Source organism: Xenopus tropicalis, chromosome 7, assembly GCF_000004195.4.
Source record: "Xenopus tropicalis strain Nigerian chromosome 7, UCB_Xtro_10.0, whole genome shotgun sequence".
Classification (NCBI taxonomy): Eukaryota; Metazoa; Chordata; class Amphibia; order Anura; family Pipidae; genus Xenopus; species Xenopus tropicalis.
Window position 1 is genome coordinate 32,654,931 of NC_030683.2, and position 72,089 is coordinate 32,727,019.

At 40.4% G+C, this 72,089-nt stretch overlaps 1 protein-coding gene across 1 annotated transcript; it reads right to left on the reverse strand.

Annotated features, from left to right (window-relative positions):
• Positions 1 to 7,789: 7,789 nt before the first annotated feature.
• LOC116412424 (neurotensin receptor type 1-like) lies at positions 7,790 to 38,193 on the reverse strand. The gene is made up of 3 exons (XM_031906632.1): positions 37,974 to 38,193; positions 16,685 to 17,627; positions 7,790 to 9,701 (listed from the first exon to the last, which is right to left on the reverse strand). The coding sequence occupies exons 2-3, from the start codon at positions 17,586 to 17,588 to the stop codon at positions 9,241 to 9,243; spliced, it is 1,365 nt and encodes a 454-aa protein (XP_031762492.1). The 5' UTR covers positions 17,589 to 17,627; positions 37,974 to 38,193; the 3' UTR covers positions 7,790 to 9,240.
• Positions 38,194 to 72,089: the final 33,896 nt, after the last annotated feature.

Below are 72,089 nucleotides of genomic sequence, written 5' to 3' on the forward strand. Positions count from 1 at the left end.
TGCAAACGCAAGAGGTTAACTGGGTAAGAATGATGTAAGGAATACTGGAATGTAGGAGCAAAAAGGGTATTAGACATTTTTGCTCCTTCCTTATAGTAATTCAACCCAGTTTAGTGCATAACACATGATCTTGCCATAGTGCCTAAACTACCCAAAGTGACACATTTTTGGTTTAATAACTGCACTCAAACCATGGTTTGGGCTCTCCTAAAAGCCCCAGCTTTACAGTTTGGGAACCTTGTGAGCAGTGCATAATGGTGTTGTTTTGGCTAACCATCCCAGATTTAATGGAATTGCTATTCCAATATTTCAGGCCATTCGTTGCCACTTTTATATTGTATTGGCCACTGAAATCAGAGAATGAATCTACAGAGCTGGAGCAAGAAGCAGTGGCACCTATGCACCACCCATACCCCTGTGGTGCTAAAACATTATTAGCTATACAATTTCAATAGTCCACAATAAATAGTTGCCAATTGCACCCCTTCTTTCCTTGCTTATCTATGCAATCATTGTTTATGTTGAGGTGTTTATTTTCCAGCTTGTTTTGCTGATCTATCAAACAAGCAAATCTTCAACGATTCAACTACCCATGAAGAGGGAATAACTAGTGATGAGGGAATCTGTCCCGTTTCTCTTCGCCAAAAAATTACTTCTAACTTTGAAAAGATTTGCAAAACGTGTAAAAAAAAAAGTTGCACTGCTTTCTTTTTTATGTGGAAATTCAGCGCAAATCCATGCCTGGTGAAAAACACCAGGAATAACTGATATTGGATCAACAATCAAACCACATGGTGGACAAATATACTATTCTTGGTTGCAGACGAAGTACATGGACCGGTCCAGTCTTTGGCTGACAGGATTTTTATCCCAGCCTTGTCTATATTTGAATAAACCCAATGAGAAATGCTTCTGGAAAATAGACAGCTTTGGTCGTGACAGGCAAAGTTAGCACCAATTGTATCTTCTTGTATTTGGATCTTAAAGGAGACATATCCTATAAAAATTAAGAATGTACCAGTGAATTGTACTCCTCTAGATTTAGAAGGATTGTGCTTAAAAAGTTGTGTTTCTGACTGATTTATTGAGAAATTCCACAAAAACCCCACTAGCCCCGCCCATCAGTTCCACTTCCTGTTGGCTAAATTCTCTGGATGAGCAGGGGAGCCGGCGGCCCTCCGTACACTGCACTGTAGGATAGGAACCAATCAGCAGCTAGGCTGACCTGATAGGGAACTGAAGCCTGTCTGTGCTTCTGTGACTGCAGGGCTGTGACTGGCTCTCCCCCTCCTACTGTGCTTCTGGCAGGGACCGTTAGGACACGCCCACTCTTCATTTCACACTGGACAGAGAAGTGATACGATCTATAGGGAGCTCCAATAAAGGGGCCATTTTTACAGAGAGTATTAATTTTTAGCACAAAGGGAAAAGAGCACAGTATATTATTCATAATTGCCTACAAAACTAGGGTTTTTCCCATTTATCCAATAAGTCTCCTTTAAGCCATTTTAGACCTCTTCTTCCAAAGAGAGAAGAGAAGTATATACTTGCAAAGAATGACAGTCGCTGGGCCATAAGGATAGGTTTTGTTAAGTACGATAGGGACAGAATGTGGTTAAATATAATGTTATTTTTCTCTAGTTAGTTAATTATTATTTTCTACCTTAAGTGTTCCGTCAGTAATCTCTATTTCTGACATGTTGCCTATATATTCCCCCCCACAGCCTTGCTGCCTACAAACTGTTCACATGGTAAAAATCACATTCTGAATGACTCATTAGCAATTAATTTAAATACTGCACTGAAACTAGTGAATACTGCAGCATGTGCTTCAGTTAATTGCTAATTTGCTATGCATGATTTAGGCCTAATATTTCCCCAGGTTTAAAGGGACAATCAAAGCTTCCCAACAATCAGCTTGCAACAAAAACACCCCTGTACACATTAATATTTACAGGTTTATGTGCCATTTTATTGCAACTCCAAGCGTTTTAGATAACAGGTCCCATACTGTCTACACGTCTTCATAGTTAATCATTATAATTAATCATACATTTTGTTTTACACTGCATTCCATATATAATGGTCATGGAATAATATAAAGTACCTTTTATAGCTTGTTGTTCTATAGCTGCTAATTAAAAAAATATTTTTTGCTTTAATTTTATAGGAGGAAGAAAAACAAAGGCTCAGGCTTTGTGTCTGTGAACAATAGATACCAGTAATATTCAATCAATACTGCTAATTAGATATTGTTTGCAGCAATATATAGATTTATATCTAATGGCAGCAGAGGAAACTTGCACACAGTAATTATTGTTTATTCCTAAATGAGCAGAACCCAAAGGAGACAATGGACTGTGATTATGACCTTTGCTCATCCGGCTGGACCTTGAATGAGCTAGTGACTGTAATGATTTTGCCTGTAGTTTCAGAACAGAGCACCCTGTAAAAAATGCCCCAGAAATAATGTAAAATGTACAGGTAACCATTATATAGAAAGCTCCGAATTACAGGATGGCTATTTGTCACGAAGCGCTCCCTACCTGCTCCCGGTGTGCGGCGGCGTCTTCCTTCTCGGCGCGGCGAATCCAAGATGGCGGCGCCCAGGACTCCACGTGGGCGCAAGGACGCCGGCACGATGACGTCACGCGCTATGGTGCCAAATTCAAACTTAAAAGGACGCCAGAGACCCAGGTTCAATGCCCGAGTATAGCTCAATTTACCTATTGTGTTCCTGGGTCTCTAATTGTCTCATCTGCCTTCCTGTTGCTGTTTTATTGCCTGTTTCTGACCTTGAACCTTGCTGCCTGCCTCAAGTGACCTTTGCCTGAACCTGACCTCTCTATTGGATTATCCTGCATCTGTACTTCGCTTGGACTCGCTGGAAGCGGCCTTCCTCCTTGATCCTGACTTCACCCTTCCCGTGGGTGCCGGAGGCCCCCGCTGACACTATTTTTTGGAGGCAAAACAATCTTTTTGGGTTTAATTACTGTTTAAAATTTTTTTTAGTAGACTTAAGGTAGATCAGAATTACAGAAAGACCCCTTATCCGGAAAACCATTGATCCCGAGCATTCTGGATAATGGGTCCCATACCTGTAGTTGTATTCTGGGAACAAGGAGAACATGGTATCTTAGTAAAGAATTGGCAGGTACTACACTACACCTTTTACAAAGAGTCTGACTAGTATCCTTTGCTATTGTAAATGATTCTTTCTGTGCCAGATCTGCCAGACAACCATGTGTTTATAAGTATATATACTGACTTATATACTCCTTGACAATACTGACTTAATCTATCATACTTTTCAGATAATTAACAATCTTCTAAGCACTTACAGATGTCTTTCTGTTGAACAAGATAACAAGCAGTAAAAACTACAAGTGAACTTGAGAAATAATTACATACTAAGAATCCTGAAATTAATAGATTTATATGTCTACATATTTAATATTACTCAGAAGAAAGCTACCTGGAATTGTTCTACTCAACCTTCTCTAATTGTTTCTCTGAATAAACTTAATGTATATATGGATAATCTCATAAAGTAATGAGTATTATATGCGTGTTGGAAAATTTCCAACTGGCACATCACTACTATCTATATGGTCATAAATATAAAAACATATATAGACATACCTATTCTAAACTTAATATAGAAAGAGGCAAAATTATGTTTTCATCCCTTGAGTCAATGCCCCTTTTTATGCAAGACAGCACTTTATTTGCTTTAGTAGCCACAGAATAACACTGCCTAGAGTTACACTATTTGTTATCCACAGAAATCCCCAGATCCTTCTCAATTAAGGAGACACCCAACTCACTTACATTTATGTTATTTCTACTTAATTGCATAATTTTGCATTTATCAACGTTCAACTTCATTTAGCAAATTTTCTGACCAGTTCTCATATTTACCATCAGCAAATATATGGGCAGTACTTACAAAAAAGTAAAAAAAAATGTAATTACAAAGTGTTCCATTGTTAAAGGAGAATGCAAGTCAAAATTTAAAAAGCATACTGCCCAATAGTCCTCCTATTGTTTAGTAAAAACGCCACACTTTTGGCTCACCTAATCATATATTTACTCAGTCACACTTACTTCACATTTTCTAGAACAGGCAGCCATCTCTAAAAAGGTATTCTCCCTTCCTTTCCCTCCTTGCTTCATACTGCACATGTGTTTCATTCCCTCTCCCCCTCCCCTCTGCCAGATCCGCTTCTGATTGGCTGGTGGGCATGTGTAGCTCAGAACAGCAGACAGGATCAAGTTACACACATGCTCAGAGAATAGGAAGGCTGCCGCTGGCACCTACAGGAAGGGGAGAGAGATTTCAGTGATGTCACTGTAGTTTCACACTGCTGTAGGCTGCCAGCACCATATCTCAGAGAAGCAAGCAGGGATCTGGGAATTTAGACATGCAGTAAGTACTTAAAAAGAATGCCTTTAGACTTACTATTAATTTATATTAACCTTTCATTGTCCTTTAAACATTCTTACTCCTAAAAAATGCAAACACAAGACTCCGTATGAATGAATGAAAGAAGCATGTTTTCTTTTAACTTTTTATTAAAGATTTGCTGTTTACCACAAACATTGGACCATCACAACATTTCAGATTTTATTGGCCTTACATTTAGCCCTTGAAATGTTGGTGGTAGAGCAATATTACACCTTTGATTAAACAATACACATTTTCTTTTGTGCAACATGTTTGAAACAGTGTGGATAAAGCATGGCTGGTTGTCCAAACAGTTACTGAATGAAACATCATTGTTTTGAGTGCTGTTGTGTGAAGTATTTAAAAATAATGCACGTATGTTAGAAATTTCTGAGCATCCCATAAAATCTTTGTAGGCAGCAGACAAAGCCTTCCAGATGGATCCCCAAGTTTGAGGGGCTGCAGCTGAGCAAAATGGGGCCATATGATGGGCATCACTCATATAACAGAATAATTATTAAAAATGCATACAAAATGAAAAAAAAAAAAGATAATACTGAGTCGGAAATGAATTTTGGAGGTGCCATTTAGTCAGACTATTTCTCATCTCACCTAAAATTTCTAGCCAACAGACCTAATATGAACAAAACCTTTCCAGCCTTGGCATTATAAAATGTGGGTTTATTAATAGGCTGCGGTACAAATGTAAACAGTCTATTGATTGATCACCCTACTTCCAGCGTAATCTGAGTAGCACAATCAGAACTCCTCTTCTAGGCACCTAAGCCATGTTGGAGTGTCCCCTACAGTAGCTTCTTAGGGACAGTTTTCTACAAAAAGAATGTTTTAGCCATTTTCCCATGGTAATACTGACACCTTCCTATCAATTGTTATAGGAACATATTAATATCACTTTAATTACTCCTATGTATAGAAAGATATCTACAAGGGGTACTCATATATAAAGCCACAGAACATGCTGAGGTGCATGGAACTCTATAAGGGTGCATGGAGAGGGATAGTAGAGAGCTGAAGGTCGGAAGTTGGAAGAGAGCCTGTGCCATACAGAGTTGCTTTATTCAATCAGTGGCTTGCATGATTTAGTGTTCATGTCACACATACAAACTGCTGAAGGGAGACTGTAATTTTTACTGTGACTAACCAACAAATGAAAAAATAACATCTGCTGGGATGCAATCTATTACTGGCAAAATGCCTGTTTTGTGATATCTTTATTTGAAACGGTAGTTCACCCTAACTTTAACTTTTAGTATAATATAAATGGACCTATTCTAATCAACTTTTCAATTGGTATGTTTTTTGATTTATTAGACTTACTATTCTGTTTCTTTCCAGCTTGCCGGAGAAGAAGCTGCCTGGCCATCATCTTTCACTGACCCCAGGAACAAATAAACTAATTGCTTTTGTTTTCTATTGCTCATTCTTTTCAGGCCCACTACTAGATAACAGTAAAAACAAAGAGACAAACTGGCTTACGATTCTGTTGTTTGAAATAATAATTACTTTAAAATACTGTTGGAAATAATAACCTTCAAAAACTAGTAGCCCTTATTCTCAGACACACACTAATTAAGACCTACAAAACAGTGTTGTGCCTCAAACTATGGGTGTATAAATTTGTTGCAATTGAAATCATTTAAATCATTTTTGGTATATCTAGAGAGGAATTCTCTCAAAATCTCCATCTGAATGGTCTTCTGACATCCTCCCACACCAGTGCCCCATGGTGTAATGGGAAGCACTGGGAGTAGATCTGCAGTTGTTGACTGAAAACACATCAATAGATCAACTGTAGGTAGCTGTGGTAAATTTACAATCTATTTAATACAAATCATAAGTTCCCATCTTCCAGGTCTATAGCAACAGAAAACAAGTTACCTTGTCAAAGTAGATATCTGTGCAATAACTAAGTTAAATATATTAATGGGGAAAAAAAATCTTCTGGCTGGCCATCAACACTGTGCAGGCTGCCCTCCATGCTGTACAGATCCAGTTGGGGAGGGGAAAGGGGTCCTGTGCAGGGGAGTCTGTGTTTTTATTATTAAATATTTTAGAGCACCACCATACATAATATTTACAAATACTGACTTATACATGGGGTCTAAAGGGCCCTGCTCATTAAATCTTTAAAAATCCTAGGGGGGTATTTGTTCCCCTTAAAAACAAATGTCCATTCTCTGGACTGCTTAATAGTTAGGCAGGAACTATTTGAGCAAATGGTTGAACTTGACTAATGTGTAACTTTTCAACCTCAACTATAATTTAAAAGAAAAATAATGCACCGTGCTTGACTGTCTTGCTGTCTTCATAATAAATATGACATTTATGTTTGGTTGGACTGCCTGTTTAATGGTTTTGTCTGGCACTTATTGTGCACTTGCTGTCAACAGACAGAAATTAGTGAACACACTGATCTTTCTAAAATGTATTGAAATTCTACTAACCTCTTATAGATACCCGTTGTGATTGAATCATTGAGCATGCATGCTATAAATTCTTCTATTTTCAGCATAGCAGGCACTCTACTTGTACAATTAAAATGCCTCCTTTTTGAAGTAGTTTCTTTTGGATAAAATGACTTGTAAAGTGCTGGATAATGAGGTAGTTTTATCTGAATGTCTGACATGTTAGCCTGACCGGAGCAGCCAGTGTATTCACTGAAATAAGTTACTGGAAAATGTTGATACTTCAAGTACATTAACACTGAAACATTTTCCTTAAAAGATTTCATGCTTTTTGCTCTTGAGAAATAAATACCTTGTTTGAGCCATGTATCTTGGCTTCCAAATGAACAGATAACCCTTGTAGATGGGGAGAAAATAGTGGCTGCAGGCATTTAGTCTCAATAAATGCCTTGTTAAAATGGACCTGTCACCCAGACATAAAAAGCTGTATAATAAAAGTTATTTTCAAATTAAACAAGAAACCCAAATTCATTTCTATATTAACACATCCAAACCCATTATAAAGGCATTTAAAAATTCCAGCTGTCAATCATATATTGCCTGCCCCACCTCTATGCCTTAGGCAGAGAGGCGGGACAGACAAGTACTTTAACTTTCAATTCAGCTCTCACTTTCCCCCACCCTCCTCACCATCTAATTGTGTAACCAGGTCATGGGCCTGGGCATCTGGCCCCCCCATAGGACACATACACAAGATTTTGGGGTGATACAAAGCTTGCCTAAATAACAGTGTCCACAAAATGGCACCTGCCTATTTGCTGTGATTGTGTAATTCCAGGACTGAAGGAAACCAGTTTTATATTACTTATATAGTGTAAGTGAAGTTTATTTTACTTAACAAACACAATAGAAAAGAATTTCAAATTATTTCTTAGGGTGACAGGTCCTCTTTAAAGAGGCGATCGGATCATCTTAGCCTGAGTTGAGTCCAAGGTTTAACACCCCTAATTTGAAATGCAAAGAGGATTTTAAAACTGAGAGCTAAAAGCCTTTTACTGATCATTTAAAACCACCCCAGACAGAAGTGTAGGAGCAGTAAGTGTCTGGATCTCAGTAAGGATAATAAATGCAGGGCAAGGTACAGATTGTAGCATTGGTTTATGCAAAGCAACTTTGTCCTTACCATCCATGTAGTGTACAAGAAAGTGCAAATAATGGCAATTAGTGTAAGTGCACATTCCTACTTAAGAGGACTTCCTCTTAATTTTGTCCGACTTGTGACAAAATGCATGCGCGGTTGTGTTAATTTTGGCAAATCAGATGCATTTGTGTCTGGTCAATGATCCCTTGCAACCACAATTCCCAGGAATTCTGGGAAAACTACACTGCTCACTGCACTTTCACATATAAATGAGCCCTGTTGTGTTTACCACTTCCCAATTAGAGACTGCTGTCTTTCAACTTCTGCCTGGAGCTTTGTTCCTTCCTTTCTATTTTGATAGTTCTGCTATGTTGGAGGTCAGCACAGAGCACTCTTACTGCTGTTGTATTTTGTGTAATTTACAGACATTGTGGTACTCTGTCTAGAAAGAAGCACAACCATTATACCTAAAAGGAGTAGCAGTCTGTTACCAGATGACTCCCTCAAGTGACTTTGCTGCAGAAAACAAACAGTATGTTTTTAGCCTCTTACTGAAAAAGCCAGAATTGGATACCCAAAAAGATACATGTGCATGAAGATATTGAGAACATGTGCAATACGAAAACAGTGGCTGATATCTAACAGCTGGCTCTGCAAACAGCATATGGACATGTGTATTACCATGGGAACAGATAAAGATGCTCTTCAGATTTTTTACATTCACAAAAACATGCATTATTGTAACAAATTATTTTTTTGAGGTTTCTATAAAATACATAGTCTTCTTCTGATGCCATCTGAATAACAGAAAAATACATTGCAACCTTCACATATTTAAAATATACGTATTATAAAAAACAATATAATTTTTTTTATTTCATTTAGCTTGAATTCTTCATTGTCAGCTATGACCATCTCTGTAATCATTAGGCCATTTCTTTAGGTTTTAAAAACTTTGTGATATTAGGATATAAAAAAAACCCCACAAAAGCAATAACATTGCACATACTCACATTAGAAATAACATTGTTTACTCATCCCTAGACAGCTAGTGGCTGCAGAAATCCATGCAGGCATGTTGATTTGAGGTACGAAATGCATTAAATATGAATGAGTTTAGCAATACACATTTTCTGCAACACCTGTATATGCAATCCTGCAGGTTATTAATAGCTTCATAGGTTTTATGGAATAACCATCAATTCTAACCATCAAGGTCTTAAGTCCTAAGGAACTGTGCATTCTGCTGGGTCCATCATAGTCAAATGGCGAAAGAACAAAAGCTTAGGATCACTGGTACGAGCCTGACCCAAATATTCCTTTTGCTCACCTTCATTTGAGTTTAGGGTCCATGTAGAACGGGTGCTTGGCGCAGACACAAGAGAGGATACCCCTGACCTCACACAGGATGCTTGATTTGTGTTGCCTGGCCCATCCAATGATTTTTCATACCAAGGTATGAAAGTGGTCAGGGTTTCCCAACATGCACTGCGAAAGGAAGTAGAGGAAATACAGAACAAAATTGGGTCCAAAGCACTATTCAGGTACCAAAGTGGAAGTGATAAGTAGGTCTTTAGCCAGGTATATACTTTATAGACGTGTGCATTCCAGTTTTCAATATAGATTTGCATGAGAGATGAGGCAGTGTCCGGGAAATTGCAGAGAAAAAAAGCCACCACTACAGCGCCTAGAAAAAGAAAGATAGCATCTATTAATATTCGAAAGAAGTAATTCATTAAGCCTAGAAAATATTCTCATATCTGCTCATTATCATTAATTTGAGATTGGTAGCAGCACAAAGTAAAATGTGTACGCTTTATGGAGTGCATTAAAAGCTAGGACTTGTCATCGTAATACATAAAGTAGATATGAGAATGTAATGATTCTGTAATTAAATAACCAGGGGACAAAAGGTGACAGCTTTAATTTAATACACTACAGAAAGGTCACAAGAGATTTTGAGTTTGGTTCACCCACTTATTATGCTATAAATGAACAGTAAAGCACAAGTAAGAAGCTGTACTCTGTGTTCGGGGAATCTACTGTATATTTTGATTTATATACAGTATAAGATCTGTGCATTTCTTGTTGCTGGGGAAACATAACATAAACCACATATATAGATTGTGTTGTTCAGTTAAAGTTCTGACGCAAGGTGCAAAGCGCAGCATTTATGGGCACATAGCGGCCATATACTTACAGACCAGTAAAGGGCCACTGGCATTCCCTAACTTGTGTGTCTGAATGATTTGCAACTTAGGGGGACACCTATATCTCTTGCCTTGCTCACCCCTCATTAAGGCACTGCTGCATTCATGGGAAAAGCAAGTCTGTTTTGGAGCAGCAATTCTCCTGTGTGCAGGGCAGATTATGCCCTTTTTTGTACTTTGTATAGTGTAAATAACCAATATGTTTCAATAGCTTTTTATTACTTTTAAAATCAACTTTACAATCCTTGAAAACTTTTATTTTTGTAAATCTAATGTTAATAAATTAGATAAACAACGTGTATGCTACGTCTGCCTACAGTGAGTACCCATAATATTTGGTACTCTGTTCAACATAGAAAGTTTGCTTAGAAAATGTTAGCTAAAAAAAGAGATATTGAATATCTCTTTAATTGAATATTGTTAGGGAGAAAAATATGGGGAAGAAAAGGCACAACCTTTCTGAACAAAACCAAGTTGGCATTTTGTTGCCATTAAAAGAAATAGACAGTGTTTCTTGTTTCTCTCTTACAAGTTCAGTCTAACCCTTGTGATATTTAAATGGGTGATACTTGGCTTAACAAAAACACAGTGTGCATCCAATCATTTTCAGTGGCAAGAGCTGCTTCTAGGAGAAATGACTAAATCTCTAATAACTTGCTACATTTGGATGCCCACAGTAAGATATATATTTATATTTGCAGAAAAGTCATCTTGACTTCTGTACTCTTTCTTTTAAATCCACACACTTACACAGAAATATGGCATTGTCTCTCATTGTATCTCACACATGCTCCAAAATATAACATTTCTTTCCTCTTCTTCACTAGAGCTTCTGCTCTGCACACTTTTCACATATATCACTAGGGTATAGTCATGTGATTGCAATGGAAAAATACAGGTGCTGGCACAGTGTGATTAGCATTCTTAATACTGAATCAACTAGTTACAGTGAGCAATGACAATTTTACAGGCAAAAACAATGCAAAAATAAATAACTGAAATCGATAAAATAAAAACACCTGATCCAAGGGAGGTGGTCCCCTCCTGGCAATGAGCTCCAATTTTTTCATACAGAGCACAGTCAGGATAGCTGCATGAAGGGCACACAAGGCTTCCTAGAATGAGCACTAAAAGAGGGGCACTCTTCAGTGGCAGAACTACCGAGTGCACACACGCCAATCTGGCACAGAAATTGCATCCAGAGGGGGCCTACACCTAGGCCCCACCAGTAATAGTTACTGGCGCTCTTGCATGTGAATGTGCAAAAATTAAGTACCATATATACTCCAGTATAAGCTGACGTACCTAATTTTACCTAAGAAAACTGGAAAAACCTATTGACTCGAGTATTAGCCTAGGATAGGAAATGCAGCAGCTTCTAAGTTTCAATAATCGAAATAAATTCCAATAAAATTAGGATCTATCAATCTTACTGAACAAATACGTGCATGGAATGAGTATGCGAGATGCCAGGCTCCCCCCTACTGCCTCCTCTAGCAGGGTCACCTGGAGAAGTAATCACTCATTAATGCCTTGCTCCTCAACCTGTCTATCAAAAGGAGCAGTTCATAAACTGAGAGGATTCCGCTTGAGGTTTACTTCAAGGAGCTCCCTCCCTCTCCCTCCTCACCTCAATAGCATGCAGGCTTGATGTTCCGTTGCCTGCATGCCACAGACACAGGAGATGAGAGCAGGGAGCGTGTGATGTCACGCCTGGGGGCGGGGCAAGGATACAGGAAGGAGCAGAGCACAGAAAAGCACACAGGGAATCAGGTAGCAGAGGGTGTTAGTTGGAGGGACTCGAGTATAAGCCGAGGGTTAATTTTTCAGCACATTTTGGGTGCTGAAAAACTTGGCTTATACTCGAGTATATACAGAAATAGGGAAAACAGCTTTGTGGCATCCCTACGAAATACATTTGAGATCACAAATAAAGCTTAAGCCAGTGCTGCCTGTCTCATATCTCCTGACTGAGCTCCCTGAGATGAATGCATAGGGTCCTGGCTGTCCCTTCCTACACTGCGCTCTAAGAGATGAACTGCTGCTACTTTATTCAGGACTCACAAGGCTTTTATGAGCAATTTCAGTCCTGTGGGCTTGAGCAGTGGCAATCATCACCTGTCTATCAGAATGGATTGTGAGTTTTTATCCCTGGGATAATATGTAACACTTTACTGCAATTTGTGGTGTTAATGTCACTTGGGGATGTAATGATGCTAAGAATCTCTAAAAGTAATATTATTAACATATTCAATAAGTTTAAAAGCTAGGTGTTACACAAGGAAAATGTATTTTATAAGATATACAGTACATATGTATAATTTATGTTATAAAAAGGAGATGCAGCTGTATCTGCCAGCACTCACATATCAATAGCTGTATGTCTGAGGGTTTTATTAACAGCTTTTTCTACAAATATTACATGTGGCTGGAAGTGAAGGCTGAGCAATTTTTACCAATGACAGTTGTTTTTTTTCTGTGGGTATGAGTTTCTTTTTATACACATTGATTGAAAATGCTTAATTGGTACCCCCTTTCTGACATGAACTCATTCAATTGGGTTTTTGGGGAGAACCTGTGCACTTCTATGGAAAGCAGAAAGACCCAGAATGCATCACTTCACAATAGAACAAGGCGAGGGAGGGGTTGCATTACACTGTGAGCCTAAAGGGGGTTGGAAAGTCATTGTTGCCAGTATCAGGGTAAAAAAAAATACATAAAAGGAATACCGTCATGGTAAAACGTTTTTTTTCAAAAGTAAATAGAGCTTCTCTTGTTGGTTCAAGAATAAAATTTTAAATGGTAGAGTGAATTATTTGCTATGTAAACAGGGTAATTTAGAAATAAAAAGTCATGACAAAATCCCTTTAATCTGCATTATATTGTAGTTCAGATAGTTTTTATGCACCTACATAAAGCAATTGAATGAGCACATGTCAAAACAGGGGGGTGTAGATTCCCTTTATGTATCTTATGACAAATTGTGGTATAAAAGAGTAATGTTTCACTGTGATCATTCATTTAAAGAAAAATATCACTGCCCTGTAAAATAAAAAGAGGAGAGGTACCTGTATGTCATTCTCATTCCCACAACACAGAAATACCATTTGTTACATCTGTTGGATCAAACAGCCACAGCGGGGATATATGTGTTACAGATACAAAGCATATTGTATGGAAGTAATAGTTTCGGCATGCTTGCAGGCACAGCATTTATTTAAGCTGAAGGTTTTATTGACTTTATTTCACTGACCTTCAGAATCCATTACTTAGGTATGTTAAAACCCAGCTTCTTTAACCAGAATAATATAAAGCTGAAAGAGAATGTTTTACAATGTATAGAAAGTAACATTTCTAAATGTTTTGCAGATAAGGTTTCAGGTAAAGTTATTGGTTTTAATTCCTTGGGATTTTTTATCAAAATTCCCACATTGTTTGAAATAAAGAGGCAAAAACAAAAGTTTGCTTTCATATTCTAGCTCAGTGCTGTCCAACTGGCAGCCCGCGGGCCACATGCGGCCCACAACCTCCCTCTTTGTGGCCCCCCACCTGCTTGGCTGCTTTGATGGCTTACCTTTGTGTAAACTTTAAATGGTATCAATACTGAGATTAACTGCCCCCCTGCATGGTTCACACCTCAGATTCAGGCTGTAATCACCCTGTATTATTTCAAAATGTAATCCCCTGTGTTGTTCACACCTTTTAATCCGTGCATTGTTCACCCCCTGCAGTGTTCACACCTCAGGCTCAGCCTGTAATCACCCCCATTGTTTATCTATTCACACATACAGACATTGTAGGTACTATGCCTATAGTATATGGCACACACAGGGAGCATAGGGTAGGCAGATTATGGCACATAGGGCAGGGAGGGGATGGCACAAACAGGTAGGACAGGCAGAGTATGGCACAAACAGGCAGCATAGGGCAGGGAGGGTATGGCACACACAGGCAGCATAGGGCAGGCAGAGTATGGCACACACAGGCAGCATAGGACAGGCAGAGTATGGCACACACAGGCAGCATAGGACAGGCAGAATGCTGCCTGTGTGTGCCATACTCTGCCTGCCCTATGCTGCCTATGGGAGGTGAACCTGGCAGGGGTTTTTTTCCGGGAGTTTGTTAGCAGTTGGAAATAGCCATTAAATGGTCCCTAAGGTGTGTAATTAAATGCTGGGGGTTGCTGTGCTATCCATAGGGGAGGAGGCGGCATATGGATTTAATGGTATATCTTAATATGACATAATATAATTCTTTCACATATGAATGACGGTTGATATCCCCGTAATAAGGACCAAGCATTTGGATTTTTGCTGCACTACCACCATTGTGATAAAATAGGTGTGGTTTGAAGTGGGTGTGGTTTAAAAGGGGGAGTTGTCAAAACTGGCTTCCATTAGCGGCCCTCCACCATGTATGTGAGAAAAATTCCGGCCCTCAGCAGCGCAGAAGTTGGACAGCGCTGTTCTAGCTGATTGGTTTCTATGGGTAATTGCAGTACCAAGGGATAATGGCCTTATATAAGGAAAGGTGTGTTTTCTCGAATAAAGTCTAGGTGAGCAAACCTGACCATCACCCTATTCAGGGGTCTTTATGTAGGTGTGGCATTATTGTTGTGATTCCAGTCACGTGTTTGGGCAGTGACTGACCCCTTCAGTTTCCCACCACTGCAAAATGATATCATTTTGTGATATTAACCTAAGAGATGCTAATAAAGGCAGATAAGGTAAAGATGTTATGATATGGAAAAAGGGTCCAGAATTTATATGATACAGGTATGGGACCCATTATCCAGAATGCTTGGGACCTGGGGTTTTCCGGATAAGGGGTCTTTGGATCTCCTACCTTAAGTCTGCTAAAAAAAATTATATAAACTGCAATTAAACCCTATAGGATTGTTTTGCCTCCAATAAGGATTCATTTTCCTTGTTTGGGATCAAGTACAAGGTTTTGATTTATTAGTAGAGAGAAAAAGGAAATCATTTTTAAAAATGTGAATTATTTGATTACAATGGAGTCTATGGGACATGGCCTTTCCTTAATTCGGAACTTTCTGGATAATGGGTTTCCAGATAAGGGGTCCAACACCTGTAGTTATGGTCATTGATTTCAACACATAATCCAGCCTCCGAGTTGCAATCAGAAACCCACTTTAGCTGGGCCCCTGTACAATATGGACATAACATATTTAACACTATTAAATGTACAGGTATACCTTTCTGTACTAACTGATGGGCCTGTCTTAAAGAGGTACTTTTGTATGGGTTGTCTTTTATATATAGTTATGCATAAAGGCATACATTTGTGCAAAGAACATTTTTTTCTCAGGTTATTTTCATTGAATTTAAAGGAAAACTATACCCTCTGAATGAATACTTAACAGATAGTTTATATCATGTTAAGAAAAGCATCTCGCCAAACTGGAATATACAGTATATGAGTAAATATTGCCCTTTTACATCCTTTCCCTTGAGCCACCATTTAGTGATTGGCTGTGTGCTCCCTCAGAGATCAGATGACCAGAAATAATGCAGCTCTGACTGTAACAGGAATTAGTGTGGGAGCAAAAGGCAGAACTCTGTCCATTCATTGGCTGATGGGGCCTAGCATGTATGTGTGCCTTGGCTTGTTTGTGTTCACTGTGAATCCTATGATCCCAGGAGGCGGCCCTTCATTCTTAAAATGGCAATATTTTATTTACGATTACCCAATAGCACATACTACTAAAAAAGGATATTTTTATGAAAATGGTTTATTTAGATCAAGCAGGGTTTTACATATGTACTTCTACATTAAGGCATCTGCAAGTATTGCAACAGCAATATCAGTATACAACCACAAGAGGTGCTAATAAAGTCTAAGTATTAATGAGGTCATTTGTAATGGTGCAATGCACCCTCTTTTGCACTTTGCACACTGCCTTTCCCTACTGTAGAATTGTAGAGGTCTCTGTGCTCTTTTACAGCTACACCTCCAATAGAGTTTGTATGTTTTAAGCATCGCTCTATTTAAGAATGGCTGGGAAAGGTACGTAAGCATCCCCTCTCCTGCAACCAAACACCCCCCAATTCATACGGGCACATAAGTTAGGGAGTAACAGAGGCTGCAGGCTGCAACAGGGCCCTGTCCCAACTGCCCTATGGCATGTGTATGGGCTCTTAACTAATGGATGATAATATAAATATAGGATATTTAATAAAATAAGGGGGTCAGAGAATAATATTTCATTATTATTAAAGGACCCTACAGTATAAGGGGCAATGCCTAACCATAGGTGTATTGCTTGGAAGAGATGGCAGACCTAGCAACTTGTTTGGGGGCCCATGATAGAGAGCCCATAATGGGCATTTTGTATTTGTACAAAACACATTACCTTTCCAAAGGTTTTAAAAATGGAACCCACATAGGCCTGAGCAGGTGTTCATGTGCCCCTCCAATGGCTGGTAATACATGTACTCACCCATTAGTTGACGAGCCTTTTTTTCAGAAAATGGGTGCCTTTGGGGCTGGTTCGCATGAGTAGAAGAAAAATGCCAGTGTGTTCCATTAAGCCCAATTTTCTCTCTCTGCCTCTGGTTAAGACTTAGGTGGTGGAAGATGAGAATATGAAAAATAATAATGGCCAATAAAGGCATGACAAAGAAAAGGATGCTACGGGTCTGCATGATGCTTTTGTAAACAATATATGGCTTTGGCTCCAACATTTCACACACTGTGGAGTCAAGTACAGCTTCTTCTTGAGAAGTAGCGGTATAGTCCAAGATGCATGCCGAGGACTCCCCATATACTATAGCCACAGGTATGGTGGTGAGGATAGACAGAAGCCAGATAAAAGCCAAAAGGTATGCCATACGGGTTTTCCGGAGGCCTGTGATGGACCACATGGGATGGCATATTGCAATATATCTCTCAGATGTAAATGCAATAATGGTCCAACTGGTTGTTGCGCAGTAGACCTGGCGGATCATAAAATACAGTTTGCACACAATGTCCGAGAGTGCCCAGGGGTAATATTGCCAGAAATATCGATAAAGGGTGATTGGGATAGTGAGAAGCAGCAAGATATCTGCCATGGCCAAACTCAGAAGGTAAAATCGCACAGCGCTCACTTTCATTCTCCCATTTCTCATAAGCGTCAGGATGCTGAGGCCATTTGCCATGATACCAAAGAAGAAAAGAAGACTGTAGAAGATTGTGGCAGGTATAGCAATGTGATTAGGTTCCTGGCGTTGGGCACCGATAAAGAGGTGGTGCACTGTCTCAACACTAACATTGGAGGTCATACTCTCATTCCATAAAGATTCATTCTCCAAAGTGATGTGCTTCAGACAGTCATTTAGAATAGGAGACTTGGATTTATTCATATCAGAATCAAACTGTGAAGCTTATAATAGTTTGTTGATCTAGAACCAAAAAAAAAATATATGGTTAGAACAATAAAAAAAACTTTATTGGAAGAAGAAAAACTTGATGCATATTATAAGAAAACTTATAGATCCTTTATCCAGAAATCCATGAATTATGAAAAAGCCATCTTAAAAAAGCCAGCAAAATTATCCTATTGGAGTTAATTCATGTTTAAATTATTTTTAAGGGCAAAGACACATGGGGCAATTAGTCGGCGTTTTAAAAATTGGCATGCCTCAAATGATGTACGATTGGTCGAAATGACTCGTAAATTAACCTACAGTAGCTAAATCACCGGGTGAAGACACATGGGCCAATAAGTTGCCGAGACTTTTAAAAAACTTGGTTGTGTTGACTAATTGCCCCATGTGTTTTCGCCCTTAGTAGACCTAAGGTATAAAGATCCAAATCACCAAAAACAACCTTATCTGGAAAACCTCACATCCCCAGTATTCTGAATAATGGGGCCCAAACCTGTAGTAAAGACTGCTTTCTACCTGTAAACCATTGTTACGGTGTTCTAGTCACTGGAAGTCTGTATATTCCACTAGGTAACCCTCCTATACTTCTATTGTAATCATATCTTCTCAATTCTAAGCCAACTTTCAATTGCTCTTCATCATTTATTATAGTTTTTTAATTATTTGCCTTCTTCTTCTGACTCTTTCCAACAAATGGGAGTCACTGACCCCGCCAGCCAATAACCTTTTGCTCTGTAAGGCTACAATTGTATTGTTACTGTTACTTTGTATTTATTCTTTGTTTTTGAGGTCCCCTTGTATTCATATACTAGTCTCTTATTTAAACCACTCCCTAGTTGCTAAGGTAATTTGAGCCATAGCAACCAGATAACTACTGAAATTCCAAACTGGAGAGTTACTAAAAAAAGTGAAATAATAAAAACCGTCACAAATAATACAAAATGAAAACCAATTGCAAATTGCCTTTTTTTCCATTCTACATCATACTAACAGGTAACTCAAAGGCGACTGACCACTTCAAAAGAAGCTGAAAGGGAACCTGATTCAAATAACAGGATTTTCATACAATAAGGTTCACAAATACACTATATTTTATCAAGTGTATATTTAGATAAGGCTTAATTAAACCACCTATATTTAAATGTGCTACAGCTGAAGTTTAATATCCTGTAGGGCTATTTGGTTAAGCTCTACATATGTATATATTACTGCCTTTCTTCGTTCCACTACTGCTTGCTGAGAGGCAATTAGTTTAAGCTTTCTGTCTTTTTACATTCATTTTTTCACACAGTAAATCAAAGGTAACAAAACAAATGACACCTTTTAAAAAAACAGCAAGAAATAATGCCCAGTTATACCCAGAGTGTTTCACAAATTGTTTCTGTCTTCTAGAACAGGAGCAAATCAAAGTTTATAGCGCTACAAAAAATCATTTAAACATTAATTAAAATGAATAGAATTGTTTTGCCTCCAATAAGGATTAATTATATCTAAATCTAAGTACAAGTTACTGTTTTATTATTACAAAGGAAAAGGAAATAATTTTTAAATTCTGAATTATTTGATTAAAATGTAATCCTGAAAGATGGCCTTATAGTCAATAGGAGTTTTCTGGATAGCAGGTTTCCAAATAACGGGTTCTGTACCTGTACTAGGAATATGTTGGCTCATGTATGTAAGTATTTTTGTACTACCCAGCATGTTATTACTGTTAAAGAAACATTCCGATAATTTCTGATGATTGCAAAAGTCATGAAAATTCCGTTCGCTTGATTACAAAGATTTTGTACTTATGATCCGAAAGTTATGAAAATTTCGTATTGAAACAATCGTTTGCGAATGGCGAGCCAATAGTCACGAAATTTTTGTATCCGAACGTTCGTAAACAGCGGGAAAACCTTTCTGACTTTGACACTTCAATGCATGATTTTGGAAGCCTCCCATAGGGCTCAATGGCACTCTGCAGCTCCAACCTGGCCCAAGGAAAGTCTCCCATAGGGCTCAATGGCACTCTGCAGCTCCAACCTGGCCCAAGGAAAGTCTCCCATAGGGCTCAATGGCACTCTGCAGCTCCAACCCGGCCCAAGGAAAGTCTCCCATAGGGCTCAATGGCACTCTGCAGCTCCAACCTGGCCCAAGGAAAGTCTCCCATAGGGCTCAATGGCACTCTGCAGCTCCAACCTGGCCCAAGGAAAGTCTCCCATAGGGCTCAATGGCACTCTGCAGCTCCAACCTGGCTCAAGGAAAGTCTCCCATAGGGCTCAATGGCACTTTGCAGCTCCAACCCGGCCCAAGGAAAGTCTCCCATAGGGCTCAATGGCACTCTGCAGCTCCAACCCGGCCCAAGGAAAGTCTCCCATAGGGCTCAATGGCACTCTGCAGCTCCAACCCGGCCCAAGGAAAGTCTCCCATAGGGCTCAATGGCACTCTGCAGCTCCAACCTGGCCTAAGGAAAGTCTCCCATAGGACTCAATGGCACTCTGCTGCTCCAACCCGGCCCAAGGAAAGTCTCCCATAGGCTCAATGGCACTCTGCAGCTCCAACCTGGCCCAAGGAAAGTCTCCCATAGGACTCAATGGCACTCTGCAGCTCCAACCTGGCCCAAGGAAAGTCTCCAATAGGGCTCAATGGCACTCTGCAGAAAATTTGCAAAAGTTGTAAACTTTACAAAAATTTTGTAATCGGACCTGTCGTACTTGTAATGAATGTGCCCCTTAATGCCTTTCTATTATTTTATAGAATTTAGAAACTTCAGATCTTTTGTCATGGCTGGAGATGTTTGTCATTAGGTCACATTTACAAAATAGGCCTTTATTATTATTATTAACATTTATTTATAAAGCGCCAACAAATTCCGCAGCGCTGTTCAACAAGTGGGTTTCATACTTTGGATGTACAGAGTAACATATAAGGCAATCAATAACCGATACAAGAGGTGAAGAGGGCCCTGCCCAAAAGAGCTTACAATCTACAAGGAGAAAGGGTTGAGACACAAGGGGGCTGATTTACTTACCCACGAACGGGTCGAAATGAGTCCGATTGCGTTTTTTTCGTAATGATCGGTATTTTGCGATTTTTTCGTATGTTTTGCGATTTTTTCGGATTCTTTACGAATTTTTCGTTACCACTACGATTTTTGCGTAAAAACGCGAGTTTTTCGTAGCCATTACGAAAGTTGCGTAAAATCTGGCGATTTTTCGTAGCGTTAAAACTTGCGCAAAAAGTTGCGCTTTTTTCGTAGCGTTAAAACTTACGCGAAACTTTGCACCTTTTAAGTTTTAACGCTACGAAAAATGCGCAACTTTTCGCGTAAGTTTTAACGCTACGAAAAAAACGCAACTTTTTACGCAACTTTCGTAATGGATACGAAAAACTTGCGTTTTTACGCAAAAATCGTATTGGTAACGAAAAATTCGTAAAGAATCCGAAAAAATCGCAAAACATACGAAAAAGTCGCAAAATGTTCGTTTTCAAGTCGGAACTTTTCCAATTCGGGTCGGATTCGTGGGTTAGTAAATCAGCCCCAAGGTGTGGGAATGGGCATGACCAGAGTTGTGAGAGGTGTGGCACAGGGTATTGCCTTTAGCAGCACACTGAGGTTATGTTAAACTAGATTAGGGTAAGCTTCTCTAAATAAATGTGTTTTTAGAGATCTCTTGAAGGCAGAGAGATTGGAAGAAAGTCTGACAGTTTGTGGGAGCGAATTCCAGAGAAGGGGGGCAGCCCTTGCAAAGTCTTGAATGCGAGCGTGTGAGGAGGGAATGAGAGAGGAGTTGAGGAGCAGGTCAGTAGAGGAACGTAACAAGCAGGTTGGATGGTACCTAGAGATAAGTTCAGAGATGTAGGGTGGGGCAGAGTTATAAACTGCTATGAATGTGAGAGTCATTAGTTTGAATTTTATCCTGGATGGTAGGGGAAGCCAGTGCAGGGATTGGCAGAGTGGCATAGCACTTACGATCCATAGCTACAGAACTGCTACACTGATTTACATTATCCAACACCCACTGGTAACCAGAAAGAGTATTCACCAAACACCATTGTCAGTAGTTTCACTGTGGGATCAATATCACAACCCTATTTTCCTTGCACATAGACAAGTACACAGTGTAGCACATGTATGATGAGCAGTAACAGCACATGTACAGATATATAAGTGCTGTTTTGTAGTAGAACACTGTAAGAATGTGGCACTAATGCATTTTTCTTACAAACATCTTTCCAGCAGATCACACTATGGGTCCATAAATAACCTTACTGACCTGGTAATGGAATGTACTGTGAAAATGAAAACACAGATTCTCTTCTTTTTCTACAATCTGTAATATTCCTATTTAAGAATACTTCCTTGCCGTGAAGGAAACACTTTATTTACTGTTTTTTTTTCCCTCACAAACTAAAACAATCTTAATTGAATCCTCTTAGCCACATTCAGCCAGCTACCCCATGCTATTGCTCTGCATGCAGATCAGATAATTAGAAATGAAATCACACAAGATTTTTAAGACTGATTACAGTTGAGAAAACAGTAATAATTACAACTCACTTATAATCCCACTCATACAGTTTGAATACTGGTCAATTGTGGACAATATTCATTTAAAGATTCCAAGAGTAACCTGCTCTGTATTACTCTGTACAAAAAGCAGCAGGTTGGGTCAGTGGAGCATACAGAACACAATATATACCCCTGGTACAATTACGCTAAAATTATTGGGGAAAATGCTACATTTATTAACTGATAAATGATTTCCTTTTTCTCTGTAATAATAAAACAGTGCCTTGAACTTGATCCCAACTAAGATATAATTAATCCTTATTGGAGGCAAAACAATCCTATTGGGTTTATTTCATGTTTAAATGAGGTTTTAATAGGCTTAGTATGGAGATCCATGTTATGGAATCAGGGCTGCCATCAGAAATCACGGGGCCCAGTACATCAAAATGATCAGCCTCCCCTATTTCTAATATACATACATTAAACAATCTGTACTGTTTTTATAAAAAAACAATCTCTTGCTTGTGATTCAGGTACAGACAGATTATAGGATAAAGCCTGAGACAAAAGGCGTGTTTTGTGGTTCTAAACATACAGACTGGGGAAAGAAATATCATTCTGTAATAAGTTTAATTTTACCAGTGGGGAAATACACCATGAGTCATGAGTTCTTTACCAATGTCAAGAATCACAGACCCAGAAACGCCTCCAAAGATTTCAGTAGCAGAAGTACTTGAATCAACATTTTGTTCTCCAAAATATTTTGTGATTTATTGTCTGACAACATTGGTTAATTAAAATGATTGGGTTCACAATCACCACACCTGAGTAAGACTCTGTTGACAATGTTCTGCAAAGATTTATGTCCAGGTGTTGATTAACCAAGCTGGTCTTGGAAGACTAAATCACAATCCTTTCCTGGACTATAAATTGTATATATATTATATATATAGATTTATCATTGTGATAGTTAATCAAATGTATAGCTTCCTCCACTGAAAAATCATTTGTAGGCACATATTGCACAGGAGAATTGCCGTAGATGGGGGCATAATATGCCACACCATACATGCCATTTATAAAGAGATCTAAAGACAAAGTGATTGTAATCATGTTTGCAGTTTGGTTTAATGTTTTTAAGTTATTGTTTCATACTGCTAATAACAGGTTTTGGCATTATTTCTCAGAACTACTGTGCTGGTCAGCCAAAGATGGCCAATAAGATTCTACTTTGCATATCACTGTCTATAACCTATTTCTAGAGGTAGAAAAGTCTGTTTGTGGGTGTGATGAGGATACAGTTGTACATTTGCCCTACTACCTCCCATTAGTATAAGTGATTTGTCATTTTGACTGTGGATTATAAGGCTCATTTAGAATTGCACTGCATGGTTCTAATTGCACTTATCAGATGCAATGTTTTTTCATTTTGCAATATACTGAGTTCCACCAGCTCTCTTGTTCAGCAGTGCTCTCCAGATCCCTGTACTGCTTAGGGCAAGTGCAACATAGAGGGCTCTTTGTATCACTGCCAGTAGCAAGCACTAAGAATATTGTGCCCATTACCAAGCATAACACTTGCACCTAGGGTTGGTAAATTAGCCCTATTGCAGAGAAGCCTTTCACCTTGCTTGTCATTTGATGGGATTTGTAACTATGAGTCATTTTGTTAGGATCATATCACTGTGAAATTTCCTTTTAAGTTAGATTCTTTTTTTGAAAATGCAATAGAAATAATAATAGAAAATCTGACCCTCTCCTCATTAAAAACGTTTAGGTACTCTATAGTGTAATGTCTCTTTTACATGTATTGCAATGCTGTATTTTCTTTTTTTCATTCAATAAAAGACACAAGGCACAGGTGGAAAAGGCTGTATCTCATACAGGTATTGGGTCCATTATCTGGAAATCTGTTATCCAGAAAGTTCTGAATTACAGGAAGACCATCTCCCATAGACTTTTTAATTAAATAATTCACATTTTTTTAAAAAAATTTCTTTTTCTGTGTAATAATAAAACAGTACCTTGTACTTGATCCCAACTAACATACAATTAACCCTTTGGAAAGACAAAACAAAACTATTTTGTTTTTTCATTGTTTAAATGTTTTTTTTAGTAGACTTATCGGGAAAACCTTAGGTCCTGAGCATTCTGGATAACAGGACCCATACCTATACTATTGAATCTTAAATATAAGATATATATATATACATACATATATACACATGAAAAAGTCATGCAGGCATTCATTTTGTCTCTTCTTAATATAGGTCCTACATACATAAAAAGACTCTGTGTAAGCATTATACTTGTGCAGTTCTATATCTGCTACATAAACCTTTTCTATTCTCCTGGTTGACTGAATCTTCAATCTCAGTCATAGTTCAAATGTTAAATTCCTGCTCCTGTTAACAGTCATGCTTCATTGAAACCGTTCCCTGATTTTTCTTTTATTGATTTTCAAAGTTCTCTCTTTACAGTCTTGTTATTTAAAAGGCCACAAGTATAAAGCGCAACACCAACTATCATCCTGCTGCAGACTAAATGCCCGACCAACCCCGTGTTTGCAAATTCTGCAGAAAAGTACTGAGAAATCAATGGTGCACAGACACACATATTGATAAGTATCAAGTGGCTATGTGCACACTACAGAGGGGGAAACAAGCTGCCACTCGGGGACCGGGACATACCCTAGAGACACTAGCACAGTACTGGGGCTGAGACAGATCTAAGACTAGATGCAGGCTGAGTCGTGTACAGGAGGGCAGAAATTTAAAAAAGTCTACTCTAGCAGCTGATTAGATGAGGCAAAATACCATTAACCCCAACCCTGGCTAGAATGATTCCCTAACATAGGGCTTGTATGCATTCATAATGCTTGGATTATATCCTGCCCCTTCCTGCTCCATTATCAAATTGACATCACAGTCTACCGGCCATATATCAAGCAGCCCATGACTACCTAGCCTGATGATAATGCAACTAGAGCATAGCTGTTGTAAAGCACCTTCTTGATGTTGTTCTCTTCACCTTGGCTTAAAAAGGAAAATATTAATATTCTTCACATTAGGGCATGGGTCTTGCTTGATTCCACTGAGATTAAAAAGTTTGGTTTGGAGAGGATCTGTCAACAATATTCTACAGTATTGTGGTACAATTTTCTGGGCTGAAAACCAAACTTTGTATCTGGGTTTGTTTTAGGGAGTTTGTATTACAGAATGTGAATTGGTGGAGACAGTTTTTGTACCCCCAAATGAAATATGCCAGAAAATGCCTGGTATACAAAAGGCCTTTAAAGGTTGTATTACCATCCTATTAGGGTACCATTACTCAGGTGATAGCACTAGTATATTATAAGAGGAAAGGCATTTGAAGGAAATTCAGCACACAGAAGTGGTAGTAAAGTCCAAGGACACAATCAGGGGGCTAATTACGGCAGCATTAATATGTAAAGATGAATGAAAGAACTGAATGGTAGGAATTATTCAAATACAGTCAGTCAGTGAGTCAGGATTATAATGGTTCCACCACATCACAGAGCTGAATGGAAAAGAGTCAACAAAGAATACATATTGATAATAAAAACAATACATTCTTTCAGAATGCTTATGCCAAGGACAACAGGCACCCACTACTACTACAACAGTTCTTCTTAAGATTCAATGCATTATTCAATGAGCCCTAATACATTTATATACTGTATATAGTCATCACTGTAATATACAGGCAATGACCAGGTATGACATATAAGTTTGAAACATAACCATGTATACAAAATAAACAAACTAAGGAACCGAGAGCAAAGCATGCTTGGCCCTACTGATATTTGTCCTGCTATTTTCTGAGAAGCTCAGTAGAACCCAGTAGAGACCTGACAATCATTTCAGGTTTCCCTCTTCCGGGCAGCCATCTTTCAAATATGCATCCCATAAGAGAATGGTCAGGGCTGGGGTTGGGGTAGGAGAACCCAAGCAAGAATTAATTATCCCCTTTTGTTATGTAAAACCAGCATGATGGGCTCATAGCAGCTCCCACTCATACAAATGACTAAATGATGTCCCATGCACACAAATAGCAATGTGAATGGACTTGGATTTGGATCACAGGCTGGACAAATGGATTGAAACATATACACATTAAAAGGCAGATTTATCAAAATGTGAGATTAGAGCTCACCACGGAAAACCACAGACTTTCTATTTATTCTTATAGGATTTATCAAATGGTGAACTCTAATTTTCACCCATTGATAAATACGCTTTTAAAAATCCAATAGGAATGAATAGAAAGTGGGGGAATTTTTCTGTGGTGAGCTCTAATCTCATATTTTGATAAATCAGCCTCAAGCTGATAAACTAACAACATAAGAAATGTAAGGGATCTCTTGCTGCACTTCCTACTCTTATGGACGCTCTGTAAATAATCACAACACCTGCTGGTTTATAGGGACATTTATTCTCAAACCCCATGTAAAACCCCTAATAAGTTAATGTTGTATCTGCAATTGACTATAGAGATATGTACCTGACTCAGTGCTGCAATGGTATCTTATAGCCTGTGCCCAGGTTGGGATATGTACCTGGCTCTGTGCTGCAATGGTATCTTATAGCCTGTGCCCAGGTTGGGATATGTACCTGGCTTTGGGCTGCAATGGTATCTAACAGCTTGTGCCCAGGTTGGGATATGTACCTGGCTCTGTGCTGCAATGGTATCTAACAGCCTGTGCCCAGGTTGGGATATGTACCTGGCTTTGGGCTGCAATGGTATCTAACAGCCTGTGCCCAGGTTGGGATATGTACCTGGCTCTGTGCTGCAATGGTATCTAACAGCCTGTGCCCAGGTTGGGATATGTACCTGGCTTTGGGCTGCAATGGTATCTAACAGCCTGTGCCCAGGTTGGGATATGTACCCGGCTCTGTGCTGCAATGGTATCTAACAGCCTGTGCCCAGGTTGGGATATGTACCTGGCTCTGTGCTGCAATGGTATCTAACAGCCTGTGCCCAGGTTGGGATATGTCCCTGGCTCTGTGCTGCAATGGTATCTAACAGCCTGTGCCCAGGTTGGGATATGTACCTGGCTCTGTGCTGCAATGGTATCTAACAGCCTGTGCCCGGGTTGGGATATGTACCCGACTCTGTGCTGCAATGGTATCTAACAGCCTGTGCCCAGGTTGGGATATGTACCTGGCTCTGTGCTGCAATGGTATCTTATAGCCTGTGCCCAGGTTGGGATAAGTACCTGGCTCTGTGCTGCAATGGTATCTAACAGCCTGTGCCCAGGTATCTTAAGTTATAGTATCTTAATGGTATCTAAAGGTTAAGTGCCCTTCTGCTCCATTACTGGGAGTCATGGCCTTTTTTCGAGAGCTTCTGGTACTGACTAGTCCATTTCTCACTCTTAGTTATAAAATTTTCCTTTGATTGATGGTTAGAAAGAAAAAGCACAGAAATCTATTGTGTCAATGAGCAGTAATAACAAGGATATGTAATACACAGCAGATGCCACACAAAACGCTTTGAAGGGCACAGTTTTTTTGCACAGACACTTAGAAGCCGCCATTAATGTTGTATCTGCAATTGACTATAGAGATATGTACCTGACTCAGTGCTGCAATGGTATCTTATAGCCTGTGCCCAGGTTGGGATATGTACCTGGCTCTGTGCTGCAATGGTATCTTATAGCCTGTGCCCAGGTTGGGATATGTACCTGGCTCTGTGCTGCAATGGTATCTAACAGCCTGTGCCCAGATTGGGATATGTACCTGGCTCTGTGCTGCAATGGTATCTAACAGCCTGTGCCCATGTTGGGATATGTACCTGGCTCTGGGCTGCAATGGTATCTAACAGCCTGTGCCCAGGTTGGGATATGTACCTGGCTCTGTGCTGCAATGGTATCTAACAGCCTGTGCCCATGTTGGGATATGTACCTGGCTCTGGGCTGCAATGGTATCTAACAGCCTGTGCCCAGGTTGGGATATGTTCCTGGCTCTGTGCTGCAATGGTATCTAACAGCCTGTGCCCAGGTTGGGATATGTTCCTGGCTCTGTGCTGCAATGGTATCTAACAGCCTGTGCCCGGGTTGGGATATGTACCTGGCTCTGTGCTGCAATGGTATCTTATAGCCTGTGCCCAGGTATCTTAAGTTATAGTATCTTAATGGTATCTAAAGGTTAAGTGCCCTTCTGCTCCATTACTGGGAGTCATGGCCTTTTTTCGAGAGCTTCTGGTACTGACTAGTCCATTTCTCACTCTTAGTTATAAAATTTTCCTTTGATTGATGGTTAGAAAGAAAAAGCACAGAAATCTATTGTGTCAATGAGCAGTAATAACAAGGATATGTAATACACAGCAGATGCCACACAAACCGCTTTGAAGGGCACAGTTTTTTTTGCACAGACACTTAGAAGCCGCCATTTCATTATATTTGCTTTGTAGTCCAAGGTCTCTCTAGAAGCAGCATGTTCCAGTTAAAGATAGATGGGCAGCTGAGGGGAGTGTGATCATGTCATTATAGGGAATGAGATCTGCTCATCTGGTTTTTGATGAGAGGCTTCAGAGGTCACAGACCCTAAGAAGCAAGGCATGGACAATGCTGCAGCCAAAATGCAGGACTAATTTGCAGGTTTCCTTATGTGACAGTGAGGGACCTGCCTTCCAAAAAGGATTAATGCAGGCTGGCTATTAGTTGCACAGGTAGCTGTGTGGAAGCTGGCGAGTGACTGATCTGACAGATATCTCTCTGCACAAAAGTTACACACAGTGCCGCTCTGTTACTGTCTCACTGGCAGTCGGTGCTGCATGACTGCAATTAGTGTTGTATGAAATGTTCTGCCTTAGTCTGGTAAAAAGGTGATAATTATGAGTAAATGCAGATTATACCTCTTTTCATTTTAACGGAGAACTAATGCTTAACTAGAAAAGTCAAGTAGAAATGTTTTACCAGGGGCATAACTACAGAGGGAGCAGAGGGACCTGGTAAGGCCCTAATTAATGAGCAATTTTAAAATATCTTGGTAGAATAGGTGCATCTATAAATGTTTTGGGGCCCTAAATTGAAGTGTTTAGGGCTTCTGTAACAGCCCAAGGCACCCACAGCCCTTTAGCAGGGAAAATCTGAGCCTCTGAAGATGCCCCCAGTAGCCCCCCATCTTCTTTTCTACTGGATCATTGCACATGCTCTGTGCTGCTGTCAGTTTCCCGAGCTGACAGAATCCAAGATAGAGAGCTGTGCACAACTTTGAAGGCCTAGATCATTACAATTTTTAGAGTTCTATTTCTCTGGTAATGTTAACAGAATATCTGAGCTGTCCCATAAAAAAGGCACAATCATTGTAGTGCAATGAACTCCATAAATGTATTTGTTGCCAGACTACTTGTTAATCATTCATTTAACTGCATATCTGATTTAAAATATTTTATTGATGCTAACACGTATAAGACAATGACATCTCTGAACTTCTGTCTCTAAGCGCAAGCAAGAAGTTTAGACAAACGGATTAACACTGTGATGAGCTAAACAAATGGTTATAACCCACACTGCCTAGGGAGAAATCTAATTTTTCTGTTAGCTTAGAATAGTCTGACTTGAAAGTCATTTTTCCCAGCATAGATAAGGCTGATAGGATCACTGGGAATGGAATAAAGAGAAGTGCTACTATAGCTTCCTGTGATAAAGTGCAAGCCTTGTTGCATTGCCTGGATCTCAACAGGGTCAGACTGGCCTGGGAGCAGGGAGTGGCGGTGGCTGGAAGCAGAGCCTCTACTTCCGGTAGCCGGTGGGCCCCTACTTCTGGTAGCCGGTGGGCCCTTAGCTCCCCTAGTCTGACTCTGGATTTCAATGATTTGTAACTGGTTACTGAAAATATCAATTGTATTTGTAAGGGACTATCATGGCACCATACCTGGCAAGATTTGTTTGGGCAGTTTGGCCATATTTCGACCATACTGTCTGACCATATGGCTTGTGGAGCCATGACACTTGTCGACAGGACACGATCTGACATGTTAAAAACTTTAGCTTCCTATGCATTTTGTTGGCGGTTCTAATATTTAGTCTGGCGGCAGTCATTTTGCCTGTTGACCAGAACAGTGGGAAGGTCGTGTGTAGCCATTCCTCACTATCTATCCATCTTATCTGTTAAATGCCAGTGTATGGCCACCTTAACTTGTTCATCATCACTATGTATGTATATATCTCCCGTAGACTCCATTTTAATCAAATAATTAAAATTTTGAAACATTATTTTCTTTTTCTATCATTAATCCATATTGGAGGCAAAACAATCCTGTTGTGTTTAATTAATATTTAAAGTATGATAATCCAAATTATGGAAAGACCTTATATGTGGAAAACCCCAGATTCCAAGCATTCTGAATAACAGATATATATATATACAAAGTGTATATATATACTGGTTTGGGACTTGCAATCCAGAATGCTTGGGACCAGGAGTGTTCCGGAATAATTTAAACAAATTAACTTAACATGATTGTTTTGCCTCCAACAAAGATTAATTATATCTTAGTTGAGATCAAGTACAAGGTTTTGTTTTATTACTACAGAAAAAAAAAATCTAAAAAAATTGGGAGATGGCTTTCCCATAATTTGGAGCTTTCTGATTAATGGGTTTCTGAATAAAGGGTCTTCTACCTGTGTATATGTGTACATATATATACTGTTCCATTTTATCATGCTTGGATTCTTTTAATTGAATTGCTAGTTGCGTGGGTGTAAGTCATGTTCTAATGATGAGACATTACCCCTCCTCTTTTTTCTTTATTTTCTCATCTTTCTCCCCATTTACAATCTTTGCAGTACTTTAATCTATGTGTGTTTCCTTTGTGTAAAATAAAAGCTAAAAGAAAGTCCCGCTATGCCTAAAAAAGTTTAAATAAAAAAAAACAAGTTGTGTAAACATCACAGGGAACTCTATAAATAGAGAACAGAGAGAAGATTAACTTGCTGTATCTAAACTTTCCAGCAATTCATGCTGTTGTGCAGTACAATGCGCCAGGTATGTGATAATACTCTGTGGGGCTGACAATTTGCAAGTAGATTAAAAAATGTTCTCAGTTACTGATAAAATAGCAGCCCTTTAAAATACAGCAAATATACAGACGCTTAGTGTCATAAAGATCTACTGTGGCTTCAAAGTTATTTCCTTTTCATTATTAGAATGAGTCCCTGGGTTGGTATTATTTTGCCTATAATACTCCCTCCAGCACTTGCTACATTACGTCTGAATGATTCATAAGGCAACTAGAAAATACATTTCTTATAACAAGCCATTTATTGAAACTGAGGATTTACATCCAGATGCCTAAAATAGGCAATACCTGTGTATGACATGGGACCAATACATTAGGTGGACAGAGGGGAAAGAGGATTAGAGAGGAAAGATAATGGAATGGAACAGGAAGTTTACTGCATAGTAAAAGGGGCATTTGTAAAAAGAAAATGCCAGCACATTACTTCTTTAAATATACACAGAATGTGTAGGAATGGGGAAAGTAATGTTTTGGGTTGTTTTATTAAAAATGTCTTCAAAAGCCCTACTAGTCCAGCCAATCTGTTCAACTTCCTGCTACTTCCTTTCCCAGGCTGTGCAGCGGAGCCGTGGCACTCAGCGCTTGAACTATAGGATAGGAACCAATCAGAAGCTAGGCTGACCTACACTAGCCTGTCTTTGCTTGTGTGAATGCTGGGCTGTGATTCGTTATCCCCTTCCTACTGTGCTTCTGGCAGGGACTGTTAGAACACGCCTGCCCTTCATTTAGAACACAAACAGGGACCACAGCAGATCTATACAGAGCTCCAATGCAGGGGCCATTTTTAAAGATAGTGATCATTTTTAGTCCAGAGTAACACTTGCAAGATAAAGGGGGTGGAGTTGCTTAAGCCATATGTCTCCCTCTACAGTGGTGCATGGTTGCAGTAGATGGGTGGTTGGTAGGCCTGTGGATGATCATTTTTTAGCTTTAGTATAAGAGTGCCAGTCATCTTGCATGTACAGCATGGACTTTGATGAGCCAACTTAGGACCCTGGCACATTTTTATGATCAGTCATACATGAAAGATGTGGCCTGATTTTATCCAGACTACCCAGCCACTGTTACACATATAAGCCAACTGGCCAGCACATCTCTGTGAACCTTTATTTGTTCCACATTTGCAGTTCTTTAAAGGCCGCTCCTTGGGAAGTGTTAAAAGACCTTCCTGTTGTTTCTTCTCTGCATCACAGTTGGTCTGTCCAGACACAAACTACAGTTTACCGATGCCTGCTAAAATTAAACCAGAAAGTGGCAATGGTGGCCCCTACCCTCAACTTTACTTCCACAGATACATGTAGGTAGCTAAATTATATAATAACCAACTGTGAGCAGGTCAGTCAAGTTGCTTGAAGGACACTATTGACGTGCGTGTTGCCCCCCCGCAGGTTTACCCTTAGGTCAGGGGGGTTAGGGTTGAAATTTGGGCGACCGTTGCGGGTTTGGGTTGGCAGGTCAGACTGGGGAAGTACACTCTTCCTCTGCTCCCAAGGATTCCTTGTCTTGGAACCTAAGGCAGGCGCTACATTAGCATACAGAGTGGAAAGATGCAGTTACAGGTTGGACCGGGCTGTATTAAGGCCTTGACAGGCTCTGGGAAAATATCTAACTGGTGGGCCCCTATTATCCTGCCATGAGCAATGTGACAAAAGTTTTAAGCCACACCCACTTTTTGTCACATCCCTAAATACTACACCCATTTTACCAAAATATTACACAAACATGCCAGTATAATTACCACAAAAATATATATTGACCATATTAACCCCATATTTGCCAATATCATCCCTAGGTAAAATGGGTTATAAGCATATTAACCCCATACATGTAATTACTAAAAAAAAATGAATAATCAGCATATTAATGGGAGTAAAACTACTGAAAAAATGCCAATAAGCATTCTATTAACTCCACACATGCCAGGAAGACCTCTGAAAAATGGGAAATAAGCACTCCATTAATTCCACACATGCTAGTAAAATCACAGAATAATAGCCAATGAGCACTCCATTAACTTCAGACATGCCAGTAAGATAAGTTGATAGATTTAAAGCATTACCTACACTTGCACAAGCAGAATACCAGTAGTTAAGTTTTCTTCTTTGTTCCCACGTGCTGCTTGGCCTGCCTGGCTAGCTTAAAAAAACGAAGATGACCATGCGTTGTGTGGTGGAACGCATAGCCATTTTTTTGGCTATGCCTGAGAACAGAGGAGGCAGCGGGGAGTGGCAGTGAGGGGTGAGGAGGCAGCGGGGAGCACCAGAGAGGGGCGGCAGGAAAGAATTAAAACCATAGTACCATAGCACAGCAAGCCCCCCAAACAATGGGCCATGGGGTGTTTGTGGGTCTTACAATGGAAATTGTGGGGTTAGGGTCAGGTATGGGGCAAGGTTTTGCGGGTTAGGTGCTGATCAAGGTTTTGTGGGTTAGGGTTGGGTGCGGGTCAAGGTTTTGTGGGTTAGGGTCGGGTGTGGGTTGAGTTTTTCTTGACCTGCATATCACTAATGGCCACCTTTACTTAAACTGCAATTGGACTAATAGAGACTGACTGCTAGGAGATTGTCTGCTCCTCCTAGGGAACAATGTATCCCAGAAGACAGTAAGAGAAGAACAAAGCTAGTGTGGGAAATCTTTCAGTGTAATTATAGTTAATAGCTGGCCATACATGGGCTGATTTTAGCCACTGCCTTATATTTTAGATAATGACTTGGCCCTTGCAGGCTACTTTAGCAGCATATTAACCACAGGGCAAATCAATGGCCTGCCTGAATGATATCTAGCCAAAGATGGGCAATAAATCTATTGGGCAGGTTTAAACATACCATTGAGAGAGGATCTCATTTGCTTTTTGATGCAGTTCTCTTCTGAAGGGTCTGTATATGCCCCTCGTAAGATCTGATATTTACTCTGGGGCCAAATGAGCAGATCTTGAAGTAGATGTTTAGCTTAACCTCTGTATTTTATGTATGTATATCTTTATTTATAAAGCGCTACTTATGTACGCAGCGCTGTACAGTAGAATACATTAATATAAACAGGGGGTATTAAAATAATAGATAAATACAAAGTATTACAATAAATACAAATAAATAAAATATACAACTGCAATAAGATAAGAGTCAAAGACACAAGAGGATGGAGGTCCCTGCCCCGTAGAGCTTACAATATATAGTGAAAGCTTGACTGACCAGTAACCTAATTCTATGCATGTATGGGGGTCATCAACATACTCTTACAACTTTTGACAATGGGTCTATAGACTCGATCAGTGCAATTTACCCCTAAACATGTGAAGGCAACACTTTACATCATCTGATAGATGTGAACCATTCATTCAGTAACCCCAAAAGTCAACCAACGTGTTGTCAGTGCATTGACACTTATGAATCCCCGCACTCATAAAGGCAGGTGAAGAAGAAAGTTACTCTGGGGGGCAACATACACACACAGGGATTAGCCCTTTACATGCAAGGCAATGTAGAATCAACATCACTAACATGAAAGTAGATAGTAAAATAAAATAAAAAATGCTTAGTGAAATAAATTATAATTCTAGGCATCTTTCCAAAATACGTTAATTATATATGTACAACAGTTTGAAATTTATTTGTTAATACAGTTGTATCTGTTTGTCCCTTGCTGTCCTTTGAGCTGCTGCTTCTGACTTTAAACAATGTAACAGAAGCCAGCTGATTAACAGACCTATGAAGAAGCATGTACAGATGCCTTCTGCTACATTGTACAAAAGGCAGAACCAGCAGTGCAGAAAGTGACAAAATACATTTTAATTGCAATTACATTTACAAATAAATTAAAAACACTGAAAAATTTATGTATACTGAAAATATGCTTAGAATTACATTTTCTTTCATTGTGCAAAACTGTATTTTTGGTTTTATTTCCCCTTAAGGTTTATACAACCAAAAGAATAGATGCCAGAGCTACTGACTATTATTACTATTATTATTATTATAATCATTAGTATTACATTATTCAGAAAATATCATTATAGAATCTGTGATTTCTTTTTGCACTTACAATTTGTACATTTCTTCAAGGTAATTGAATGTCTGATATTATAATGTATTTTTTCATTTCCTTTATCTTTTATATTAAGAGAAGAACATTGGAGTGTTTGCTGTTGTATTATTCTTCCCAGCTTTTGTGAATGTGGTATTAATTCAGCTTGCAGTTCCAGCCTTGCCCAGCACACCATTCTTCCCAGTCTCCCCTGCCAGCAGCTTCCTTTCCCCGTGACATAGAGCTGATGCAGCGTGCTGTTCCCCATGCACAGCACCAGTATGGGGCACGGCCTATGAGCCTGGCATAATCGGAGATCAATGTTTTCTAATGGAAAAGTCCATACGTATTAGCAACAGCAGGAAGAATCTATAAGTTTTCTCATAGTCTTTACAGAGAGGTACCTTAAAGGCAGCTCCCAGTAGATATCAGAATAGCACTCAACAGTAATAAATCCAAGTCCAGCTTGGGACTCCTCCAGTTACTTGGGAGTATCAGAAACAATAGGTTAGCTGAAAGCAGTTCTAATGTGTAGCGCTGGCTCCTTCTGAAAGCTCAGACTCAGGCACAATGCACTGAGATGGCGCCTACACACCAATATTACAGCTAAAAAAATACATTTGTTGGTTCAAGAATAACATTTTAGATGGTAGAGTGAATTATTTGAAATATGAACAGTGTAAAATAGTGACAAAAACTATTCCATAAAAATCATGACAGAATCTCTTTAAACCCTTTGAGCACAGCTATTAAGGTCAGATCAGCAAGAACAATGTGGTTTATTGACCCTTTCAGTACCACATGTGCACATAAAACAGTTAACACAATCAGTAACCTGTTGCTAATTTCCTTCCAATGCGGTCAAAATTAATAAAGAACTTAACTCAGGGGGGTTCCAATTTATTAGGCAACCCCAGAGACTATGGGGCCGATTCACTAAAGGCCGAAAAAACGAGTGATATTTATAGCAGTGATATATTTTGATTCGATTCACTAAAAGGACACTTGTCTGAATTAAGAAGTGATGTTATTGTTGCTATTTAACTGGCAATGACATATGTTTAAGCAATATTTTAAAGCATGCAATATATTTATGCGTTTTTTCGTAGCACGCGATATTAGCGCACGCTATTACGCACGTAACCATTACTTTCTGAAAACTAGCATTCTGAAAATTACCATTTCCCTGAACTGGAGGATGCATCCCTAGGATGATCACATACTTGAAAAAATCTGACTGCAAACTCCATCTTGTCACCACAGACCATCACCAGCTGCAATTTTGTTTAGTAACGCCTACTCCTGGGAGGCGTTAAGTTTCACGGTAATTTTCAACACATTTTATGCTTTTAACGCTTCAAATATGTTTGTGAATTATGCATCAGTATTATTCTATTCGATAATTACCTCAATGCGATGGAAATAACGCTTTGCGATAATCAGGATTTTTGCACACACAATATGAGTAAATGAGTATGCGAAATGACTTCCGTTTTTGAACACTTTTTAACGCATAAAACTATGCGTTAAGCGTTAACGATCTTTAGTGAATCACCCCCTATAAGTGCTAACTTCCTACCCTGGGCCAGCCCTCTTCTCTTTTAATAAGCATCCTGCCATCCCACTTCCGCCCCTGATATCCCCTGCGCCACTTTGGCTGCATGAATGCCCAGTACGGAACTTCCTTGGTGCTTACTGTACTGTGCTGCACTGGCTTTATTTGGCACAGGGGCACCTGGGAGCAGCAACATGTGGGGGCACGCTCAGCACTACAGTACCCTCGCACAGCACCGTTTTAGGGTAGCATTTAGAGCTACCAAGGGGGCCTAACAAACTGGCACAAAGCAGTGATTATGGATTGAATTCTCCTTTAAAAATAACTTAATTTGTGAGTTGTTCCTCTATCACTTATTCTTTGCAAAGAGATTCAGCAGAGCAGAGAATTTACTGCTTTCAGTTGGAATTACATTTCCAAGTAACTTCATTCATGTACAATTAAAAGTTGATTAGAATGACGTTTTCTTTCTTTATCATTTTATATAATATATAATATGCAAAGATAGGAACTGAAAGTAGCCACCAATGTTTTGCCTCCTGCAAGATCTACCGTATATGAGAAATCATTTCACCATTTCCAACAAATCCCCCTTTACTGGATCTCTGCCTTTAGGTTTCTGAGAGGAGCCACTAAGGTCACAGAACTAACTGGCGCCTCCAGTGCCTCGTCCTACAGCTTACAAACCATAGAGCACTTTCTTACTCTGAAACAGGGCACAATGTATTATATCATTAATATGTATTAGATATATGAGCCTTTGTCTCTTAATGCTGCTTAATTACATCAATATCATTATTTATTACAGAATGATCACGTATGTTGCAATAACACAGTGATATATCATGATTTTTTGCTTAATACATAACATGTTAATTCATAAAAGATGAATAATGATTTTTGTTGGAATGATTTAAAATCTCAAAGAATCTTGCACCAGAATTATATTTTCAGAATGTGAAAATCCAACACTCCTTTTTACAGTATTATCATAGACTTACAAGCACCTACATCACCTGCAAGTTTTAATTAGGCATTAGACTATTGATTAATGGTGTCTATGTATCTATCTATCTCTCTGTCTGTCTTTCATCTATTTATCTATCATCTATCTTTCTATCATCTATACACACTTTATGAAGGATATGTTATATTTCAGAGCCTAAATTTACAAAAGAAAGCAACAATCGGAGTCCTAGAATGACAGAGAAAACAAAATGAGGTTGAAGTAGTTGGGACTCACTTTTTCTTGTCTAGCAGAAGGGAGAGATGTGCGAGTGTCGGAGTCGTACAGACGCTTTAGTGTGCTGCTGTACCCAGAAGGATCGCTTTACAACTGTGTGCACTGATGACATAAATGTGGGAGGCTGCTTCCTCTGTGAGGTGCCCTGGCAAGGCTCTACCTTAGAGTAGATAAGAAATCCTCGTGCTCTCTTTTGCCTGCCGAGAAGCAGTGAATTCAGTGAGTGCAGGACACAGATATTAACTGTCTCATTCACTAGGCTCTGTTACAGTAAACAGTTTGCAGGAAATATGTGAGTACATTCTGTTCTTTATCATAAGGAATAGGAATATCCCCTTTAACACAGCTTATAATTCAGGGAAGCCCGTATTCATCACGTTAAGGGTCTCATCTATGATTGCATGGCAGGACATTAAAGGCAAATAGAATAGAGTATTTGTTCTTGCCTGTGTTTATGTTCAAGTGCCAGCTGTACCTGCTTTCTAGAACAGGGTGCAAAGAGAACCTTGCCACAGGGGTGCCCTGTAAAAACAAAACCCATTACTAATGCTGCACCCTCTGGCATTTCCACAGTGACAATGAGTAACAAATTAGAAAAAACTAAGAGGAATAGAGCACTCCATTATATGAAAAATGCTTTCTTTATGTAATATACCAAAAAAAAAGACAAAAGGAAGGATACCCAAGGTGTTTGAACCCCATCTACGGGGTCTTTGTCAGTCACAGTGATGATGAAGCACTGTTTTAACATCCTCAATACAGTCTTTGTCAGCTTGGATCAGTCTGATCAAAACTAACTGACAACTAGTTGCTTATTGCTTATGCCTGTGTTTGGAATTTGTATCTCTATCATTAGATTTCCTTGCCATATTTGCTCCATGGAATTAAATTAAGGTTTTTATTTGATTTATTTATAAAAGGTTGTGGAATATTCTGATTTTTCTTGATTTAAAGGTAACTGAAGATCAGTGTTGCATACCTCCCAACAATTGAAAAAAATTTGCTAAAAAAGGTGAAATTGCTCTTTAAGCTGCAAGTCTCTGTTCCCCCAGAAGACCTGTTTAGCTTATTAGTTACAGTTGAATCTAAGTGCAGGTGTTGAGTACTCTGGGCTCCCTGCCAAAAGCCTACTTATTTAATTACATTTGAGAAACATTATCTTTTTTAGCGTTTAGTGCAGAAGGTCAAAGAGAAATGAGGGACTTTTCGATAAGAATCTGGGACTGCGGGCTGAGCTGTTAAAATCGCGACTTCTGCAAAAATTGGGAAAGTTGGGACGTATGGTGTTGGACTGGCCCAGCAGGCTACTTGGGAAACTCCTTGTAGGCCCAGGTGTCAAAGGGTCTTTCGCTCAACCAACCATTTGGCCTTGTATGCCTATAATTTGGTCATTAACCATTTCTCTATGAAAGGATAGTATTTAGAGTAGTGCTTTCCAACTGGTGGCCTGCGGGCTGCATGCAACCTCCCCCTCTGTGTGGCCCCCCCACCAGTCTGGCTGCTTTGATGGCTTACATGTGTGTAAGATTTAAATGGTATCAGTACTGAGATTAACTGGCCCCCTGCATTGCTCACACCTCAGATTCAGGCTGTAATCCCCCAGTATTGTTTAAAAATGTAATCCTCTGTACTGTTCACACCTCTTAATCTCTGCATTGTTTACACCTCAGGCTGTAATCACCCACATTGTTCACCTGTTCACACCTCAGACTCTCAGACTCAGACTGTAGGCGCAGTGCCAGCACTGTGTCACTGTATGTACTGCCTATATGTATGGCACACACAGGCCACACAGGGCAGGCAGAGTATGGCACACACAGGCCACATAGGGCAGGCACAGTATGGCACACACAGGCAGGGGAGGGCAGGCAGTGTATGGCACACCCAGGCAGGGTAGGGAAGGCAGAGCATGGCACACACAGGTGGGGTAGGGCAGGAAGAGTATGGCACACACAGGAAGCATAGGGCAGGCAGAGTATGGCACACACAGGAAGCATAGGGCAGGCAGAGTATGGCACACACAGGCAGCATAGAACAAGAGTAAATCAGATTTACGACTTGGCGTAAATTCAACCTGCTGCCAGTCTCACAATATTAACCACAGGGTCCCCAAACTTTTCACAGTTGGTCGCTAGGGGACTGCAGTTTTAGTTTTGAAAAAGTGGGGGGAACCACCACCAGCCAATCAGATTCCACCTATTGAATTTTATTGGTTTGATGCCAGGGTTCCCAAACTTTGCACAATCAGTCACTGGGTGACTACATACGCATGGTTAGAAAAAGTGGGCGGGGCCTCCAAAAGCCAATAACATTTCTTTCAATGATTTCAGTGTGGAAATTTTAACTGCTGCCATTCTCACATGTTTAATGTCAGGGTCCCCAAACTTTGCACAGATTGTCACTGGGTGACTACGTTCCAAGTTTAGAAAAGTGGGCGGGACCAACAACAGCCAATCAGATTTCACCTATAGACTTCATAAGTTTAAATGTAAACTGCTGCCATACTTTACATATTAATACTAAGGTCCCCAAATTTTGCAGAGTTAGGCACCATGTAACTGTGCTTCAGAGTTTAAAAAAAGTGGGTGGAGTCACCAATAGCCAATCAGATTTTAACTATTGATTTTCAATGGGAAATTCACAGTGGTTTTTACTTTATAACTGTGGGTCCAAGGTTAGAAAAAGTGGGTGGAGCCAACAACAGATCAGATTTCATTCAGTGACACGTTTTTCAACCCAACATGAAGTTTGTTCTTAAACTTCCCTTTCTAGTTATAAATGGTGCTTAGTGATGTCATCAGTTATAATCGGCGCAACATTGAAACTTGTGTATTATATAAAATAGTGCACAACTATTGTAAAGTATGAGGATATTGGAAGGCACCTAGGAGTACCATGACCTGTATAAAAGCATTTGGCCTTCAGCCTTGTGCTTTTGTATGGTCATGGAATTTCATGGACTACAGATATATATATAATTTTTGTGTGCAGATTTTATTGCCAAACTATGTAGTCCAGAGAAAATACCTGCACAAAAAACATTATAATTTTAACCCGACCCCAAATGATCTGTGACTAAGTATGTGGTAGTAAATAAGCTGCAGAAATTATTATTGGTAGCAAAACAATCCTATATTTATATATAGATACATACAAATGACTAATGCCTGTAACACAACACAGCAGTGGCACCATGGCTCAGCACTGCACAGTATGGCACAACATAAGCGAGAACCTGCATGTTGGGCAAGAATCCCCTAATAAGAGAATATTCTAACTATATTTGGCTCTAGAGATATGTACCTGGCTCTGCACTCAATGGTATCTTATTGCCTGTGCCCAGATTGGGATATGTACCTGGCTCTGTGCTGCAATGGTATCTAACAGCCTGTGCCCAGGTTGGGATATGTACCTGGCTCTGTGCTGCAATGGTATCTTATAGCCTGTGCCCAGGTTGGGATATGTACCCGGCTCTGTGCTGCAATGGTATCTAACAGCCTGTGCCCAGGTTGGGATATGTACCTGGCTCTGTGCTGCAATGGTATCTTATAGCCTGTGCCCAGGTTGGGATATGTACCTGGCTCTGTGCTGCAATGGTATCTAACAGCCTGTGCCCAGGTTGGGATATGTACCCAGCTCTGTGCTGCAATGGTATCTTATAGACTGTGCCCAGGTTGGGATATGTACCCGACTCTGCACTCAGTGGTATCTAACAGTCTGTGCCCAGGTTGCGATATGTACCCGGCTCTGTGCTGCAATGGTATCTAACAGCCTGTGCCCAGGTTGGGATATGTACCTGGCTCTGTGCTGCAATGGTATCTAACAGCCTGTGCCCAGGTTGGGATATGTACCTGGCTCTGTGCTGCAATGGTATCTAACAGCCTGTGCCCAGGTTGGGATATGTACCTGGCTCTGGGCTGCAATGGTATCTAACAGCCTGTGCCCAGGTTGGGATATGTACCCGGCTCTGCACTCAGTGGTATCTAACAGCCTGTGCCCAGGTTGCGATATGTACCCGGCTCTGTGCTGCAATGGTATCTAACAGCCTGTGCCCAGGTTGGGATATGTACCTGGCTCTGGGCTGCAGTGGTATCTAACAGCCTGTGCCCAGGTTGGGATATGTACCTGGCTCTGCACTCAATGGTATCTAACAGCCTGTGCCCAGGTTAAGATATGTACCTGTCTCTGTGCTGCAATGGTATCTAACAGCCTGTGCCCAGGTTGGGATATGTACCTGTCTCTGTGCTGCAATGGTATCTAACAGCCTGTGCCCAGGTTGGGATATGTACCTGTCTCTGTGCTGCAATGGTATCTAACAGCCTGTGCCCAGGTTGGGATATGTACCTGGCTCTGTGCTGCAATGGTATCTTATAGCCTGTGCCCAGGTTGGGATATGTACCTGGCTCTGGGCTGCAATGGTATCTAACAGCCTGTGCCCAGGTTGGGATATGTACCCGGCTCTGCACTCAGTGGTATCTAACAGCCTGTGCCCAGGTTGCGATATGTACCCGGCTCTGTGCTGCAATGGTATCTAACAGCCTGTGCCCAGGTTGGGATATGTACCTGGCTCTGTGCTGCAATGGTATCTAACAGCCTGTGCCCAGGTTGGGATATGTACCTGGCTCTGGGCTGCAATGGTATCTAACAGCCTGTGCCCAGGTTGGGATATGTACCCGGCTCTGCACTCAGTGGTATCTAACAGCCTGTGCCCAGGTTGCGATATGTACCCGGCTCTGTGCTGCAATGGTATCTAACAGCCTGTGCCCAGGTTGGGATATGTACCTGGCTCTGGGCTGCAGTGGTATCTAACAGCCTGTGCCCAGGTTGGGATATGTACCTGGCTCTGGGCTGCAATGGTATCTAACAGCCTGTGCCCAGGTTGGGATATGTACCCGGCTCTGCACTCAGTGGTATCTAACAGCCTGTGCCCAGGTTGCGATATGTACCCGGCTCTGTGCTGCAATGGTATCTAACAGCCTGTGCCCAGGTTGGGATATGTACCTGTCTCTGTGCTGCAATGGTATCTAACAGCCTGTGCCCAGGTTGGGATATGTACCTGTCTCTGTGCTGCAATGGTATCTAACAGCCTGTGCCCAGGTTGGGATATGTACCTGTCTCTGTGCTGCAATGGTATCTAACAGCCTGTGCCCAGGTTGGGATATGTACCTGGCTCTGTGCTGCAATGGTATCTTATAGCCTGTGCCCAGGTTGGGATATGTACCTGGCTCTGGGCTGCAATGGTATCTAACAGCCTGTGCCCAGGTTGGGATATGTACCCGGCTCTGCACTCAGTGGTATCTAACAGCCTGTGCCCAGGTTGCGATATGTACCCGGCTCTGTGCTGCAATGGTATCTAACAGCTTGTGCCCAGGTTGGGATATGTACCTGGCTCTGGGCTGCAGTGGTATCTAACAGCCTGTGCCCAGGTTGGGATATGTACCTGGCTCTGCACTCAATGGTATCTAACAGCCTGTGCCCAGGTTAAGATATGTACCTGTCTCTGTGCTGCAATGGTATCTAACAGCCTGTGCCCAGGTTGGGATATGTACCTGTCTCTGTGCTGCAATGGTATCTAACAGCCTGTGCCCAGGTTGGGATATGTACCTGTCTCTGTGCTGCAATGGTATCTAACAGCCTGTGCCCAGGTTGGGATATGTACCTGTCTATGGGCTGCAATGGTATCTAATAGCCTGTGTCCATGTGACCATGTGACCACAGGGCAAGAGACCTCAACCGTTGGAAAGTGACAGTTGGTGAGAAGACTTCAGTGACAGAAGAAGCAGCAGCAGGAAGTTCTTCAAGATCTTACAGAAAAAATGAAGAGGAGTCGTCCAGATTTTAGCGACAGGAGCCCCAGACACTCACGGGAGAAGAAGAGAAGAGGAGAGAGTAAAGAAGAGGAAGAAAAGCAGTTAAAGAAGAGAGAGAGGAGTCCTGAGGAGCAGCCACCCGATGAGTGCTGCAGGGAGAAACGGAGAAGGGAGGAGAGTGATAAAGGTAAAGAGAAATTACTAAAAAATGGCTAGATTGCAAAAATGATTGGCCCCCATGATTGTCAACTGCCCCTTAATAGACTAGTGTGATAGTTGTTTAATGCTCTGTAACTAATTCAGGAGTTAAATAGCACAAGTGCAATTTCCTATAGCAACCAATAAGCACGAAACTTGAAATGGTGTTATTCACCTTGAAAGCACAGATCTAATTGGTTGCTATGGGTAACTGCACTGGTGCAATAAAACACCTATGCCCCATATGCAATAAAAGGCATTAATTTTGGCCAGGTGCGGTAACCTATAACTGTCAATCAGTAACTATTTTCTGCTGATTGGTTGCTATGGATGACTAGACCTAAATCCTATTATGGTACATTAAGTGCAGTACATGGGAGCAGCAAAACATGGGAGCAGATATAATTCAACAAAAATATAAATGTGTCCAGTAAAGCTGAATTAACTAGTATTATTCCATAAACTGTAAATAAACTCTCTTTTCCCCACTAGGAGGAGCCGGAGCCGGGAGATCCCAAGCGCAACCTTCAAGGCCAAACCCACTCAGCATCTCCAGCTACAATTTCTATTCTGAGCTGGGAAAAGGAGGATTCGGCAAAGTGAGCGATATCTTCCCATTAGATACAGCTCTTTTTTTGTTGTCTATAAATCCTAAATGTGGTAGAAAGTAAAATAAATGAATTATCTAGGGATTATTTTCAATCATGTGTAAATAAAAAATATGAATAATTTCCATCTTTGTGCTCTAATAACACAGTTACATATATTCACTCTCTTTGTGCCTTTCACAGGTTATACTGGCTACATTAGGAGGCAGAAAGAAACATGTGGCTGTAAAATCCATCAAGAAGACCAAAGAGACTGATTACAGCAGCCTTCTTACTGAGGCCCAAGTACTTAACATCGCCAGAGACTGCCGGTTCCTTTGCCAAGGCTATGCCGCTTTTCAAACCCAGGTACAACCATTGTGTAATTAATAAAAATAAGTACTACCCTACGTTGTAAGTCTTGTGCCATTTCTTCCTCCTCTTGACACTTTGCAATTGTCTGTGTAACCAGCGGCACGCCTTTTATGTCATGGAATTCCTGAGTGGGGGAAGCCTTGAGGATGAGCTGGATCAATACGGCAGCCTAGATATACAGAGAGTACGGTAAGTATTATATTGGTACAGGTACAATATCACTAAGAAATAGATTTATACAAATTGTACCTATACAAAGGATGGAATAATACAATAAGTACATTTTGACACTGGGGAGCATCATATTTAAATTTCATATTACATGATAATCTTTATGGAGGTTACCATTATTTCCCTGTTTAAAAGGTTCCATTCGGCGGAGATGATCTGCGGCCTGCAGTTCCTGCATAACAAGGGGATTATCCACCGGTCAGTATAGAAATTGTCATCTCTGTAACATTGCTGCAAATCAGCAGCCCTTGTCTTATTTTTTATCTAATTTCTTTTATCGTTATATTACAGAGACATTAAACCCCTGAATATTCTGTTGGACCATCGAGGGCATGCAAAAATCTCCGATTTCGGCCTGGCCAAGCAGAATATCTTCCGCGGCGACACCACGATTGGCAGGGCTGGAACTGTGGGATACATGGCCCCGGAGGTGAGATATGCAAATAGAGTATAATTACAGCCGAAACCTAGTAAAAGCAAGAAGTATAGGAGAATGTGCCCAGGACAACAGAACAGAATATACAATACAGCTGATGTCTTACAAAGACGTAAAGTTTTAACTGTTAGACAAATAATTATTTAAGGACAAGGATAGAGTAATATACTGGAGGGGGGTATAGGCACTCCAAAGTTTAATAACTCTTTTTCCCTGGACCAGTGCTCCTGTTTGGAAATAATTACAGGGATCACACTCTATAATGTGCCAGGTTGCCATCTTACCGATATTCACCAAGCCCCCCCTTGTGGCTTCTGCATACAGTAGTTACATTTTCTCTACATATTACTGTACTGTGCATGCAAAAGGGAGGCTCGGAAGGTACTAATAAGATGTAGGCACAACACTTGCCCCTTGTTGAAAAGAGCATTAAAATACCAAGATGCAATATACTGTAGGTATTGGTACAAGTGGGCCACTGGAGAGAACCAACTTATCTGCAACAGTTTCTTAATTACATGATAAACACTGTATTACTATCTCAGGCTTATACAGAGCTTTAGTGCCAACTGGATTGTGCCAGGCATCACCCATATTTGCAGTTGTAGTTATACCCTTACAGAATTTATTGGGTCCTGGAAAATATGACTGTTCTGACCCAAGCTAGGGAACCAACTGATCTCATGAATTACTCCCTACACTCATTGGCCAACTAAACCCACTGAACTCCGTTGCCAATATTAAGCCAGTAAACATACTTAAAAGGTGGCATTTTGCAACTTGGTAAGCGATTTATATTTCTTTTTAAGATTCTACATAGAAGCCCCTACACTGCAGCAGTAGACTGGTGGTCATTTGGCATCACCATCTGCGACATGGCCACCGGCAAACTGCCCTTTGACCACAGCGACGATGAGGAGCTCATTCATGCCACCAAACACCATGATCCCGAAATACCTAAATGGCTGGATGAAGATCTAAAAAATCTTTTGGGCAAGGTGGGTCCCAACAGTGCTATAGAAGTATTGCAACAAATATATTTCTCATCCATTAGCGATATTAAAATAATTGTCCTTTGATCCTTTAGCTTCTTAAAAGGAAGCCGAAATGGCGCCTTGGACTGCGAGGGAACATCAGGCGCCACCCATTCTATCAATCCATTGATTGGGTGGTGCTGGAAGAGAAAGGCGCAGAACCCCCTTTTCAGCCCAAAACAGTAAGTACATGGAATGGTGGGGAATACAAAATTAAAAATGATTATAGCCCTGGGTGAATAGCACTGACTAGTGAAATAGGTGGGTCAGAAAGCAATGAGTTAAACTTGAATTTAAGCATTAAGCACACAAGTCTCTATACTCACACAGCCATGACAGCCCACAGAAAACCTATACACATTAGACAAATGTCTCTGCAAAGGCAAGCAATATGGCACTTGCATATTTCCATTGCAGGCTTTATTGTATATTATAAAATGGCCAACTGTTCACAATGGATTTTGTATCATATTGACTATAATACTTTTTTCCCTTTCATGCAGCCACCAGCAAAATTATTCCAGCCACATAATGGAGAGCCGCCCCTGTCATTCCTCGGGGCCAAGGAAGATGGAGCTACATCAAGGGACAGAAACATCGTTCCAGGCTTTTCATTTTTAAGTTCCAGCTGGCTGAAGTGAGTATATTGGTATGTGTGTAAGCCAGCCAATAATAACACCATGGTATTTCAATTGAGCAGAAAGAACATCAGCGGGCAGTTGGCATTACTGTGGGCTTCAAGACCAGCTCTAGCTGCTGCACAAAGGCCGGATCATCCTCTGCAACTCCTGTTTCAACTGTCAGCTCCACCTTCACCTGGGATTCCATCTCCCAGAGTATGAGACTGCCGGGTAACATCAGGCCTGGAACTATGAGAGGCAGTCACTCATCTGGCACATCAAGACAGGTAAGTCCAGGTAAGTATTTATTTCTAAGAGAGAATGTGTGAGAGAATGTGAGCTAAGGGTGTAACAAGAAGGCGAGCAGATACTAAGATCCCAGCCTGCTTTGCCTTCCTGCACATCATGTCTATATAACCCATACCCTGCTAGTTATGTTTATAGTTCTGTAATTCTGTAGTTTTTCCAGGCCAAGGGTTTTTTTCCCTGTCCGAGGCAAATTACCAGCCTCTTCAGACAGGGTTTTTTTTTACCTTAGCCTGCAAATTTAGTTAAATCGGTTAAGGTTAAAGTTAAATGAGCAAAGGGTGGAACTTATTGACACGTGCAGTCGATGCCTCTTGTGTTGTCGTTGTCACGTTTGACATGTTTTGTGTTGAGGGGAGCCAATGGCAAATTATTCCCATTGGCTCTCCTCTGAGGCGTTACACCCGGAGGGAAAGGTGTGTGAATGCCGGTAACAGGGTTGAAGCCTTGACGTGGCGTTACTGCTCACATGTACAAACATGTGCTAATTCAACCAATGGTGCGACTGTGTGTGAAGTGATGTTTCATTGGCGCAATTTGGTTCTCTTTGTTTAGGAAAAGATTTATTAAGGTACAAATTGTCTGAGCTTTGGACTAGCAAATGAAGCCTAATTCAGAAGAACACAGCTGCCATTAGGCCTGAGTCCTTTCAGAAGCTGACACACTGGTCATTGTGATATGCTCAGGGGGCTCTGATAAATTTAAACTGTAGTTTTATTAATTTCCAGCAATATTGCACCTACAGTAAGTCTTTTAATTAGTGATCATATCAGTTGCCCTGTACCTATAGTAACCAGACTCCTGGCACCTGTAAATTCTTCTGCCATGCCTTGGGTCTTTGAGGGATCAGTGCTGGTGTCTCTTACATGCCCACTACTGCCCATTTTCTAAAAAGCTCTGCCACATTCTGAGGCTTTGAATTAGGATTATCCTATGGGAAAATATGGTAAGTAGCACTCCCTACCATGCCCCTTTAGCAGTTGTCTAACCCAGAAATACACTCATCCTGGTAGGTAGATATTTATTTCTCTTGCTATCTAGGTGCACTACATCCATAGGGCATGCAGTTCATAAAATTGCCATTTATTCACATCCCTACATAAGCTATTATGTCTGTGTAATATGTCTTACGTTTACTTTAAGGGGGGCAGTGAAAGTGGTGTAGAATGAGCAACTAACTCCTTTAAAACCAGTCACATATTAAATATATGTCTAATTAACAATTAGGTCACATAGATGCTAAATACATTAAAAAAAACTTTCTGTATGATCTGTATATATCCATGCAGCGCTTACTACAATGAAGTGATAATTAGCCAATCAGAATGTTTAATTTATGTGTCAAACTCTAAAGGAAGGCAATGGCAAATGCAAAATAGAAGATACATGGGTATAAAAATACCTATAATATTTTCTGTAGTGAGCTTTATAAAGGAATTACTTTGAGTCTCACTATCACATTTTATGAGCTTGTTGGTTTTGTTTTGGACCACTACTGTGTTATCCACTGTGATATCCTGACAAATTGCTAGTAGATGCTATTATTATGGGTACATTTCCTTGCAGCAGAGCATTTGGTATGGCCTGCTGAGAGCATAGAACTGGATTTAAAACTGGCAACGTGGCATTAAACATAGTGGCTTGAGTTAAACTTACAAGGCATGGTACTTTGTTTCGCCTCATCTTTGTGTCAGCTTGATTTGGGCTTGTAAATTGTGTTTTTAAAAGAGGTGCTGAGAAAAGTCAGGCTGATAATTATTTGTGTCCTGCCGGCCTCTGTAAACTGCTGTTCACATCTCCCTCTTTCACTCGGCTGAAAGAAAATTGGCGCTCACAACTGTAGGGGAGAAACCCAGTGTCTCTTGTTCAGATGAGATTGGAAAGAAATCTAATTGAGCACATTGTTATTTTCCGCAGAACAGCGGTGCTGCCAAAAATTACTGGGCATTCCTTTGGGAATTCCTTTTAGCAATGATCCCATTTTTGTTTGTCTACCATTGCCACCATTATTATTTTCTTCCAATTCAGCTTGCAGGGGTGTCCCTACAGAGGAAGCAGTCCTTGGGGTTGCAAGGGGTGCAGCAATGTAGAGGGCCCAAGTAAGGCTATAATTAAAGATCAATTTAAATAAGAAAATGTTATATCTTTGTAGAATAGGCCAACTTAAGGGGCCCTACCATTAATTTGTTGTGGGGGCCAGGTGCAAGGTGCAAGCCAGTCAGAAGGTGACCAAGATCAATGATGTGCCAGAACTATGCAACTGCAGAACAAAGCCTTGATCTAAGAAATAGTGCTTTGGTGAAGATAGTGCTACCAGTGGGTTGATCAGAGCACTTAGGAAGGGACTGAGTGCAAAAGGTTTTCCTGTGCCTTTAAATTGCCCATCTGGAGTTATGAAGTTATGAGTTATGCACTGATTCTTTAAATAAACTATATAACAGTGATATACCCACATTATCTTATTATATAAAGTTTGTAGTTAATAGAAAGTTATCTCGGTTTTGGTGTAATAATATTTTTAGTCTTGGTGGGACTCACCAATGTGCAAGCGCTGCTCACTGTGAAGCACTAAGGTTGGAACAAACTCCTGTCTTAAAACACAGCACCAGGATAGGGTGACATCCACTGATGTTCAAACCCAGATTGCTAACTGCCTCCTGGCTATCTCCTCCTGGATGAACCAACACCACCTCAAGCTAAACCTAGCTAAAACAGAGCTCATGGTCTTCCCGCCCAAACCTGGCCCTCCTCCTCCTTTCACCATTACTATTGATGGCATGACCATCAACCCTGTTAATTCTGCACGCTGCCTTGGGATTATCTTTGACCAGTCACTCTCCTTCTCTAACCATATTAATAACACTGCCAAAACCTTCCGCTTTTTCCTCCGCAATATTGCCAAGATACGCCCCTTTCTTTCACAAGTAACAGCTAAAACACAAATACATGCCCTTATCCTTTCCCGCTTAGATTACTGCATCTCCTACTAACCGGCCTCCCAGACTCCCACCTCTCTCCCCTGCAATCAATCTTAAACTCTGCTGCCAGGATCCTCCTGCTCTCTCCTAAGAGGGAACCTGTTCAGCCTCACTTAAAGCATGGCTGCCTGTTAAGCAAGGGATAGCTTACAAAATCCTTCTGCTAACATTCAAAGCCCTACACTCCTCTGCTCCTCACTACATTTTTTCACTGGTCTCTCTGCACATTCCTGGTCGTCTCCTCCGCTCCTCTCAGAGCCTCCGTCTTTTTACACCATCCACACCCACTGCGCTCTCTTGTCTTAAACCTTTCTATCTCGCTGCTCCTTACCTCTGGAACTCTATCCCTGAATCCCTCCGTAGGGAAAACTCACCCACTCTCTTTAAGAAAAAGCTCAGCTGTTACCTTCTCGAGCACTAAAACATTATTTTGCCTAGTCCTGCGCTTAAGGGGAAATGCCCATACCTGATGCACTCTTACCTTCCAATTTGTGCCTGTATGTTACCCAACCACTTAGATTGTAAGCTCTACGGGGCAGGGACTTCCTGCCTACTGTATCTCATACCACATGGCACTTATTCCCTGTGTATTTATATATATATTTATTGTATTTATTTATTATAACACTTGTCCTCCCTGTGTGTAATTTTGTATTCTGTAAGATTGTACAGCGCTGCGTACCCTTGTGGCGCTTTATAAATAAAGTTATACATACATACATACATATATACATACATTCCAAAACATTTTAAAAGAAGGAGCAGACAGTGAGAGCAGGTGAGGATGAATTAGGTAATGGAACCATCCAAGATTTGAGACATTTCCTCAGAACACAGATGATTATAATGTCCCTGCATTTTTTTCTCAAGCATTGAAAAACGAATGACATTTACTCAAATTACATATTTCGCTGAGGCTCAAATGCTTATATTTTTGTGGGTATAAAGGGAATTGTACACGAAAAGAAAAATGTTAACTTTTTCAAATTGTTAACTTAACTTTGTAGTTAAGGTTACATTTTCAGCGTTTATTTTCTGAGTGTTTTAATCTCATTTGCCACAAGTTTATCTTGTTTCGGTATATTGGGACAATATGTCGTTCAGCTAGTGTGCTACTGTTTGTATGGCAGCCAAGATTAATGATTATTTAAATATTAAGGGGGCATTTACTAAAGGTTGTGGGGAGGGTTAATAATTCTTAATTTTTGGAACAAAAATACAATTTTGTCGCAGAAACCCCCCCACACACAATTTTTTATGCAACAAAACTGACAAATCCAAAAGAAAAAATATGCCATCTAAAAGCTGTCAATATCATGAAGTAGTTAATGGCACGTGTCCTTTTTACAAGTGGAAGATTTTTCTTTGTTTCATGTTTTTAGATGTTTTTCATTTTTTCATGCTTGCATTTGTGCGACAATATGAAAAAAGTTGTGGTTTTCGCATTTTTCCCATTTTTTAATTCATACTTTTTCAATTTGTATTTTTTAATAAGTCACTAGGTATTCAGCCGGGTCATGAGCTCAGTAGATAAAATAACCAAATGTCTAAATATATTGGCCCAATGAGTATGTGTGAGTACATGTAGATGTCGAGGATCCCATATCCTGGTATCTTGTACATGATGGTAACTAAAGCTAGCCATACACATTTAGATCTGCTCAGTTTGTGAGGTCTTTTTGGTGGATATTTCCCCCTTATGCCCAACTAAAGCTGGCCATACACGCACCGATAATATCGTACAAAACCTCGTTTCGTACGATATTCGGTGCATGTATGGCAAGTCAGCGAGTCGACCGATATCGCAGGAGGCTGCTGATATCGGTTGACTCGCCGATCGGGCCAGTTAAAAGATTTTGATCGGGCGCCATAGAAGGCGCCTGAGCAAAATCTGCCTTCAGCACCGAATCGGCAGAAGGAGGTAGAAATCCTATTGTTTCTACCTCCTTATCTGCAGTTTCAGCCCTGAACGGTTTGTGGCTGATTGTACGATCTGGTCGCACGAAAGATCGCCACATGTGTGGCCACCTTAAGGTGGGCGATATTGCCAGATATCAATCAGAAAAGCCTGTTGGGGGGGCCATAAACGGACTGCTAAGATGCCAAATCAGGGCAAAAATTGTCAGCTTATATCTGCCTGTGTATGGCCACCTTTAGCTGCATTAATCCATATTGGTGGCAAAACTATCCTTTTGACCATGTTTAAATGGTTTTTCATTGTCTTAAAATACGTTAATCCAAACTATACAAGTTCCCTTATTTAGAAAAATCTAGTTACATAGTTACATAGTTAGTTACATAGTTACATAGGGTTGAAAAAAGACCAGTGTCCATCAAGTTCAACCCATCCAAGTAAACCCAGCACACCTAACCCCCACCTACCAATCTATACACTCACATACATAAACTATAAATACAACCACTAGTACTAACTGTAGATATTAGTATCACAATAGCCTTGGATATTCTGATTGATCAAGAACTCATCCAGGCCCCTCTTAAAGGCATTAACAGAATCTGCCATTACCACATCTCTAGGAAGGGCATTCCCCAACCTCACTGCCCTCACTGTGATTCTGCATAACAAATACTACACCTGTACTAGGCTACCTTTGCATGCTGTTCTCCTGTTTGGCCCAGCTGGATCTCAAGCAAGCAAAACAACCACATCAACATGCCCATACATTTTTATGCTTCTGAACCAAGAAGATTATTCACCTGTGTGAAAAAAAACATTCAGAATTGTGTTGACAGTTTTCTATATGTTATAATCTGCAAAGTGATTTTTAAAAAAAACAGCATTTTAAAAGAGCATGTATTTCCCTAAGAACAACCAATCACTTCATAAACATAAATACACGGAGAAGTTACATTCCATATAGAGGAAAATCAGAAGGTTGGGGAAGAAATGACTGTGACCTTCACTGTAAAATCCACAACACAGCAATCAGTCCATTCAGATGCAGTATTTTGATACACAATAAAACATAAGTAGTGAAGGTTTAATAAAGAAAGTAGCCATTGCAGTGTGCACATACTGTTCTTCCCTTAGCACAAATATTAGTACAGTTAAACAAAGTGGAGAGCATCTCTTGCCTTCTGATAAGAAAAGGGTCGCTCACTGAAATGTAGCTTAGTTACCTTCTAGGCGGAAATAATATAAATGTGTTTACTGCTTTTACTGTTCATGGTTTTAATTGCTTTCCAATTCTGCATTTTGACATTTTATATATGCTGTCTGGTTGCTGGGGTGAGGCGAGATCTTTATTGCCATCAAACACATTTTCATGACGTCTGGCCCTCTCCTCTTTATCTTCCAGTCTGCCATTCTATTATCTGGTTGGATAGGTGGTACTCAGACAGGCAGAACACAATTTATGGTGTCATGTACCTAAACATTCTTCTCTGGAAGGGAAGGTGATAAGCAATATCTAATAAACAGACCATTTCATATTTTCCAAATAGTCAACAATTAACAAGATATTACTGGGCCTCACAGTTAACTAATTTTTCAGTCTCCCAAAATGGCCTCATGGGGCCCCTTATACCTCCTGCCCCGCCATGCAGCCGTACGGTCTGCTTCCTCTGTTGTTCTGCCCCTGGATAATGCTGTGGTTGTAGAAAAGAATTTCTGTCAGTTGTTTACCATATTATTAGACAATAAAGGCAGGGTGGCAGGTCATACAGTGCACAAAGTTTGCCCCAGGTCTAGCCATTCCTAGCAAACATAGGACATTAACACATTCTGTGCATTAAGCTACTAGAAAATGCCCTCCCTTTAAATAAAACAGGGATTAAAGTGAGTGAAGAACTGGCCAGACCAGGAATGACTTTGTTGGCCAGCTTTTATATTTTGATATAATGGGGCATCCATGTGTTTAGTAACTTGTGGATATGGGGATCATATATAACAAAATGTATATATAGTAAGTGCTGTGTGTGTGTATAGCAATTATTTATACATCTTTAATGCTGCACAGGACACTTTATTGGTCACAGTAAAATTGTGCTACAAAAAACTGTCAAAATATGTTTAAAGGCATTTGTTTTAACAGCAGCAATTCCCATTCACTGCCATTAAAAGGTATTTCCAGATGTTTTTGTTGCCCTCGGGGAGCTCGATTTCCTGTGGGTGCCAAAGCATGTGCCATCAACCTTAAGAAAGAGAAAATGGTAATATTGTCACAATCTATAACAGTATGGAAACTTTTACAGAAAAATATGGTTTGATTTTGAGAACAATTACAGTTTTAATAAGACTAATCTAAAAGATAAGTTGCATTCCGTTTCATTTAATCGGCCAAGAAAATTGTTCCCATCTTCTCCCTCTTCCCTCTGTTACTCTGCTCCCAGCAACTCAAGCAGCAGAGCTGCAATATGGCAAAGCTATTAATCTGTACTGAAAGGTGCCTTATTGGATAAGCGAGGCTTTGTAATGCTGTATGTGATATTTCCTTGATTTCTTTGTTACACTGAGAAGAGGAATGCAAATAAAGTATATCAAAATATAATCCTAGGGTAAATGTAATGATGACTAGGAATACATAATGGGATGGTGGAAAAGGTTCCTAGGTATTTATTCATAAATATTTCTAAGAATATAAATGTATTAAGATGGAATATTTGAACTGACAAAATCAGGGACCCTGAACAAAACATTTGAAAGGAACCCGGCAGAAGTCAGGAGGTGTGAATGGCAGATCTCATGCCAATGTTCCCTTCCTGAGCTAACAGTCATGATTAGAATAGGAAATGTATAGAAGCACTATAAGGCTCCATGCAGGCCATAATTATTTTGTTTATTATTTCTCTGGCAGCTGTATTGCTTGTTACACTGTCATTCTCTTTCACATGCAATTGTGACAGGGTGAGTAATTCTATGTCTATAGCCCTGCCCCATACTGAGCAATGAACCCAACAGCTGTGTGAGCCTTCGGCATCCAATGTGCATCCACCGGTGTCATCTTTTAAAACAATGAGACCACAGGAATGTATTGGTCAAATTGGAAGGAAAGACATTGTTTTGTTCACAAGAATATAAAAATCATACATGATTAAAGCAAACACAGATGGAGTTTCAGCATTTGCATTATTTAAGCATTTTGTTTTCTTATCTTTTTCATCGTTCTGAGTGCTGAATCCCCTGCTGCAAAGAGATATTTATCCATTTGGAATTTGGCAGAATGTGTACTCTCCAAAAATACTCTTTGGGGCTATTTTAACACATAAAATGCTGCAGCTAAAGTGTATCTTGCACTGTTTTCATTTTGGGGTCTCTACATGCTACATACTTGGTGATCCTATGCTTTTTGGACATCAAACTGTTTAGAATACCCCTGGCATTCATATTTTATCTTAGTATGTAAGGATATAAAGGATATAAGATACTGCAATATGCAAGCTCTGAGGAGAATTTCAGAAATTTGCTATCTTCATTAAAAAATGCAAAAAATTTCAGTGTGGTAGTTTGGAGTAGAAAGACATATCACCCATTTTCAATTTGTCATAATGCACATTTTCTCTAAATATATGGGTTTTCTGGGGTCACCTTACGCAGTGTTAAAAGCAATTAAAAAAAGGTGACAATTGACTATTGCTGTGTGAAAATTGCTGTATGTCTCTTACGGGGGTTCAGCATCACTGGGGCACAAGTGAGCACCAAGGGGAGTCCTTGCAACCCTTGGAGCTCTAGCAATTGTACCCCAAAGTAAGGTAAGTGACCCCTATAAAACGCATGCAGTGTGTTGATTTTGCAATATCACAGCACTTTATCAAGGTCCCAAGAAGGACTAAAACATTGGTCTGATGTACATGAATAATGTCTAATGTACATGATGTACATGAATATAGATGAACTGAGTCACAAAAATCCCCTGTTATAATAGGGGGTTATATTATACATATATACGTTTAAAGTGTCAAATTGTCAAAGATAAATACTTCATCAATATCATATTGTATATACCACAATGAGGAGTATGCTCAACGACACACATCTTTGTATGTAGTAATATATATAGTACAATTGTATATAAAATAACAGTATAATAACACTTGACATCATATACTCCCAGCCTACACAGGCAGAGGTCTAGCATCATGATGTAAATCCAAACAGAGAGAAAATAATCAACAACTATTATGAAAAAGAATCTTCTGTTTACATCTCTTTTCTATAAAATGAAAATGAATGTTGATATTGTGATGAAAAACAAAAGAATCACTTAGAGAGAAAATATTCAACTGCTGTAAAGACGAAAAAAAATCACATATCCTTCTTCTTATAGAAATTCTTTCTATAAAATGAATGTCAAGTCTCTCTCCTCATTCATACAATTAGGATAAATAGAATATAGTCTAGAGATGAACTGTTTATGTTGTTTAATAAAAAGCTTAGTTTCCATGTCTGCTAAGGGCATTATTAAACCACAAACTCTACCTTTTATTGCAATACTGATACACATATGGGACCTGTAATGCAGAATGCTCGGGACCGGAAAAGGCATCTTTCTGTAATTTGGCTCACCATACCTAAATATTATTAAATATCAAATAAATCCCATAGGATTATTTTGCAGCCAATAAGGATTAATTATATTGTAGTTGAAATTAAGTACACGGTATTATTACAGATAAAAGGAAATTATTTTTACAAATTGAATTATTTGATTAAAGTGGAGTCTATGAGAGATGGCCTTTGCATAAATTGGAGCTTTCTGGATAATGGGTTCCCAGATAATGGATCCCATACCTGTATTTCCACACCAACTACATCTGAGCATACCATTGGTTTTTGATAACTATGTGCCCTTGCTTCTTGGTGTGTCACTTAATAATACTCAGTCCAACCAGTGCTTCAGATCTATGCCTTGTTTGTAAGCCATGATGCAGGGTCAAAAACCAATGGACTGCAATATATTCATGATATTTTTTATACAACCAGACTGCAGGGAGAAGGTTTTGCAAAGGGCAGTTTCTTACATGGTTTTGTTGCTTTTAATAGTTTACCCCTAACAACCCAGTTGTTACACAGCACTGCAGCACTCCGGATTATAGATAAAACCGCCTTTATTAATGATTATGGTATGATCACAGCGACGTTCTGGACTTGCAATCTTTATCAAGCTAAAGCTGGCCATACACGTGGCGATCTGACGATGTTTCGTGCGACCATCGGTCGCACGAAACATCGTCAGATCCGCCACACACAGTCAGGGCTGAAACTGCAGATAAGGAGGTAGAAACAATAGGATTTCTACCTCCTTCTGCCGATTCAGCCCTGACGGCAGATTTTGGTCAGGCGCCTTCTATGGCGCCCGATCAAAATTTTCTAACCTGGCCGATCGGCGAGTCGTCCGATATCAGCAGCTTCCTGCGATATCAGTCGACTCGCCGACATGCCATACACGCACCGAATATTGTACGAAACGAGGTTTCGTACGATAGTATCGGTGCGTGTATGGCCAGCTTAACAAAGCTTTATAGAGAGAAGTCTGAAACATCAGTGTGATCATACCATAATCATTAATAAAGGAGGCTTTATCTATAATCTGGAGTGCTGCAGTGCTGAGTAACAATTGGACTAATGGTCCACACACGCGACTGCTTGCACCTGGTAGTACAAGTGAAACGTGTGGTGAGTGCTGGATAACTATTACAGTACTTCTCTACTCCTAACGATCCTTTTTCCCCTATTCATTAAGTTTTCAGGTATATCCTTTTCATAGCCCCTCCTTGTAAAATGTGCAGACAACACAAGGGCCCTTTCCCTAAATCTGTCCTTATGGCTTACAGTATGGTGCACCCTAAACAACAGTTGGCTTTTCAATGATATCAGTCTTTAAAATATGATCTCCTAGTCACTGATACATTGAGGAAGCGTATTACAGGTATGGGATCCCTTATCCGGAAACCCGTTATCCAGAAAGTTCAGAATAACGGAAAGGCCATCTCCCATAGGCTCCATTATAAGCAAATAATTCTAATTTTTCAAAATGATTTCCTTTTTCTCTGTAACTTTAAAACAGTAACTTGAACTGGATCCCAACTAAAATATAATTAATCCTTATTGGAGGCAAAACAATCCTATTGAGTTTATTTAATATTTAAATTATTTTTTAACAGACTTAAGTTATGGAGATCCAAATTACAAAAAAAAATCCCTTATCCGGAAAACCCCAGGTCCTGAGCATTCTGGTTAACAGGTCCCATACCTGTACTTGGAAGTTATATTGTTTGTCTTGATTGTGTACCTGCTGTGCAGAGCACTTACTGTATATTTTGTATATGTGGTTCTTTTGGTATGAGCTTTTGGCGCTAGGTACTAATATATTTTGGCTCTAGGCACTAATACATTTTATTAAAGGAGAATATAGATGAAGTCATGGGAGGGGGGGTTTGGTAAACATAAGGCTTATGATACAGAGCACAAATATTGTTATAGAAATATTTAGTCAAACTAAAATCTGTAGGGCTCTAGAGTGACAATGTATGAGTATAATAAACACAGTTTGGCCCGTGGATACAAATATTAGCCCTGGGAGCCATTAGGAGAGAAGCCAAGAATCCCTCAGCAACTGACAGATGCACAGCTTGCCACATGGTTTGTTTTTACTTAGTGCTTAAATTTTGTAATAATGACTCAAACATTTATCTGCCATTGTTTCTCCAAACAGGACGATGTATTTGATCCTCACTAAGGGTAAGCCTCGTCATTAGAGCTTCAGCAATAATAGCCAAGTGCTTGAAACATTATATTGAGGCATAATAGTCCCCAAGATGAGTGGGAAAGGCTTTCGGGAAACTATTTTTGTGCCAGTGGGTAATCATGCTCTTACAGATTAATTAGTGAGCTCAGGGTATGGAATTTAAAATAGTAAACACTTCTTTCCAAGAAGAATGGAACTAGAGTCTTGTTTGCCTTTAAAAATGCTACTCAAGAACCTCCAAGGCCATCTGTGTGAGGAGCTCTAGTATTCTCCATACCATGAAGAGCAATTTAAAGTGGCTAAACGAGTATTCTCCATACCGTGAATAGCAATCTTAAGTGGCTAATAAGCAAGTTTTCAGTAGAACATAAAATGAGCAGATCTATAAGCAAGATATATCCAAATAACAATGATTTTAGCTGGGTTTTAAACTCTTTTAAAGGACATGTAAAGCCTACATTTATCTACAATGTATATCAGTTGGGTACATCTCCCCCACCCAAATGGCATCATTTGTACTGCATATATCCCCTCTGTTTGCCAGCACCATCATATTTTCCTAAAGCAAATAGTAGCTTTCACCCGGTGGCCATTTTTCCTCTGATACATAATCAGATACATTTATATCTGCAGACAGCCTACCCAGACCCTTATTCAGCATACATTTCATCAAGAATACAGGCTCATGCAGGCAGAACTGTGCCTCATAAAAGTTCTGCTTTGTTTGAGCTGAGCTCAGGAGAGGAGGTTAGGAGAAACAAACTGAAGCAGACAGCTAGAGCGGAGTTTCTGTGGGAACCAGCAATGCCATCTCTTCACTGGCTGCTATACTGGGGGGAGTGTTTAGTAATCTGAGCTTAGACCAACTGAGCATGCCCACAAGCCAGGAATCAAAGCAAATTCCTGAGGGAGGGGGCCGAGTGGGTTACAGGAGGAGAAGGAAATCTAAGTGATTAAGGAGATATTGCAGCCTTACTATTAACCTCTGGATAACCAGTGTGGCAGGTATTGAAAGATTTCAAAGAGGCTGTTCACTAATTACAGTTTTGTGTGTGGGGTTTACATGTCCTTTAAATGACTTTGTTTTAAGAACAAATTTTGGACATTGAATTCAGCTGTACAGACACTTTATACTGATTTAGCTTCTCTCTGACTGAAGTAATTATACCGTATCCAAGCTATAGTCACATAACATACACAGAAAGGTCAGTCCCATTAGGAGCCAATTAACCTGCCGATACATTTTTGTTCTGTGTGGGGAAACCAAAGTGCCTAGAGGAAACCCATGCAGACTGTATAATGACTCTATTTGCCTGGCCATCATCAACCCCTGGGCCCTGAGTCAGGCAGAAATGTTATCCACTGCACCATGCATTAGCTAAACAGATTAAAAATGTTCTTTGTGCCACATTTTACCCCCCACTTAATTTTATGCAACTCCATTCCCTACATTGTACAGCGGTCTTCCATTTCCCACCCACGCTGCAACTCAAATCACCCATAGAAACTGAGGCAGCTGTTATAGCCGCACTTAATGTTCCAGAATAAGAGTAATATAATATATAATATAAATGATATGATAGTGATGGTGGCCTATTAACCCATAGCAACCAATTAGTAATTAACATTTAATGGTTTAAAACAAACATGAATGATTGTTATGGGTGTCTAGACCTGGCTAACATTGTACCTTTTACTATTTTAAGTAATTGTTCATTGCTCATGGTTATGAGTTGGCATGGCTTGTTTGCTATGCTTAGTTATTTTGTATTCACAGTATACAGTAACTGTATTTCATGTGGGTGATTCAGTGCCATGTGTTACAGGATATAAAGTTTTAAATTGTTCTCTAATTTGGATAGTAGGCTTACTACAGTCTTTACAATTACTGGCGCCATTTTGTAGGCTGACTCTAACACCTTACAAAATGGAAGCTCCATCTCTGCTGTGAGTATTTCCTGTCTATACCTTGTCTCTTGCTTTATCCATAGAGCCCAGAATGGTGGTTAGAACAAAGGAATGCAATAGTAAATAGTATCCTATTTCTGGGGAGTTGGGTGTGAAAAGACAAAGGCTACATTAGATAGTATGTTCTAAGGGAGGTGTGTGTAGTTTTGGGAGTCAGTGGATGAGAATCCACCTGGCATAGTGGGTCTAACCCATTATAGGAACTTTAATCCACCCGAAGCAAAAGGAACCATATATCACTATAGAACAGAGGCCCAGAGACCAAGAATCTTCCCATTAAAGCTCTTTCCACAGATCCATCAGCCTCACTGGATTTATATAGCCTGGGGGACCAATAATTTCAAAGACTGCAGTATATCAGTCTGTCTGTGGACTGGATACACATGGACACATGGTCTGTGGCACTGCCAGTTGGTGGCTCTAACATTGATGAACATGTTAAGGCCTATGGGTCAAGAAGACCTGTTACAAGCATTCAAACAAGGCCCAGCAATAGAGGCAGAGCACGTTATCGGTGTTGTAGAATGTTATGTACAAGTCTTTCATTATAATAGCATTCAGCTCACTGTGAAACATTATTATCAAGGACCTATTTATGTAAATATATATGTACCAATAGAGGGGGTTTATAATAAACACATGTGATTTAAGGAAATACTGTGCTTTTTTTCCTTGCCTTTTGGCTAAAACCAGGGTATTAAGCAAATCATTACTTAGTAGTGCAGATTTGTTTTGGAAGCAATGCTTGGGTAGTAACAGTGTTTCTACAAAGTTGGGGTACCCCTCCCTATCTCAGGGGCACTTCTAATAAATACATGTTGATACAGCACTGATTGAATTTGATATAAATGGCAATCAGTTCGGCCCTGCTAGCTGGATTTTTAGATGTGTCCCTGAATTTTCAAGTGCTCTGCTCACCCACCTTCTGAGGGACCTACCCTCTCCAAAATGCACTTTTTAACATTACACAATTTTTACAGCGTTTTGTTGCCCCTGTCCAAACTTGTTTCAAATATGTTGCTGGCATCAAATTCAAAATGAGCTTATATTTTTAGAAATAAAATTAATGTGCACTAATGCACCCCATGCCATCACAGATGCTGGCTTTTAACCTGTGCACCAAGAAAAAGCTGGATGCTCCTTCTCCTTTTTATCCCAGAGGACAATGGTCAGACCACAGGACAGTTTGCTATTTTGCCTCAGTCCATGAGCTTGGGCCCAGAGAAGGCAGTGGTGTTTCCACAAAGTTGTGGTACCCCTCCCCATCTTCAGTTCTGAGTAGGGTGACCAGATCACTTGAAAATTCATATATTTTTCAGAAATAAAATAAATAGTTCTCAGTTTCAACATTTGAAATGTTGTCTTTGTATGTTTGCAATTAAAATATAGGGTTTGAATGATTTGCAAATCATCCCTTTCTCTTGGACATTTTCACAACTTTTTTGAAAATGGACTTGTAAATAATGCACCTCATCCTCATATTCCCTGAAAGCATACACAAAGAGAGGGGGATTGATCAATGCACATTCCCTGGTCCCCTGTTTCATAAGTAAATTGTCTATGCTAGTGCATGTATTGACAAAAGACAGGGGTTTTTAGTTACAAAATTATGATCATAAGATTGGTAAGCCACCATACCACGTCAAGGTAAACCCCGTATTGTGGTCCTATCTATTTACCTCTGGTCATATTTTTCAAAGGCTGGCACTCCCGTGCACTGTTGCATTGATCAATCCCCCTCTCTTTGTGTAGGCTTGTAGTTAATTTGGCCAGATCAGTCGCACTTACATTGTATTTGTATACTCTATTTAGCCTTGGAGTGCTCCCACAACCCCTTTCTGTGTATCTATGTATCATATTCCGTGTACTTGCCTGCAAGGTCTGACTCACTGTTGGCCACCCATCACTGAACTGATATACTGTATATATATATATATACTCAGAATTTCCCCTCCATGTACTTCCGTAATTCGGAGCTTTCTGGATAACAGGTTTCTGGATAAAGGATCCCATACCTGTATTGGTCTTTCTCAAAATTTTGTGAAAATTAGTTTTAAAAATGTTAAAGCAATCAGAATGCAGGGGGGGTCATCAGTCGGTCTTTTAATAGAGTAGCTTTCCCCAAATCACAAGTGAATATTATATACGAGTGAGCGTCAGGGTAAGGTGCTATCTGGGGGAAAATGGTTTAGAAGAATAGGGTGAAACACAATGGCAAACTGAGAGTGGAAGCAAGAAAGAGGGCAGAATTGCTGTTTTCCGCTTTGATTTGATTGTCATTGTCACATAAAAAGCCTTAAACAGTCTCTCCAGGGAACGATATTTTCTCTTTTAGTCCTGTTGCTGTGTTACACTACATAGTAACATAGTAACATAGTAAGTTGGGTTGAAAAAAGACATACGTCCATCAAGTTCAACCATAATGCCTATATATAACCTGCCTAACTACAAGTTGATCCAGAGGAAGGCAAAAAACCCCATCTGAAACCTCTCTAATTTGCCTCAGAGGGGAAAAAATTCCTTCCTGACTCCAAGATGGCAATCGGACCAGTCCCTGTATCAACTTGTACTAAGAGCTATCTCCCATAACCCTGTATTCCCTCACTTGCTAAGAATCCATCCAGCCCCTTCTTAAAGCTATATAATGTATCAGCCAGCACGACTGATTCGGGGAGGGAATTCCACAACTTCACAGCTCTCACTGTAAAAAATCCTTTCCGAATATTTAAATGGAACCTCCCTTCTTCTAAACGGAGTGGGTGCCCTCGTGTCCGTTGGAAGGACCTACTGATAAATAAAACATTAGAGAGGTTATTATATGATCCCCTTATATATTTATACATAGTTATCATGTCACCTCTTAAGCGCCTCTTCTCCAGTGTAAACAGACCCAACTTGGCCAGTCTTTCTTCATAACTGAGACTTTCCATACCCTTTACCAGCTTAGTTGCCCTTCTCTGGACCCTCTCTAGCTCAATAATGTCCCGTTTGAGCACTGGAGACCAAAACTGAACAGCATATTCTAGATGGGGCCTTACCAGTGCTCTGTAAAGGGGAAGAATAACCCCCTCCTCCCGTGAATCTATACCCCTTTTAATACAGCTCAGAACCTTGTTTGCCCTTGCAGCTGCTGCCTGGCATTGCTTGCTACAGCCATGTTTATTATCTACAAGGACTCCAAGATCCTTCTCCATTATGGATTTGCCTAGTGCAGTCCCATTAAGGTTATACGGGGCTTGCATATTTTTACATCCCAGGTGCATGACCTTACATTTATCCACATTAAATCTCATCTGCCACTTAGCTGCCCAGATTGCCAGTTGGTCAAGATCCTGCTGCAGGGATGTCACATCCTGGATAGAATTGACTGGTCTGCAGAGTTTTGTGTCATCTGCAAACACTGATACATTACTCATAATACCCTCCCCTAAGTCATTTATGAACAAATTAAACAAAAGTGGACCCAGTACAGAACCCTGAGGGACCCCACTGAGAACCTTACTCCAAGTAGAGAATGTACCATTAACAACCACCCTCTGTACCCGATCCTGTAGCCAGTTTTCTATCCATGTGCAAACGACTTCACTAAGACCAATAGACCTTAGCTTAGAAAGCAGTCGTTTGTGGGGAACGGTATCAAATGCTTTGGCAAAATCCAAATAGATTATACCTACTGCATCCCCACTGTCCAGCTTCTTACTTACCTCATCATAAAAAGCAATTAAATTGGTCTGACATGACCTGTCCTTCATAAAGCCATGCTGATTACTGCTCATAATGCCATTCTCCACTACATAATTTTGAATGTGATCCCTTAACAAGCCTTCAAATAACTTGCCCACCACGGATGTCAAACTTACAGGCCTATAATTGCCAGGCTGAGATCTTATTCCCTTTTTAAATATGGGAGTGACATTCGCCTTCTTCCAATCACTAGGTACCATACCTGATGAAAGAGAGTCTGAGAATATCAGAAACAAGGGCCACTGCAATTCTGCCCCTAGCTCTCTCAGTACCCGAGGGTGTATTCCATCTGGCCCAGGTGCCTTGTTTACATTTATCGTGTGTAACCCTTTAAGCACCATATCCTGTGCCAACCACTGTGTAGTTGGAGCTGAGGCAACAGTGAAGCTATTGGGTGAGACTTGGCCCACTGGCTCCTCTACTGTATACACAGAAGAAAAGAACTGGTTAAGCACATCTGCCTTTTCTGTATCCGCTGTAACCATATTGTTATTATAACTTAATGGGGCCACACCCTCAACCTGCATCTTTTTACTATTAATATACTTAAAAAACTTTTTGGGGTTAGTCTTGGCCTCGGCCGCGATGCGCTCCTCATTTTCTATCTTTGCCTTCCGGATTGCTGTTTTACAACACTTGTTATAGTGTTTATATTCATTAAACGCAGCTACTGTCCCCTCTGACTTATATTTCTTAAAAGCTTTCCTTTTTTTCCCTATTAACTTCTTTACCTCAGAGTTAAGCCACATAGGGTGATTCTTAACACTTCTACTTTTTCTTATTAATGGAATGAATTGAGAACAGTAATGATTTAATATCATTTTAAATGACAACCATTTCTGCTCTGTATTTTTATCAGAAAACATAATGCCCCAATCTATGCCCTGAAGCGCTGCCCTTAAGGAGCTAAAATTTGCCTTCCTAAAATTCAGTGTCTTTGTTGCCCCCGTGTAAATTTGTTTCCTGCACCAAACATCAAATGAAATAACATTATGGTCACTATTACCCAGGGGTTCAACCACTTGCACATTTGCTATACGTTCTGGGTCATTAGAGATCACTAGATCTAGTATAGCATTGTTCCTGGTTGGCTCCTCAACAACCTGTGACATAAAGTTGTCATGCAGCAAGTTTATAAACTTGTTCCCATTTACTGTCCTGGCAGTACTATTGCCCCAGTCAATATCAGGGTAATTAAAATCCCCCATTATTATCACTTGTCCCAAACTAGCAGCCTTTTCTATTTGCAACAGGAGCTGGGCCTCCTCCTCTTCGCTTACATTAGGGGGTCTATAGCATACCCCTACAATTAGCTTGGTAGATTCTTTACTATCTGTGAGAAGCTCAACCCATAAGGATTCAGCTCCCTCCGTTACCCCCATCACTTCCTCCTTAATATTTGCTTTTAAGTCGTGCTTAATGAACAGACACACTCCTCCTCCTTTCCTATTGCCCCTGTCCCTCCGAAACAATGTATACCCCCCAATATTAACTGCCCAGTCATGAGACTCATTCAACCAAGTTTCAGCAACACCAATCACATCATATTTCCGCTCCAACGCCAGTACCTCCAGCTCTCCCATTTTACCAGTCAGACTCCTTGCATTGGTAAACATACATTTAATACTGGTTCCGGCGTGAGAATGACGTGTAAACAACTTATGGGCCTCCCTGCCATTATCAGTATCCCGAAGCAAGTCTCCTCCCCCAATTTTCCTTACTATGCCCACTACCTCATCTATCCTGTCTACCACAGAATTTCCCGCTGCACCCTCCCCCCCCACTCCTAGTTTAAAATCTCCTCCAACCCTCTAGCCATCTTTTCCCCCAAAGCAGCTGCCCCATCATCATTGAGGTGCAGCCCATCCCTGGCAAAGAGCCTGTAGCCGATTGAGAAATCAGCCCAGTTCTGGAGAAACCCAAAGCCCTCCTCCCTGCACCAATCTCTCAGCCACGCATTAATCTCCCTGAGCTCCCGCTGCCTTCTTAATGTTGCTCGTGGCACAGGTAATATCTCTGAGAAAATTACCTTGGAAGTCCTCGCCCTCAACTTTGCACCTAGCTTTTTAAAATCGTTCTTGAGGACTTCCCCCCCTCCTCTAACTTTGTCATTGGTACCTATGTGTACCAAGACCGCCGGGTCTTCCCCAGCCCCTCCCAACAATCTGTCCACTCGTTCCACCACATGCCGAACCCTAGCACCAGGCAAGCAACACACAGTTCGGCATGTAGGGTCTTTGCGACAAATTACCCTATCCACCTTTCTAATAATTGAATCCCCTACAACTATAACCTGCCTTCCCTTCCTAGCACTACTCCCCCCACCTGTATTAGAGGTGCCGGCTCCCAGGGTGCTCTGAGAGTCAGCCTGCTCCATACACGCCAGCTCAGAGCTGCCTTCCCCAGCATCTTCACCTAACGCGGCAAATCTGTTGGTTTGTACAAGCTTTGAACCAGCCCCCCTACCCTTGTGTCCCCTACTGCCCCTCTTAACTGTTACAAATTTGTCTCCCTCATTAACCTCCACTGTCCCTTCTCCCCCCCCCACTACACCGGCCCCTGCCAGTGGTTGCTCAGTGAGCCTCCTGTTCTCCCCCATGCTTGCAGCTGCCCTCAGTGCTGCCAGTTCCCCCCTTAGATTCTGCACCTCAGATTCCAAGAGGAAAACCCACCTGCATCTCTCACAAGTAAATGCTGCATGGAACTGCTGCTCCAGGACCACATACATGCGACAAGATGCACACTGAGTAACACCAGCAATCATACTGCAACTCATATTGCAACTGGGTACTTACAGTCTCCCGAGTGCAATCCCTTGTATAGTGCTTTTTAAGTTTCAAACGCCTTTTTTGTTGGATAAATGGTATCCAAACATGAAATAGACTTTTTATTATATAATGAGCTATTAGCTATACCTCCTCCGTGGAATAGAAATACCTGAAAAGTTTCACTTGCACAAAAACAGACATTAAAATAAAAGTTTGTGAAGATTCTCATTCTCATGGTATATCTGTAGTAATAAGTCAAATCAACTGGACTTGCTGTGTTTTTCTTGAAGACATTTCACCAGTCATCGAACTGGCTAATCCATTCTGAATTGAGAAAGCCAGTTGGATGACTGGTGAAACACCTTCAAGAAAAACACAGCAAGTCCAGTTGATTTGACTTATTACTCCAGATATTAAAATAAAAGCATACAGTCTGATTCAAGTTGGAGCAAAGTTATTGATTTACCTACTGAGCTGCAGCTAACTAGGGTTATGCTTCAACTAGCAGAAAAAGAGGTTCAGCTTGTGGGATAAATACAGTTATTATTATCCCCAAATCAAAGGAAACAATTATTTTAATAATCTGTACAGCAAGTCATTACAGCTGATTACTAATCATATTCAATGCATGCTGATGATTTCCTTGTTCTTATGCAGCGCACATGTGAGCTAATTGTTATCTAGCTGTGCAGCATGTGGTTGTCTAGATATTTTATACATTTAGAGTATATAATATATATATATATTGATACATATATACAGTATATGTGTGTATATATATATATATTATACTATATAGTATAAATGCATATATATATATATACAGTGCCTTCCTTGATCGATTCTAATTGTCCACTCAAATGTTGTTTTCTGTAACATTATTTTTTAGTACAGGTAAAAGATCCGTTATCCAGAAACAGGCCCGGATTTGTGAAGAGGCCACAAAGGCCCGGGCCTAGGGCAGCAGAAACCTGGGGGTGGCATGCCGCCCCGCCGCGCCAAAATCTAAAAAGTTTTGTACCCATACGGAACAATGGGTACAATGGGTACGCTGTTCACGCATGCGTGCGCAAACCCCTCTCCCCTGTATCGATGCGCACGCATGTGCACGCATGCGCACTCCGGGGGGGGTCGTGCGACCGGGGGCGGCCAATTTGGAAATCTGTCCCTGTCCAGAAAGTTTTGAGGTGCAAACTTAGTGTTAATGCTCACAACAGCTACGTCCATTTTTGTACATCTACATCTACTATGGCTGCTATGGTTTTAAATGACTGCCTGCTTTAGCTGCCACCATGCTACAAATGTCACCTTCCAGGTGTAAAAAAATGACACCTTTGTAATAAAGATAGTATGCCTCTGCGTACAACTACACCAGCTATACCAATTGTACTTTCTTCTTGCAGTGGATTATGGGGCTTTCAGACCTTTGACAGCAGTAGAGCCCCCAGGTGCAAATTGTTGCCCTGCAGGAAAAATCTATATTTTTGTCAGGGATGTCAGCTCTTGCTTTCATAATCATCAGCAGAGAATTGTAAGCGTGAGAGCATGAAGACATCCTGTTTGTTCTGCTCTCAGCTTGTGCACCGAAACATAATCGATGTCATGAACAATTTCACTGCCTCCCTTTAGATTCCGGCTTCCAGATAACGGTGCTGAGCTCTTCTGTTTAAAAGACAGTATGAAAACACTTGTCTCTGCTTTTAGTTATTTGAGTAGTTCAGTATATCAGACAAAAGCCCTGCGGCAGAGAAAACCTTTCTGCATATCACTGAGAGCATCGATCCCACCATTGTGCCATAGGGATTGCATTTCAGGTCTTACTTCTGTCATTTGCAATGATATATAATACAGTTTTGCCAAGGGCATTTTGCTGGATAGGGGACAATAGCCAGCTCTCTCTGACCTTCCTTAAACCCATCACTGCAATTGCAGCATGTAGTAAAGTTTTCTTTTCCTGGCTATCCATGGCAGCATTTACTCCCAGAATAGAGATAACCCATAAGTGAGTGCTGACACGGATTGCCAGGCAGAAATCTGGCTGTCATATGGCTGTTACAGCTTATTTAATCCATGAGTAGAAGCCTTTCTGATGATTCCTCCAGACTAAATATCCTTGGTCAGCCAGTATAAAGGTAATTAGCTGTATAGACAGAAAACAATGAAAGTTAGTTTCTTCAAAAGAAGACCAACTCCCATTTATAAGTATAAGCTATGATATATTAAGCTATCTATTGGCAGCCTCCCCAAACACAAATTTCAACCTCTTCCCCTGATTGGCTAGCCAAGAATTAGCAGTGACTGAACTCTTTCTAACTTTTGGAGTGATCTAGTGGCTTTTTTGTTATTTACATGGGGTGCTGACCACTTTCAACCTAACAGTTTCTCATGTAGCAGCTATCCCTATCTACTTATTGCCAGAATGGCTGCCTCGCTTCCTCTCACTCCTGAAAAAAAAACGTAATTAATCACACACAGAGATAGAAAATAACCTGACATAAAAAAGAACAAAGCAAACTTTGCATTACTGTTTGACATATTCCTTTACATAGTCATTTAGTGAATGACTGCAGTGGCCAATCCATGTACAGAACATGACCAAATCAGACAGAGTGCAGTATTTCACTCCAAGGGGCAGGGTCAGACTGGGCTGCCGAGACACTGGGAAAAAACCCAGTGAACCCTGGCCCTTGTGGGCCCCAATCCCCAGCAGAAACTTTTGATGCTCCACTTCCACCAGCTATTGCGGGCGCAATAAGGTAAAAGATAAGAGATATGTGGTGTGCAAGGAAGGGGGGAGGCTGTTGGCGGAAGAGTTCACAATTGGGGTAAGTGGCCCCCAAGGTGGCATCCCCAGGGGGCCCCAGACACCCCAGTCTGACACTGCCAAGGGATGAGCAATCAGACTTTGCAGGATTGACTAAAATGTACCAAGTCAAGGTGAAAAATGGTTCATAACCAAGACAAAAATGAAAAACAAACAAACTTTGTTTTCTGTTTTCTTTATACTCTGTCTTCCCTGTCTCCCAAGGGTCATTTTGCTGTACAAATAAGATGGACATACAGAATTTTAGTTTGTTTTTAATAAGCCTTAGGTTCACTTGAGGAGTCAGTGTCCAAATGTTGTGTATATACCCTAAACAAAATAAATGGATTAGACACCCCTGTGCCGCTGTGCTATGCCTGATCTCTTCTTTAGAGTCGTGCCATGTGGCCTGCAGTCGTGCCAGCAGGAAGATGAGAAGCCTGGACCTGTATTTGTACAAGATACTGATATCTCTCCTTCCTAATGAGATCTGATATCAAACAGACATGCCACAGATATAATCTTTATCCCCAAAAAGCCGAATAACATGTAAACACTGAAAGAATATTTCCCTGACAGTAAATTACTTGTCTGGCTGAGACATTGTGCTGTAAGCCGAGGCAGCGTGAAGGGAAAATCCTGCAAATTAGGCAAGAGCATGTGAGTTTGTAAGCCCAACGGGTCAGGGCACCATTGTTTGTGAGATAGTCGGTATTATTTTATTTTTGGTTTTCTGTAACTATTTTCCAATTAATTTTGAGGCTAAAAGGCTTTATCTATTTGCCCAGTAACATTCTTGTTTTATGTAAGAAATGTTTTCATCCTATAGGTGTGTGCACGGTCATTAGAGTTGCCACCTGCCTTTCTTTGACCTGGACAGTTCCGTTTTCAGAAGGGATGCCTGGGTCAAAACTTCCTGCCCAGTTTTCCAAATTCAGAAATCAGGACAGGACTCTCCTCAAATGACACAGCGACCAGCCCTGGCCATGCCATAGTCCAAGTACCTGACATCACAGTCCCCTAACCCTGTTGTCACTTGTGCCGCCCAGTGGCATCAATGCCCCACCCCTGTGACAACACCATTTGCATCATGCCAGGGGTTCCAGCAACACAAAGCAACCTTAAGAGCCACGAATGACATCAGATTTGTTTATCTCCACTAATGACACGTTGGCATTTTCTCTGCTGTCATGTTTCAGTCAGAAGAGAAGCGCCCAAAATTGCACTTGCCACCTACCCAAGTAGAATTGTCCTAGTGAATGTTTTTAGGTTGAAAAGTGCCATTGCTGGCCCTGCCACTTTTCAGTTCACTGGATCACTGCATCCTTTGTAGCTATATAGTAGCTTACTTATATAAAGAATATTGGGCTAGTTGCCAGTGTAGGTTACCAGTACATTATATTAAAGTGCATACAAAAATTTCATTGCGCTACTGACTCTTTGAATTAATTAAATTGGTTTAAGAAGGGAATCAACAGGTAATATCCCACCGATAGGTCCTGAATTATCATATGAATAAACAGCAAAAATTTTTTTTTTTTCAATGGAAT

Excerpts from the sequence above, each read along its gene's own strand:
- LOC116412424 (XM_031906632.1), bottom strand. The coding sequence starts at position 17,588 with ATGAATAAATCCAAGTCTCCTATTCTAAATGACTGTCTGAAGCACATC. Across the intron at positions 9,702-16,684 it reads AAAGGCTCGTCAACTAATGG|GCGCTGTAGTGGTGGCTTTT; the intron begins GTGAGTACATGT and ends TTCTTTTTCTAG.